Raw genomic sequence first — 72,089 nt, forward strand, 5'->3', positions numbered from 1 at the left:
AAATGACCTTACTTGTAAATAAGAACCTAAATATTATAGTTCATTCATCTATGTGGATGATGATTCTCCAAGAACTTCTAATGAACAAGAAAACCAAGTTGTAGTTGCCCAATAGACAAGGAATGCTGAGGTGCAATAGTAGGTTGGTGAGCAATAGACAATGGGTGTCAATCAACAAATTGAAAATGTTGAGTCACATACATGTAATGCAGAACATCGGAGATACAATGTTAGGCATGCAGAATCTAGACTAGAACTTGAGCAAGGAAGAGAAAATGATCTTGAGATTATTTTTCAAGATGAACTTGTTCAAGAATAGAGAAGGAAACCACTTATAGTAGACAAGTTTTTAAGAAAACATCACAAACCTAAATAAATCATTAGTGATGTTGAATCAAGTGTCATGACAAGAAAAAAACTCAAAGATGATACATGCTTACTTTGTGAATTTGAGCTTAAATTAGTGAAGGATTTCTTAGACAATGAAGATTGGATTCAAGCAATGAATGAAGAAATTGAATAGATTGAGAAGAATAATACTTGGACCTTAGTAGCAAGAATAAAAGACAAAAGTGTTATTGGAACAAAGTGGGTTTTTAGGAATAAGCTGAATGAAAATGGTAAGTAAAAAGGAACATGAAAAGACTGGTATGCAAAGGATATGGTCAAGAAGAAGGAGTTGAATATGGAGAAACTTTTTCTCCTATTGCAAGACTAGAAGGAGTAAAAAATCTTCTTGTATATTTAGCCAACAATAATTTCAAGGTATATTAGATGGATGTCAAATTTGCATTTTTGAATGGTATACTTGAAGAACAAGTATACATTGAACAACCTAAATGATTTGTGGACATAGATAAGAAGAATATATTATGTAAATTAAACAACGCTCCTTATTGATTGACACAAACCTCAAGAGCATGGTATGAATGAATTCATAATTATTTGGTGAAGATTAGTTTTGAAAGGACAATTGATAATAGTAACATATATTTGAAGATTGGTAAGAAAAATGAAGTACTACTATCTGAAATATTTGTTGATGACATTATATTTGGAGGAAAAGAAGCACTATGTGTAGAACAAGATTTTTAGTGTGCAAAGAACATTAACAAATAAAGTAAACATTCACAAACCAAAAAAACTAAATTCACATTTATGCTTAGACAAAGAAAGAAAACAAGAAGTGCAAACCTCACAAGAGAAAACACTCCATGCTTTCTAGATTCTATAGATGTGTCCTTTTGCTGTGGATGTATGCTCAAGATGCTCAAAAGTTGCTTCAATGGAGATGGGTAATGGCAAATTGGTAGCTTTGTGAGCTCTCAATTTGACATTATAAGGGTAAGATTGATAGCTTTGGTTCTCAAAATAGCATGGTAACTTTAGCTCAAAGATTGTTGATGAAATGGCTTGGGATGGGATTCAATTTATAGGCTAAGGGGTAGAGGGATGGAGGGCTTAGATGCAAGGATGGATGAAGGCTTAAGCAGGCCTAGGATGCACTCAAAGGAGAGCACATGGATTGTGCTTGTTTAGCACCAATGGGAAGGTGACACTTGTCACAAGGAGGATGAGTGTGAGAGGGTAGGGTAAAGGGTTGGTTAAAGGCATGATGAGTGGGGTTGAGTATGTAAGAGGGATGTAAGAGGAATGAGTGTGGAAGAGGGAAGAGTGTGGAAGATGGGTGTAAGAGTCATGAGTGGGCTTGTAAGAGTCTTTTATGTTTTGTAAGAGCACTCATGACTTAGTGGTTGGGTTTTTTGAGGGGAGACTTTGGTTTGGATTAGGAAAGTCTTAAACTTGTTTAAGGAATGTGACAACATTAGGGGGTGGATTAGGCTTGGGTTTAGGATTAGATTAGGAGTGTTAGAGATGTGCAAGTGGATGGCATTAATGAGGGTGGGTGAGTTAGTGGCTAAGCTTGGTTAGTATGGGTGGATGGGGTGGATTAGGCTAAATGGAGGATTAGAGATAGGTTAGGGGTTTTTGAATTCGAGGATTTCATTTATCAAATAGATTTATTTAATAAATGGGGATTTTTGGAATTAGATAGAAGAATAGGATTTAATTGATAAATAATAGATTATTTGATTTATCAATTAGGACTATAGATGATTAATTAAATTAATCAACTAGGGATGGAAAAGGATTAGTTAAATAAGAAATAAGAATTTAATTAATGATGCCTTTAAGATGGCTAAATTAGATTACCAAAGCAGTGTAATCAAATTTAGGTGTCTACATTTTGCCCCTCTTTGACATAGTGTTGAGACAACATTATTTCAAAGAAGTTCGAATGAAGATGACACGAAGAAGATGTTTTAGCAACAAGGTTGCCCCAGTCTTGGATAAGAAGAGGAGAGACTAGACTTAGATGATGCCCCCTCAAGAAGGTGGCGGGGAGAGAAATGAGGCTCGACAACTTCTTGAAAAGTACAAGAATTTGAGATGAGCTAAGACACAAATTGGAAAAGAGAAGGGGCTGAATTAGCCCAAACTCTCACTACGGGAGAATGATAAAGGGCTATCAGATGCACAAGAGGAAACAAGCTTAAGACTTTCCAAGATTGGGGGGGGGATGAGGGAGCAGAGTGCTATAAAAGGAATCCAGGATGGAGAGATGGATGAGGGGATTAAAAAGCTAATGCAACAGGATTTCAAAGAGTCAGATTGGCTTGGTGGATTGATTTGGATTAGTGGATTGATTTGGATTGGTGGATCCCTAAGACTAGGATTGTGGATCCCTAAAGCTAAGCGTGAGGAGTGATTCAAAGAGATACTGATGCATAAGCTGGAATAGGTGTTGGATATGGATGGGGGATAATGGAGATGAAGGGAATCCATTGAAGCTTTTTGAGCGGGGGGATACTTCAAAGAGAAGTACCACCATGTAGTTGAGCGCTAGATTTTCTATAGGACTGTTGGTTAATTGCCAAGGTTACCAAGAACATCAAGGCCTTTTCACCAACCATCCAGAGGACTGACAAACTGACTCGAAACAAACACGCAAGGATTTCCCCAGTATCACACATGAATCCCAGAGGAAGTAGTGTGGAAATGACACTAGGTAACCCACAAGCAGAAAAAGAAAACAAGCAAAAGACCTGATCAAGACCTTACACTCTAATTGCCCCATTCGCAGCATACCATGATATGGAAGATCATGGAAACCTTGAGGAGGGAACAAGGAGATTGCTTGGAAAAGATATTTCAAGAATCAAAAGGGAAGATCCAAAATCAAAAGAAAGAGAAAATCCAAAAGAGAACTGTTTGCCAACGAGATGGGTAGGACGAGGTACTAACGGACCAAGATCAGACATGAGGAAAACTATATCCTACAAGGACCTATCGGAGAGCACCTACGCTGATGGATCGGGATGAGTAATGCATCTGGCAAGCTGAACGAAGAAGGATAACACTTTGGTGACATGAGATCTAGCTAAAGGATGCATTGGAATAGCTAACCAAGGTGTGCGATGTGTGCAAGATGTTGATCAAGGACAAATTGACACGAACGCTGGATAGATACAATGGTACTAAGCTAAAGAGGATGTACAGGCTGATAGACCAAGATATGTTACAAATGTACAAGTTTGTTCATGTTTTGGTTTTTTGTGAGATGGAAATGTTTGTGAAGGATGGGATGTCTATAATAGTTGATAGGTGGATAGGTAGATGGTTTGTGAAAAGCTTAAGGAAAATAGGATTCTGTGTGTGCATGTGATAGGATACAGGCTAGGATACAAGATTATTTACAAGCTAGAATATGGTACAAGCTTTGGACAAGATTCGGATATATACAAGGTATGGTACAAGATTTACAAGGTATAATACAAGCTTTGGTACAAGATTTACAAGCTGTACAGGAGGTATTGACAAGCTCCATCAGATTTTGGATATTTGATTGGAACACCAAGGGAACAAGCAGGTGTTTTATGGGATGGTGGGTGGATGGATGAGGGATAGGATAGTGATAGATAATGGATTAGTCTTTGGAGCACAAGGTTCCTGAATTACCAATTTTTCACCAAGGTACCTGTCCAAGGCACTTGAATTGCCAAGTTTTCACCATTGGACGCTTATTTCTCTTTACTATTTTTTTTTTTTTTTTGTATTTTTCAAAAGCTGGGTATACCAAGGATCTTCAAGCATAGAACTTCTTGAGATGAATGATTTTAGTGGGATCATTCAAGAGTTCTCCTTCTGGTGTAGATAATTGATAGGCTCCGGAGCCAAAGGAGGCAGTAACCACATAGGGACCAAGCCATGTAGGTTCAAACTTGCCTTTCTTTTCTCGATCTGCTTAGACCTTCATATTTTCTTTGAGGACCATGTCACCTGGCTGAAAGTGTCATGGGAGAAGCTTCTTGTTGAAATTCCTTTTGAGACGAGTTTGATAGATTGTAAGATGGTCATAGGCTTGTTGTCTCTTCTCGTCTAAGAGATCTAGCTGGGTGAGTCGAGCTACTCTGTATTCTTCATCTGAGATTTGCCCTCGCAAAGATATGTGTAGTGAGGGAAGTTCAACTTCTATAGGTAATACCACTTTGGCACCATAGACTAGGGAGTATGGAGTTGTCCCTGTGGATGTATGAAAGGAAGTTTGATAGGCCCATAGAGCCGGATTTATTTGAAGGTGCCAATCACGGCCGAAATCATTGACAACTTTCTTTAGGATTTTGAGGAGGGTTTTATTAGTTGCCTCTGCCTGGCCGTTACCTTGTGGGAAATATGGGCTAGAAAAGTGATGATGGATGTGGAGGGAAGTGCATAATTCTTCCATGTTGAGATTTTCAAAATTACCTCCGTGGTCAGTGAAGATGGTGGATGGGATCTCGAAGCGGCAAACAATGTGGTACAAGATGAACTTGGAGACTTGAACTCCTGTAGCTGAGACTAGGGGGACTGCTTCCACCCACTTAGTGAAATAGTCTGTAGCTATTATTATCCACTTATGTCCATTAGATGAGAGAGGTGTGATAGTTCCAACTAGATCAAGGCCCCAACAAGCAAAAGGCCAAGGTGGTGCAATAGGCTATAGATCCTGTGCTGGAGCGTACACAAGATTTGCATGCTGCTGACATGGGAGACACTTTCTGATAAAGTCACAAGAGTCTTCTTCAATGGTAGGCCAATAGTAGCCTGCTCTAAGGATTTGTCGTGCTAGGACAATACCACTCGTGTGGGCACCGCAAAGTCCAGAATGTACTTCTTTTAATGCCATCGCGGCCTCATTTTCATCTAAACATCGAGAGAGAGTATCGTGATAACCCCGACGATATAGGGTATTGGCTATGATAACATAGCGAGATGATTTTCGGATGAGGTTCTAGCATTGGGTACGTGTGAGGTGAGGGGATATGATACCATCGTTAAGGTAAGCGTGAATTTCATGGTACCAAGGGGATTGGGGACCAACCAAGATACAAACACGATTTGAATCCTCATTCGCATAGGCAGGTGTGAGGAGCTGCTCAACTAAAAACTCATATTGTGTAGGTTCTTGGGGAATTTCCAAGAGCGAGCCGATAGTGGCCATGGCATCTACTGCCTTGTTCTGCATTCGAGGCACTTGTGTAAATTGAAGCTTTGTAAAATGTTGGGTCAGCTGATCAACTAGCTCTTTGTAGGGTAATAGCTTTTCATCTTTGGTTTGATATTCATTTAAGACTTGTTTGATGATGAGTTGGGAATCACCAAAGATTTCTAACTCAGTGATATTCCATTCAATAGCTATCTTTAACCCTCCTACAAGAGCTTCATATTCTGCTATATTGTTGGTGCTGGGGAATTGTAGCTTGAAGGCTTTTGGAATATAATCTCCTTGAGGTGTAACTAATAATATTCCTACCCCTGATCCATGAGACATGTATGAGCCATCAAAATAAAGCTTCCATGAGGGTTGTTCTTCAATTAGGTAGATATGCTCATCTGGGAATTCTGTGAGCAAAGGATATACATCTACTAGAGGTGCATCAGCTAGGTGATCTGCTATAGCTTGCCCTTTGATTGCCTTTCTGTCCACGTACTGGATGTCAAACTCACTTAGTAGCATAACCCATTTGGCCAAACCGCCTGTAAGTGCTGTTCTGGAGAGCATATACTTGAGAGGGTCAATCTTGGAGACTAGTTGGATGGTATGACTTAGCATGTAGTTGCGAAGCTTTTGAGTTGAGAAAATAACTGCCAAACAAGCTTTTTCCATAGGAGTGTAATTGAGTTCATAACCAACTAGGGTTCTACTGATATAGTAGATGGCTCTCTCTTTGCTATAATCATCATGTTGTGCTAGAAGTGCCCCTAGGGTAGTAGGTGTTGCTGATATATACAAGATCAAGGGACGACCAGGAACTGGTGGAACCAAGATAGGGGGATTGGTGAGATACTGCTTGAGGTGATCGAAGCTGCACTGACATAAAAGATCCCACTTGAAGTTCTCATTTTTCTTTAGCAAGTGTGAAAATGGTTTACACTTATCTGCAAGTTGGGAGATGAACTGTCGGATAGATTGAAGTTTTCCCTGAAGAGAGCGAAGCTGTCGTAGTGTCTGGGGAGGAGGCATGTCTAAGATAGCCTTGACCTTTTTGGGGTCGATCTCTATACGTTGTTTAGAAACTATGAAGCCTAGAAGCTTGCCAGATGTGACCCCAAAGACACACTTCTTGGGATTTAGCATGAGATGATATTGGGCCAACCTATCAAAGACTTTTTCTAGGTCAGCAAGATGATCCATGAAGGTGTGAGATTTGACTAGGATATCGTCCACATAATCTTCCAAAATGCTATGGATAAGATCATGGAAAATGGCTGTCATAGCTCTTTGATAGGTAGCCCCAACATTCTTTAGGCCAAAAGGCATCATGGTGTAGCAAAAGGTTCCCCAAGGGGTAGTGAATGTTGTCTTATGCTGGTCCTCTTCTGCAATCTTGATCTGATTATACCCAAAAAATCCATCCATAAGGGACAGAATTTCATGTCTAGCTGTAAGATCTACAATCATATCTATGTTGGGCAAGGGAAAATCATCCTTTGGACAAGCTTTGTTAAGATCTTTAAAATCAGTGTAGATTTTGATGTCACCGGAAGGCTTAGTGACAGGGACCATGTTGGAGATCCATTCTGAGTAGTCAATAGGTCAGATAACCTTAGCAGATAACATTCTTTCTAGTTCAGCTTTGACTAGTAATGCCACCTTGGGGTGCATTTTTCTAAGCTTTTGTCTGACGGGCTTGATCTTTGGATCGACTGCAAGATGATGAACTACAAGCTTTGGATCAAGTCCTGGCATGTCTTGATATGACCATGTAAATCGGCCAATGTTCTCTCGTAAAAACTCAAAGAGGAGGTCAGCTTGGTCTTGTGATAGGGATGCAGCAATGTGAACAATTCTAGAGATCTCTGAAGAACCAATGTTGACTTCTCTAGTATCCTCTATTAGAATAGAAGACACCTCTAGTCTATTATCTTGAGGAGGCAATACTAAATCCTCATGTTCTGCTTGTGGCTCTGGATTTTCTTGCTGAGGGGTTCTCTTCGCTGCCTTAGCTAGTCCCAGATTTACCTTAGTTCCAGTTTTGGGTGTATCGAAACTAGGTTGGGGATTTTCTCCAAAATACCCCTTGGGATCTAGCTTGTAGATGTAGGCAAAATCTGGCTTTTTCTTCTTATGAGGAGTTTCAGCTCCCATGAATCTTAGAAGTGCTTCCTCTGATGCGAACTCATCAATATGTATGACACTTGGTTGGTCCCAATCTATGAGTTGTGGATGAGCAAGTGGTAGGTCAATGAGATGGATGAATAGTTCTCGGAGAACAGAGTCTCCTAGGAAGATTTGGTCTGGGATATCGTCGTAGGCTCTCTTTTCAACTTCCTCAGGAATGTCTTCGATTTCAACAAGGTCACGGTGGATGTTCAAAAAAGCGTGACTATTCTTGTTGGTGCCCCCAGTTGTGGGTATGCCAAAGCCAAGACCTGACTTTGTTTCCCAATTATGTGCTTCGATGGGACATTGCATGCCCCTTTCTTCTGGTCCTAGTCCACCTCCTTGATAGTTCCACTTTTCAGTGATGAGCTTATGTTGTTGGGGATACTTTTGGCTAAAGTGATCAAGGCGTGCTTGATTTCTTGGAGGTGCATCCTTATGTAACCAATTGTTGATATCTGGAGTGAGCTCCTCATGAAGAGGGGTTTTTGAGGACACAAAGGTGGTTGGGCCAAACTGTTTGTATCAGGGAGGTAGAATCTCCCTAGCTTTGTGATATGTCGGTCGTCCATGGGTATGTGGATCAAGTGGGATTGCTCCGACAGCAAATGCATCTGACAGACTATATTCTCCACAGCCTTTGTTTTTGATCTTTACAGTAGATAGGGTGGAGGCGAGGATGGTTTCTGTGTCATTACAAGTGTGGGATGAGCTGGCGATGGCTGTGCTGATGTCTATTCTAGGGCAATGGTTTGTATATGAAGCTTCAACCGCATTGCAGTAAGCAAAGGGTTCTGGATCGGCGTGGATGGTTACCTCAGTGCCCTGATGCGGAAATTTGATGCACTGATGGTAGGTGGATGGAACGGCCTTCATAGCATGAATCCATGGGCAATCGAGGAGGATGTTAAATGGTAGGTTTAGATCAATAACATGGCAAACTATCTCTTGGATGACCGGCCCAACCTTGATTGGTAGCAAAATAGTCCCTTCTGTGGTCCTTTCCAAGTTGTCATAAGCTTTGATGGTGATAACCTCACTGATCATATCTGCCTCAGTATACCCAGCTTGTTTTATGAATTTTAGGGTGCAAATTTTCAAGGCTGATCCATTATCTATCATTACTCTTTTCACGGCAAAATTGGATACCATTATGGCTATGCGAAGCGGAAGGGTGTGATCTGGCTCAACCGTGGGTATGTCGGTGGGTTTGAAAGATAGGGCACATGAGGATGAAAGGTGTCCAACAAGATTATGAAAATCAGTAGCATTGATATCAAAAGGGACACGAGATTCTATGAGAGCACTATCAAGGATGTCTTTGTACACAGGACTAGTGCGGAGAAGGTCTAAAATGGATATTTGGGCTGGCATGTTCCCAAGGTGTTCCAAGATATTGTACTGGCTTTTTGATGGAGCTGATGATGCTGATGAAACTGGTGGGCCTACGATGTTAAATTGCACTCTTCGAGTGGTGACCGCACACTCATTGTCTGGTCCTCGAATATTGATAACATTGACAGAAGGATCTTTCTCAAATATACAACCTATAAGGCTACCATAGTCTATATAGGATGAAGCGTGGTCATTGTTCTTCCCATGTTGTTGGTTTGGCTGGCAGTTATTGGTGTTGTTTTGGATAGGTGCTTTTCTAGGATTTTGGTTGTTGTGTGGAGGAAAAGCATTTTAATAAATCTGTAAGCCTGCATTGGGAGAGGTTTGGGCACCAACAGTGATTTCCTTCCGATCAATGAGGTCCTGCACATAGTCTTTTAGTTTCATGCATCTGAGGGTGGTGTGACCATTTACCCTATGGAACTTGCAATACTCATTGTCCTTGTACCATGCAGCTTTGGATTGGCTTGGATCAATTTGCTGGGTAGGAGGAAATTTGATGAGGTTTTCCTTAGCCAATTTCTCAAAAATAACATCCAATGGCTCACCAAGGGGTGTATAGTTTCTAGGTGCAGGTTGGAATCTAGGCTTTTGCCCTGCAGCTACATTGATGGCATTAGCTTGATTGTTAGACCCTTGAAAGTTGGGTCTTGTGTTGTGGTTTTGATAGCTTTGGTTATTTTATTGTTGGTAATTGATAGCTTGTTGGTTGTTTGTTTGATATGGTGGGTTAGACTAGTTTTGAGAAGGACCAATGATATTCACATGTCTAGTGTCAGTAACCCCATCTGTTGCAACATGCTTGTTTTTGTTCCAATACCTAGACTTGTCATTGGAATGTGATTGATTTTGGTTGGCCTCTTTGTAAATCTTTACCACACCATCTTTGATGAGTCCTTGCTCAAGAATCATTCCTTTCTCTTTGATATCCTTATAGGTCTGCAAATAGTTCATGGTCATGTGGTGAGCCAAGCTGGGATGTGCATTATCAATAAACATTTTCACCACATGGCGTTCTGGCAAGGTGCAGGGTATGCGGGTGGTAAGGGTTTGCCATCTTTGTAGGTATTCGGCAAGGCTTTCTCCAACTTTTTGCTTGGTGTGGACAAGATCAACTATTGATAGCTCTGTTTCAACAAGATGGGCATATTGGGCTACAAATGCCTCAGATAATTCAGCAAAGTTTTTAATTGTGCCATAGGGGATTCTATAAAACCATTCAAGAGCTGGTCCAGCCAAGCTTTTGGGAAAAAGGCGCAAGAGGAAGACATCATTGTATGCCACATCCTGGCAATGCATGTAAAATTCTTTGATATGTGTGACAGGGTCTCCTTTTCCTCTGAATTTGTCAAATTTAGGTACCTCAAAGTGTTTGGGAAATGGTGTCATGGTAATGGCTCTGTCAAATGGGTAAGGACACACATTCTCAAACTTGAATGTCTTTGGATCATTCCCTTCTTGGATGGCTTTTAGAGCTGTCTTCATTTTCTCCCACTTTGAATTGATAGGTGATGTTTGGGGTGCCCCCAATGTAGGAGTGCTTTGAGGTAGGTATGTGCTGGATGGGGCTACTGAATATGGATGGCTGTGAGGGATTTGCTGATAGGGATTGTACCTTGTTTGGGCAGCTGCATGGTGGATGACTGGTTGTTGAGGGGGAGGTGGCGCATATTGCTGCATGTGCTGCGAGGCTTGCTGTTGATATGGGATTTGAGGTTGGGATTGAGGAACATAAGCTGGCTGTGGGATAAATGGATTGCTTTGTGGAGGTAAGGTATAAGATGGTTGTGAGGCTTGGGGAAAGGATCAGAGGGCTTGTGGGGTTTGACCAATATATGTGGGTTGTGCCCCCATTTTGGATGGTATCTACAAATAATTGGTGGTTGGCTGGGGTGGTGGATTACCTCCTAGAAGTGGCATTGAAAAGTAGTTGGTAATTGGAGGTAATGGATTAGTTCGTGGTGGAGGTGGTGGGAATTGAAAGCTTGGGAATGGAACTGATGGGGTTTGATAGCTTTGTGGCTGGATTTGGAAGCTTGGTTGAGTGGTGGTGGGCGCTGGGGTCACTTGGGAGCTTGGTAGAAGATTGGCAGTAGCTTGTGGGTTTTGATAGCTTTGTGTAGTGAAGGTAGTAGCTTGTGGATTTGTGGCTGGTGGTATTGAGCTCCCAATATTTAATGGAAATTATGGGATTGTACTTTGGGCTGTGGTGAACAAGCTGGGGGCGATGAAAGGTTGATTACTTGGCCCCATGGGTGGCATCCTTGTTGTATATTGCTGAGGTTGGCCAAAGATGCTAGCACTGATTTGGGAGATGGGTGGATTTGGAAGGCTGGGTTGGGGAGCAGCAACAATAGTGAAGGGGGTGAACGGTGAGGTGTTTTGAGTAAAGGGGGTTTGGAGCGGAGAGGTATGAACCAAGGATGGAGTAGTGGTGGCTCGGTTGGCTTGCGGCATGGAGATTTCAACTTGGGTGGATGATGGTATGTTTGGGTCTATTGGGTCATATGGATTGGTTGGAGGCTCTTCTTTTGGAATATATTGAGGATAATTTGGGTCATAAGAGCCTATGGGTGGTGGCAGCTGCCCAAACAACGGGTGAGATGGATTTGATAATGGAGGGGGTCTTCCAAAGTCAAAGGTTCCTACATTGTCCCTTCGAAAATTAGCCATGATTGTCTCTTTGTTTTTGTCTATAATGGCATTTACCAATACTGCATTTCCTGGTTGGTTCATGAAAGCTTCAATGTCAGTAGGTGATGGCATAGCTTGCTTTGGGCTGAAGGATGGCTGAGTGCTCAAGGGGGGTGAGGCTGTTCGATCCAAATGATAGGGCCCCATTGTTTCTTTCTTCTTGGCTAAGCGAGTGACGGGTGGCATGAAAAATGCTCCTAGGGATGAGATGCAATAATGCTGATGGATGTAAAAGGGGGAAGGCTTTTCTATGCAAATGATTTCATAGGTTGAGGCAAAGCTATATGGAAAAACCTAAGGAGGATTGGGTTGGGGATTCTAACTTCAAAGATATGTTGTCAAAGCACAAAAGGCTTGCTTTCCTATGTGCAAGCTTGGTGGTGATTGTGTCAACTTAAGGATAGACTGATGATCCTTTAGGAAGAACACAAGATTGACCACTTGTGGATCCCAACCTTTAGCTCAAGGTGATGAGGGATAACAAGTGACAAAGCTAGATTACCCTAGACAAAGCTTTGTCAAAGGGATAACCTTGGTGAGATTGGTGGATTTGGAAGATTTTAGGAATGGCAAATTTTTAGCAAGGTGACAACAATTTTGAAAGCTTAGATGTGCAAATTTTCGATTATTGGCTAGATGGTATGATTCTAAATGAGATGGATGAGCTAATAATGCTTAAGGGGATAACCTAAGATGGCTGGCTTTTCTACAAAGATGACTCTAAAGTGAAGCTTATCCAAGAAGATGTGGAGAAACAAGGGTGTCTAATCATAGAAATCATGCCTAGTTGGTAAGGCATAAGCAGGATTAACTCCTGGATGTTGGCTAAATTTGATGGTATGCTCTAACCAGGCCTCTTGAAGTGCTTCATCGGTAGCTTTTTCCTCTGCTTTGTGGAGTTTGGCAATTCATGGGCTTGGTGTTATTTCTTTTCTCTTGGCTGAAAGTTCTTGGTATGCTAGAGATGGCTTGAATTTGACCTTGTGAAACTTCTGTTTGGGTTTGGGTTGTTCTGACATAAATTCTTGAATTTTCTTGGCTTTGGGAAAAATCTCAGTTGTTTTGCTTCAACTTGCTCAACTTCCAAAATAGGCAGTGACTACGCTAAGTGTGCCCTAAGCTAGGATTGACCAAGTTTGGCAAACATTCATTCAACAAGTAAAATAAAAACAAGCAATAGATAGGAACACCCAGATAGAAGTTTTTGGTTCTCAGAATGTGGTACTTGCGCCAAGGAGTGTGTATGTTCTACAAATGTTTTGATCAGTCACTCCAAACACATTAACATCCTAGATGGTTTTCTGCAAGGCTGACAAATTGGTTTAGCTAGGGAGTCCTCGATATACGCAAGGTACGTGAGGCCCAAATCCGTAGATGAGACCAAAAGGATGTCACACAGCTGAGAGGAGCAGTAACCCACTTCTCCTCTTTCACTTCTCAAGGGTATAAAGTTCCTTGAGGCTTAGCCCGAATGACAAAATCTTGATCCCAAGAGAGGTGTCTTTCGATTCACCTCCCGATTCTTATACTCCACCAGAATGTTGGAGTTGAGGTCGTCCAAGGGGTGATGAAATCCCCAAGCAGGCCTCCTAAAAAGAAACAAGGTTTTGGATCCTAATCTTATGCACCCAAGATGGCCTCGAAAGATGACAAGGGGAGAGAAGACTTGGATGACCTTGGGCTAAAAAACACGCTTGTTCTTTTACCAACTGACTCTTATGTGTGCTAATCTAGACTTTGCAAGCACTCATGTTTAAGAGACAATGTTCAATTCCAACTTGAAGCACCAACAAAAGTAAATCGATCAAAGAATGCAAACAATAAGAAGAGTTAGGGTCAACAAAAGAAAACTCGCACGCTCGAAGGCCCTCCATGTCAAGTATCGATTAATTTTCTTTAAGGCATTCAAGATTGAGTGTGAGTTTGTTTTAAGCCCAAAACAAAAGTGTGTGAGATTCGATTTCAAGCGCGCGCCCGGAGGCTCTCCACGTCAGTTGTTGTTCAATTTTAGTGCCCAAACTTGAAGTGTGATCGATTTAATCTAGAGTTTTGGCCATTTAAGAATTTTGATAAAGTTAAAGCAAATGTTCAAAGACCAAGTGAGTGAGTTAGATTGTGGAACATTTAACACCTTTTTCAAGTAGACCCATCCCCATAAATGGCACTAAGATTGCAACCAATGGTTAATATTTGATGGGTGATTAGAAAAGAGGTGAGTCCAAGGAACTAATCAAATTGATTTTTTTAAATTTGTATTTTAACTTAACAAAGTTTCTTAAATGTCCAAAAATCAAACTTTACCTAGATTGCATGTGGAAAATAGATTTGTTTTGTTCAATTTTAGAAGCTCCAAATGAAGTGTTTGATATTGCAATGGTTAATTGATCCTTGGCATTCAAGATTGGATTTTTTTTTTTAAGCATGCATTCCAAGGAAAGTTGATTTTAATCCATGACATTCAAGAGTGTGTTTTGAGCAACATTCATTCAATGGAAAATGTGTTTAACCATTCAAGTTCATTTTTTTAGCAACATGCATTCAAAGACAAATGGTTAAACATTCAAGTTCATTTTTTAACAACATGAAAACCTGCAAGAAACATGGTTAGTGGTTCCATACGTGCTCCAACCTACAATGAGAGAAAAAAAAGCAATTTAGTTAGTTAGCCAAAATCTTCAAAAATGAGAGCTTAACTATGGGAAATTTTTTTAAAACTTTTTTTGCTGTTTTTTCTACGCGTAAAAATGCTTAAAATGGTGACAAAAAATGAAGACGACAGAATAGATTTTGCAGCACAAAAAATAGGTGACAAGCAGAGATGCCGATTCACGCAGATGCAGATTTTCGCAGACGACGATTTGGATTGGCGGTGGCGGAGACGTCGATTTGTGCAGACGTAGATTTTTGCAGACGTCAATTTGTGCAGACGCAAATTTTTACAGACGTCAATTTGCGTAGACGCGAATTTTTGCAAACGTCAATTTGCGCAAACACGGATTTTTGCAGACACGGATTTTCACAGACAGAACAGGTTGCAGACCAAAACTGTGCCAAAAAAATTGAAAAACGCGATTTTTTTTTATAGATAGTATTTCTTCTTCCTAAGTGCGTTCTTTAACCTACAAAAACAAGAAAAACACCCTCACAACACACTCAAACAACAACAAACATTAGATGGTTAGAAAAATGACATATAGATGAAAATAGATGATTAAATGACCCATAGTGGGGTCCCACCGGGCGTGCCAAAATGTAGAACAAGATTTTTAGTGTGCAAAGAACATTAACAAATAAAGTAAACATTCACAAACCAAAAAAACTAAATTCACATATATGCTTAGACAAAGAAAGCAAACAAGAAGTGCAAACCTCACAAGAGAAAACACTCCATGCTTTCTAGATTCTATAGATGTGTCCTTTTGCTATGGATGTATGCTCAAGATGCTCAAAAGTTGCTTCAATGGAGATGGGTAATGGAAAATTGGTAGCTTTGTGAGCTCTCAATTTGATATTATAAGGGTAAGATTGATGGCTTTGGTTCTCAAAATAGCATGGTAACTTTAGCTCAAAGATTGTTGATGAAATGGCTTGGGATGGGATTCAATTTATAGGCTAAGGGGTAGAGGGATGGAGGGCTTAGATGCAAGGATGGATGAAGGCTTAAGGAGGGCTAGGATGCACTCAAAGGAGAGCACATGGATTGTGCTTGTTTAGCACCAATGGGAAGGTGACACTTGTCACAAGGAGGATGAGTGTGAGAGGGTAGGGTAAAGGGTTGGTTAAAGGCATGATGAGTGGGGTTGAGTATGTAAGAGGGATGTAAGAGGAATGAGTGTGGAAGAGGGAAGAGTGTTGAAGATGGGTGTAAGAGTCATGAGTGGGCTTGTAAGAGTCTTTTATGTTTTGTAAGAGCACTCATGACTTAGTGGTTGGGTTTTTTGAGGGGAGACTTTGGTTTGGATTAGGAAAGTCTTAAACTTTTTTAAGGAATGTGACAAAATTAGGGGGTGGATTAGGCTTGGGTTTAGGATTAGATTAGGAGTGTTAGAGATGTGCAAGTGGATGGCATTAATGAGGGTGGGTGAGTTAGTGGCTAAGCTTGGTTAGTATGGGTGGATGGGGTGGATTAGGCTAAATGGAGGATTAGAGATAGGTTAGGGGTTTTTGAATTGGAGGATTTCGTTTATCAAATAGATTTATTTAATAAATGGGGATTTTTGGAATTAGATAGAAGAATAGGATTTAATTGATAAATAATAGATTATTTGATTTATCAATTAGGACTATAGATGATTAATTAAATTAATCAACTAGGGATGGAAAAGGATTAGTTAAATAAGAATTTAATTAATGATGCCTTTAAAAATGGCTAAATTAGATTACCAAAGCAGTGTAATCAAATTTAGGTGTCTACACTATGCAACTCAATTGCTTATGAAATGAAGAAGGAATTTTAGATGTCTATGTTTGGTGAAATCAAATTCTTTATTGGATTGCAAGTATATCAAATGAAGTTTATTATTTTTATTACTTAGTCCAAATACATCAAGGAGATACTAAAGACTTTTGGAATGGAAGAATCAAGACTAGTGAGAAAAACTATGTGTATAGGACATAAGTTATCTAAAAATGATGAATCCATTGATGTGAACCAGGCACTATATAGATCAATTATTGGAAAATTGCAATATGTTGTTCATAGTAGACTAGATATTGCATTAGTAGTTTAGATAGTTGCTAGATTTTTAACAAATCCTAAGGAGAATCAAATTATGGAAGTAAAAAGGATATTGAGGTATCTAAAAGGTATAGAAGACTATGGATTATATTACAAGAGAAGTGATAGCTTTGACTTGAAGGTATTCACAGACTTTGATTGGGCAGAAAATATTGATGATAGAAAAAGCACTAGTGGAGGTGCATTCTTTCTAGGAAAGAGATTGGTGTCATGAATAAGCAAGAAACATAATTGTATTTCCCAATCAATAGTTGAAGCTGAGTATGTGGCAGCTCAATAAAATCCTCAATTATTATGTGGATCAAGCAATTTTTGAAAGGAATGAAAGAAGAAATTACAGATCTAGTGGTTATTTATTGTGACAACACAAGTATTATTAAGTATCACTAATTGAGATAACTAGTTCTAGAGAAAGAATTCAAGTTAGAATATGTGCACACCAAAGGATAAGTCGTAGACATATTCACTAAAGCCTTACTTAAAGATGCTCATGAATATCTTAGAGGTATATTAGGGGTGATTCCCCTAAGAAAAGAAACTTAAGGAGATAAGGTGAATTGAATCAAGTGTGCTACTTAGAATATCATACATATTGATGTAGATAGTTATACTTTAGGAGATGCCTAGGGTAGAGAAGATTGAGAATAAGATGACCAACATAACAAATCAATCATAAATAGATGACAAAATTCAACCAAGCATGCAAATATCTACATGATCAAGATGCACATGAAGTAATTAAGTGTCTTTGGAATTTTTTTCAAAGAGGGAGAGAACTATTGAAGAATGAGGGAGAGAATTACTAAAGAGAGAGATAAACCTCAGAGGGAGAGAATCATGAAAGAGAGAAATATACTATAGAGGGAGAGATTTTAATATGAAGAATCACACAAGAGGAGAATTAGAATGAGACTAAGGATATTGTTCACTCACGATAGTGAAAATATTTTGGATTGCATGGTAACAAAGAGAGAGATTTTATTCCTGTATTGTAGGATGTATTGAGGTGTTTCCATCAATACCAAAGAGGGAGATTATTGGAAACTACAATTGAAACAATTGTTGTTTTATCATTCATGTCAAATCTACTAATGAGATATATTGCTATATGATCTAAATATAATATCTACTTTGAGATATGAAGAGGATCGATAAAAGGAAGTTACAATGAATATTTGATTAGTTGGACTTTGAAAACCCAAAGAGATTTTTTATATCATTGATGTAAAGTTTGACCAAGCAATAAAATAAAAGACTAATGAATGCCAAGTGATGTTAGTATCAACCAAGCCATAGTACAAGCTGAGAAAATCTAGTATTGACCAACCATCACCATCAACCAAGCAAGATAGTTGGTGTTGAGCCAAGAAGTTTCTATAGTGATTGAGTGATTAAGTGATGATCAAGTATCATAACTTATTGATTTTCGAGTAACAATATTTTGAATGCATTTGAGGAATCATAATTTCCAGTTGACTCAGTCAATTTCTTGGGATAAGGATAGCATGTTAAGCATGTTAAAGATAAGATTGATGAGTTGGATCATTTAAGTCAAGGAGATGATTAATTATCAAACCTAAGATCAAATTCAATGGATGAGAAATTTGTAGAAAAGAAAGAAGATAGAAAGATACAATGAACTTGATCGTAAATCTTAAGATCTATGGTGATCATGGAAAATGGAAGAGAAAGGATTACCTATTTAAGGAGGTATATAGCTGAATTTTAGAGACCTACACATAAAGAAAGGTGGAATAGAGGCACACAAGGGAGAACCCAAGTGTATGTGTGTGAGAGAGAAGAAAGGGAAGGAAATTCTTGTGTAGATGTTGTTGAAGTTGCTAAGTGAATTTGAACAAAAGGCTTAAGTTTGGTGTGAAGAAGGATGATTTCTTGAAGGGTTTCCAAGAAAATGATACAAGAGCATCTAGTGGTGTAAGGGAAGTCCTATATCACCCAAAAATATACTCAGTGTTAGTTTTTTTTTAATGTGTTTATATTTATGGATACCCATTTGGGCTAAATAGAGATTCCATCTCTCATAGTTCTACTATAAGTTTTATGTGTTAGTGTTTTTGAGCACCTCAGGATATGTGCTAGTGTAGAAAATAGGTTATTTTGTAATTAAGATATTATTATAATGAGTTAGAGGGTTTAAGTTGGAGGGATGATTCTACTTGTAATTTAAAGTATTCCATAAAAATAATTAGGTCAAAAGGCTTTATGGTTTGAAATTTATTGCTACTTTAAGTTTCCTAGAGACCCCTTATGAATGCTTCAAAGTTAGATTTGAGGCACTTAAAAACATCATACAAGCATTAAAAAGTTGGTAACAAGCCTAGCTGGTCCATAGGGCTATAGAGCACTTGGAGATATTTCTAAAAATGTAAATGGTTCTTCAATCAGAGTCCTAGATCAAAAGTTATGCCTCTAGAAAATTGGACTACCATTTTTGAATTCTTCTAATTTTGCACCAACTTCTGATGTGTCTTCTAGAACATTATGATTTGTCAGTGGATGCCAAATGAAATATTCTAAAATAAATTTCAAATCCTAAACCTAAATCAGGTTACTTAAGGTTATTTATTGCATTATAAAGGCAATTTTTCTAGAGTTTGGGAGAAGGTATTATGAGAAGGGTTTTTCTCCAGAATATGATAGAATTGTAAGCCTATAGGACATGTAGTTGAGTCTATTTTCTCTATATTTAAAGTAATATCTTATCATATTTCATAATAAAATTATTCTTTTCCTATTGTGTTCATTACCTCTTGGGTTGTGCCCTCATCAAGTGGTATTAGAGCAAGAGTTCCTAAGTGTGTAGAGAAAGCACTAACTGTGAGGTAGTTTGCACTAGGACTATATGGTTGTGGGTTTTGAGATAGTGTGAAGATGCCTCAACAAAGAGAGCATGGTGGAACATCCAAAAGTGTTCCCCTAAGGTTAGATCCCTCTAAACACAAGTTCAAGCATGGCAAGAGGAGATCTATAGAGGGATGAATCTTGTTGTAAGGGATGAAAGTGAGGAGGAAAATGAAGAAGAATGAAATGTTTTGCAAAAAGAGGAAGAAGAAGGGGAAGTCCTAAACAAGGAGAAGGTTTTACATTACCTTAATGGGTTAAGACCTAGCATTCAAGAGGAGCTAAGTCTAGTTAGAATGAATAGTATTGAAAAGGTGTACTAGTTTTCCTTGTGAGTAGAGGAGAAGCTAAACAAAAATTTTGATGGAAGGAAAAGAGGGAAAAATCAAGGACAAAGGGGAAGTAGTAAGTCATTTGGAGGCCAAAATGAGGACCAGAAGAAAATTGAACATGTGGGTGCCAGTTGAAACTAGAGAAATGAGGGGTTCAACCAATCTAGAGATCAAAAATTTAGAGACCAAAGAGGAAGAGGTAGAGGATGTGGAAAAGGTTTGGGAAACAAAGACTTTTTTGGGATCTATTTCCATTATAAGAAAGAAGGTCATCACACATATGAGTTCCCTCAATGCCAAGGAAGGAAAGTTAGGAGAGTTGATGGTCAAGAAAGGGTTTCTCATTTGGATGATGATGCTAAGTCATCACATGTAAAGGATGCAGAAAGAGGAGAAGTTTTGTCTAGTGAAAGGGTCTTGCTAAGCAGTGAGACTAAACCTAGAAAAAGGAGGAGTTTTTTTCATACTAGGTACAAGTGTGAGGATAAATTTTGTGATGTGATTTTTGATGGTGGGAGCACTGACAACTTAATGTAAAAGGAGATGGTCTAAAAGATAAGGATGACTAGAGAGAAACACCCCCATCCATATCGGATTTCTTAGGATTAGGATGATTATAAGGTCTGTGTTAGTGAACAAATTTTGGTAAAGTTCAAGATTGTGAGCTACCATGATGAGGTTATCTGTGACATCATCCCAATGGATATATGCTAGTTGTTGTTGGGAAGGTTGTGTTAGTTTGATAGGTGTGCTATACATGATGGTCATACAAATACATATTCTATGATGAAAGATGGAGTTCATCAAAAATTGAAGCCCAAGAGGGTGAAAATATATGTAGTAATGCTAAGGTATGTCTTGTTGATGGAAGAAATTTTTTGAATAGCATGAAACATCACCATATGTGTTATGCTTTAATTCCTAGATAGAACAAGGAAGGTAGTAGTGAAGTTTTAGTTGAAGTTTCAAGTCTATTAAGTGAGTATGGAGATGTCATATCTGATAATGTCCCAGAAGGGTTACAATTAGTAAGGAAAATTATTCATCAAATAGATTTATTCCCTAGAGCTAGTTTCCTAAAAAGCCTCCTCATAAGATGACTCCTATTGAGATTGAGGAGCTAAGTAGACAAGTTCATGAGTTGTTGAGAAAAGGTCTAATTTGAGAGAGCATGATTCCATGTGTTGTACATGTAGTACTAGCACCAAAGAAGGGTGGAGAATGAAGGATGTGTATAGACTCTTAGACTAAAAATAAGATAACCCTAAAGTATCAATTTCCTTTGCCATGGATGGATGATCTTATGGACTTCTTGAGTGGAGCTCAATACTTCAAAAAGATAGATCTCAAAAGTGGTTATCACCACATATAGATAAGAGAACGAGATGAGTGGAAGACTGCATTCAAGACCAAGGAGGGTCTATATGAGTGGTTAGTCATGAACGTTGGAGTGACCAATGTGTCGAACACATTCATGCAGCTTATAAATGAGGTATTAAAGAAATTTTTGGGTAAATTTGTTATAGTCTATTTGGATGATATTTTTATTTTAAGTAAGTCTTTCGATGAACATTTGTTGCACATTCATAGTATCCTTGAAAGATTGAGGGCAAATAAATTGTTTATCAATTTGAAGAAGTGTAGCTTTGTCAAAAAGGAGTTAGTCTATTTGGGGTTTGTTGTATTAGTTGAAGGTCTCAAAATGAAACCAGACAAGGTGAAAGTCATCTTGGAATGGCCTACTCCAAGGTCTACCACTAAGGTGAGGTCATTCCATAGTTTGGCTAGTTTTTAGAGGAAGTTCATTAGGAATTTTAGTACTATGTGTACACCCCTAACATAAATATTGAGAGGGGATAGAAAAGAGTTCAAGTGGACTACATGCACTACAAGGAGTTTTGATTTGCTAAAGAAGAAAGTGACAGAGAAACTAGTGTTGGCACTTCCTAATTTTAACAAAGTGTTCTAGGTGGTTTGTGATACTATTGGCAATTTTACTGGGGCTATGTTGAGGCCTATTGCCTCTTCTAATGAAAAATTGAATGATCATAGAAGAAGTATTTTGTTTATGACTAGGAGTTCTATAGAGTTGTTCAGGCTTTAAAGAAACGAAGGCATTATTTGTTGCCAAAAGAATTTGTCTTATATACTGATCGTCAAGAATTACAGTACCTAAATAGCCAAGGTAAACTAAATTAGAGACATTTGAAATGGGTAGAGTTCATGCAAAGCTATTCATTTTTATTGAAACATAGAAGTGGAAGGTCTAATAGGGTTGAAGATGCATTAAGTAGGAGGTAGTTGTTGCTAACATAAATACAACTTGAAGTGGTTGGATTTGATGAGCTCAAAAATTTGTACCCTAAGGATCTTGACTTTGTAGAGGCTTGGAAGGCCTTGTAAAGAACTTGTTACTCTAGATAGGACTAGGTGGCTAGATTGCATGATCCAATATGGTATGATGTTCAAGGGTAGTCAATTGTGTATTTCAAGGAGTTCCGTGAGGGAGAAATTAATCAAGGAGAAATATAGTGGATGGATGGTATGACACTTTGGTTGCAATAAGACCATTTCCATTGTTAGTGAACATTATTTTTGGCCTCAATTGTCACAAGATTTGAGTAACCTTATGCAAAGTTGTCAAGTATGTCAAATAGCCAAAGGAGTTAGAAAAAATACTAGACTCTATCATCCATTGCCTATTCCATCAAAGCCCTAGGAGGACATAAGAATGGATTTTGTTCTTGGATTGACAAGGAAATAGAGGGGTAATGACTTAGTATTTGTGGTGGTTGATAGGTTCTCCAAGATGGCATATTTCATTCCATGCCACAAGACTCATGATGTAGTGCATATTGCAAATTTTTTTCAGAGAGGTGGTGAGGCTACATGGTCTCCCAAAAAGTATTGTTTCTAATAGAGATAATAAATTTGTTGGGTATTTCTAGAGGATGTTGTGGAAGAATTTGAAGACAAAGTTGAAGTTTAGTTCTACACATTATTTGTAGACTAATGGACTAATAGAAGTAGTGAATAAAAGTTTGGACAATTTATAAAGGTGTTTAGTAGGAGATAAGCTCAAGGAATGGGATTTGATTCTACCATAAGAGGAATTTTCTTACATAATTATGTGAATTGGAGTACTAGTAGGTCTCCATTCCAAATTGTGTATGGGAGTAGTCCAAGAACTGCACCAAAGTGGAGGAAGATGGAGCAAGGAGAGAGGACTAGTGCTGAGGCAAAAGACTTTGTTGAACATGTCAAGAACCTACATGAGGAGGTACATGTACATATCACCAAGATGAACCTATAGTATAAGGCTAGACCAGATCAAATTGAGGACATATAAGGAATTCCAAGTTGGGGATTTGGTTATGGTGTACTTGAAGAAGGAACAATTTCTAGTGGGTACCCACAACAACCTGAAGATGAAGAAATTTGGTCCCTATAAGATTTTGGAAAAAAATGATTTACTAAATGCATATGAAGTTGAGTTTCCAGATGAGATCCATATTTCCCCTATTTTAAATATTACAAACTTAATAGAATATCATGATGATGATGCGTAGGATGAGTTGATGCTAGAGCCATATCTCATTCCCACTTTTGAGAAGGAAAAGATTAAAGAAATTTTGGATAGTCGTGTGGACCTGAGTACTAGAAACATGTGGTATGAGGAGTACCTAATAAAGTGGGAGGGATGAGCACTGGATGATTCAACTTGGATATTCATGATAGAGGTTTCCCATTTGGGTTATCCTCTAGCATCTATAAAGTGCCAGGGTCATTTTTCAATTTACCCTAGATGTCTTATGTAGGAGCATCTAGTGGTGTAAGAGAAATCTCATATCACCCTAAAATGTTATTTTTTTTTTAATGTGTTTGTATTTCTACATACCTATTTGGGCCAAATAGGGATTCCATCTGTCATAGTTCCACTATTAGTTTTCTAGGTTAGTGTTTTTGAGTACCTTGAGATATGTGCCAATGAAGAAACTAGGTTATTTTGTAATTAAGACATTATTATGATGAGTTAGAGGGTGTAATTTGGAGGGATTATTTTAATTTTAATTTAAAGTATTCAAAAAAAATAATCAGGTCAAAAGGATTTACGGTTTGAAAGTTATTGCAGTTTCAAGTTTCCTAGAGACCCCCTAAGAATGCTTTAAATTTATATTTGAGGCACTAAACAACCTTTTATGGGCCCAAAAAATGGGGAAAAAGAATAGTTGATTCATATTGATATAGAGTGCTTGGAGAGATTTTTGAAAATGTAAACAGTTCGTCAATTAGAGTCCCAGATCAAAAGTTATGCCTCCCAAAAGTTGGACTACCATTTTTGGATTCTTCTAATTTTGCACTGACTTCTATCATGTGTTCTAGAACCTTCTATTTTTTTTGTGGATGCAAAATTATATAATCTAAAATGAGTTTCTAACTATAAACCTAATTTTGGTCACTTAAGGTCATTTCTTGCATTGCAACTATAGTTTTTGCTAAGTTTGGGAGAAGGTACTATAAGAAGGGTTTTCTCCAGAATCTAATAGCATTGTAAGCCTATAGGGCATGTAGCTAAGTGTACTTTTTTGTACTAAATGTAATAGTTTATCATATTTGACAATAAAATTATTTTTTTCCTATTGCGTTGATTTTTTCTTGGGTTATACCCTCATCAAGTGGTATTAGAGCAAGAGTTCCTAAGTGTGCAGATAGAGCACCAACTATGAGGCAATATTCATCAATACAATGTAGTTGTGTGTTTTGAGATAGTGAGAAGATGCCTCCATCAAGAGAGCATGGTGGAAGGGCTAGAGGGGTTCCCCCTAAGGTTAGAGCCCTCAAGAGACAAGTTCAAGCATTGCAAGAGGAGATCCGTAGAGGGACAAATCTTGCTATAAGGGATGAAAGTGAGGAGGAAAATGAAGAAGGAAATGTTGTGTAGGAAGGGAAAGAAGAAGGAGAAGTCCTAAACTAAGTAGAGGAGAAGATTTTTAGGGCCATTTCCAAGTTGGGAAAAAAACCTAAACTTGAAGTTGGAATTTTTTTGGGAAATCTAAACCCAGATGATTTGATCGATTGGATCAATGAGCTGAAAGAATATTCTAAGTGTGAGGATATAAAGGACACTAATAGAATTAAGTTCATGAAAGTCAAACTAAAAGGCCATGCCAAAATATGGTGGCAAAAGATTTAGTTAGAAAGGAATATAAGAGGGAAGGAGAAAATCACAAGATGGGATTGCATGGTGGACAAACTAAAGAAGTAATTCATTCCCATTGACTACGAGCTTGATTTGTTCAAGAAGATGCAAGAGTTAAAGAACGCAAGAAAATCTATCCAAGAATATACAGAGGAGTTTTAACCAAGTCCTCATTAGGATGGGGCATGTGAAATAAATCAAGGAGAAGGTTTCTCATTATCTTAATGGGTTAAGACCTAGCATTCAAGAGGAGCTAAGTCTGGTTAGAATGACTAGCATTGAAGAGGCATACTAGTTTGCCTTGAAAGTTGAGTAGAAGCTAAAAAAAGGTTTGATGGAAGGAAAATATGGTGTGGTGAAGGAGGAAAAGGTAGTGATAGGTCATTTGGAGGCCTAAATGAGGACTAGAAGAAAAATGAAGATGTGGGTACCAGCTAAAACCAGAGGAATGAGGGTTTCAACCACTCCTTAGATCAAAACTTTGGAGACCAAAGAGGAAGAGGTAGAGGAGGAATCCATGCTAACTATTTCCATTGCATTGAAGAAGGTCACCATGCTTATGAGTGCCCTCAACATGAAGGTGTTGAGATTTGATTGAAAAGATCATTGTTGAAAGAGATTATTAAAAGAAGATTGTTGAAGAAGACTATGTTTTAATCATTGTTTTATCACTAATGTAAAACCTACAATTTGTTGGTAAGACAACTTCTTATAAGATTCAAGTACTATCACTTAGTTGATTGATGAAGAGGATTTGATCAATAAGATGTAACAAAAGCACCTAGAGGAAAAGTTGTGTTATGATTATGTAATGAAGTACAAGGATCAGTTAAGATAGTGATGACATGATGTATTGATAATCTACTTAAGGTTACAAATGTTGGCTATACTAAGAAAGTTTAGAAGAATAAGTTACACAAAGTTTATCTACCAAGCTTGACCAACTAGATAGTAGGTTTTGAGCAAAGACAATGCAAGCCAAGCAGAAAGTCAATTGGAGCCGAATGAAAGAAAATTTTAGTGGATGTCAAGCAAGACAGTTGATGCTGAGTAAAGTTTAGTTGATGTCGAGCATCAATAAACTTTAATTGATGTTGAGTGATCTTATAATAGATGTCAAGTAATGCAGTAGGTGTCGAGCATTAGAAAGTTGACAATGCCAAACAGTTGCATTATTTTAAAGATCAAAGATTCATTGAATCTGAGCTAACAAGTTTTTTTTTTAAAAACTTGTGAACCAGGAGGAAGATAAGGTTAATGAGCTAGTGGCACAAAATTTGATGTAAACCATTTTTAGGAAAACTCAAATGGATTCTACGAGAAATTTCTAAAAGAGATACAAGATATAGGGTAGATATAAGGTAGATACATTCTATACCTAATCCATCTAAACCCTGATTTGGATGATGGAGAATGAGCGACAAAATATCTAAATTTTCTATTTATAGGAATATTTAGTTATGAAGTAAAGTTGTTATGTGCGAGAACCTAAGGAAGAGAAGGAGTTAAGGGTTTTGCTTCATCAAGTAACCTAAGAGGAGAGTCTACAATGGCATGTTAAGCAAGAAGGCTTAAGGAGATGAATTTCTGAATGGTGAATAAGATATTAGAATTGCAAAGTATGAAAGTCAAGCAGAATGGAGGACTGAATAGAGATTTCTAATCTGCAAGAGAAGATTTAAGTTATATTAGATCAAAAATCTACTATTACTGTCTAACAATTGTATCAATCTAGGGTAAATCCTTTGGATTAAGGTTGGCCTAATACGCATTTGTAAATACTTTAACTAGGTGACATTCCCCTAAGTCCTCTAACAAGGCTCACTCCTAACAAGGTGATTGAAATCCTTTAATAGAGTCACATTTAAAAATGTGTGTTGTAACCTTTAATAGGGTTTTCCTTTCACATGGCATCACTTAAAAAGAGTGAAAAGGAGTAGCATGTTACTGGTGGTATTTTCCAAATTGGGTTTTCACATAAATCATTGTATCAAGTGTGTTGATGAATCTGTTATGTTTCATGCTTTACATTTCTCCAAGTTGATTTGATAGTAACCTACAAGTTTTAAGTGATTGCATAATCTTATGGATGCATGCATGAGTATAAATATTTAATTGGTTCACTAAGCTATGAAAAGTTTTATTTATACATCTAGACCTTGGATAATATCAGAGCCATTTGCTTAAGAGGACTAGTTTGAAGGTACTAGAAGCACAAAGATCGAGATGTTTAAAAGAGAAGTACCCAAGCTCAATAGAGATAGCTTTCTTACATGGTAAAGTTTAAAGAAGCTACACCTTGGAGGACTTGGAGATCATGCACAATCTACCATTTTTGTGGAACATGTTGATCTAGTTGGAAACCTAACTATTGAAGATATGAAGAAGAAGAAAGAACACAATCAAACAATGTTGGAGATTGCCTCTGCCCTAAGCTATGCCAAATTTAATGATATCAAAGGACTTGACAATGCAAAGAAATTTGGGATTCCTTAGCCACCATCTATGGAGGAGACAAAAATGTTTAAAGAGCCAAATCTAAGAGTTTCAAAGGTAAGTTTGATGATATGAGAATGGAAGAAGGTGAGAATATTGCTCAATATGTTGCTAGGATAAAAAAAAGTTGTTAGTACAATAAAAAGAGCTACTAGTTAGATAAATGATGATATTGTGCTAAGCAAAGCCTTGAGAATACTACTACCTATTTATGCTATTAGAGTTTTTGCAATTCAAGAATTGAGATGTATTCCAATAAATGATCTAACCCTTGAAGGTTTGGTAGGTACACTCACTACTTTTGAGCTATCTAATTGTGATAGTTACAAACCTAGGAGTCTTGAATCTGCTTTCAAAGTTAAGTTGTTATTGAAAGATTATGATGAAGTGAAGCAGAAGAAGAAGAGAAAGATAAAATATGTATCTAATGATAGTGATACAATTGATGAAGATGTTGAACAATTGGAAGCACCACTTCCAAAAAGATTCCACAGAGGTAGAGGCAAGTTCAAAGGTATTTTACCTATCACTTGTTTCAATTGCAATGAGGTTGGTCATATTGTTATATGATGTATACAAAAGAAGAACTATAGAGGTGGTGATAAGTATTAGATCAAAAGAGAAGATGATAGCAAAGATTACAAAGATAAAGGCAAGAAGTCATGCTATATTGCTGAAGAGGAAATAAGGGATGACTCTGATGAACATGATAATGAAGTGGTGTATGTTGCAATGAAGGATGAATTTGATGAAGATGAGGCAACTACACTTGTTACTTGTGTGAACAAAAATGATAGATGGATCGTTAACAGTGGATGCTCACATCACATGACAGGAGACAAAAGTAAGTTCATTGCCTTAAATTGTTATGATGGAAATAGTGTAAGATTTGGTAATGATGCACCATGTTTGATAAAAGAAAAAGGTTTTATCAAACTCATAGATAAGATTTCATGTAACAATTCTTACTATTTTGAAGGACTAAACTATAATTTTTTGAGTGTGTCACAATTGAACAATTTGGGATGCAGGGTTGAATTTGAAAACAAGATTGCTAATATATATAACACAAATGGGAAACTGATTGAAAAATGTGATCAAACTAGAAGTAATCTATTCTATCTTGATATAGAGGATGCTACTTGTCTTGTTGTAAAATTTGATGATGCATGGCTTTGGCACAAAAAGTTATGTCATATTAATTTTGATAACTTTGCTAGTATCAGTAACATGAAGAAAGTTAGAGGTTTGCCTAAGTTGAAGAAACTTGACAATACAATGTGCAAACAATGTTAGCTAGGCAAAATGAAAAAGGCAAGTCTTAAGAGTAAAAATTATACCTCTAAAAGAATACTAGAGATTCTTCATGCTGACTTGTGTGGACTAATGGAAATGCAAAGCTACAAGGGAGATAAGTACGCAATGTTACTTGTTGATGATTACTCTAGGATAATGATAGTTATATTTTTGAAACAAAAATCTGATGCTTTTCAAATGTTTAAGTGGTACTTGGCAAGAGTTGTAAAGAAACTAGGTAAAAGTATAAAAATTTTTAGATCAAATAGAGGAGGAGAATTTACATCAAATGAATTTGAGATGTTCTGTAATGACAAAGGAATCAAAAGAAAAAAATCTACCTCTAGAACCCCTCCACAAAATGGAATAGTTGAAAGAAGAAATAGGTCTATAATGGATTGCGCTAGAACACTCATGATGGAAAAGAGTGTTGATTTGAAATACTGGAGAGAAGTTGTAAGTAAATATGTCTATACTTTGAATCATGTGCAAGTCAAGAAAGGTACTCATTCAACACCTTTTGAACTATGGTATGGATATCCACCCAATGTAAAATATTTTAAGGTATTTGGAAACAAATGTTACATTCTTAAAGATGTTAGGAATGGAAAGCTTGATGCAAAAAGTGAAGAAGGTATATTCCTAAGATACTCTACAAGAAGTAAATCCTATAAGTGTTTGAATACTAACACTAACAAAATTATGTAAAGTGCAAATGTGAATTTTGATGAATATATAGAAGTACATGAGGCTAAACATATGAAAAATCCAAAAAATAAAAATTATTTATATACTTTTATGAAGGAATGTTTGTTGAAGAAGATGCTACAAATCAAGTTTCAAATCAATAGCAAGTTATGGTGACTATCAAATCATAACCTATGAACACCGAGTTGTATTCAAGAATCGAGCTACATTTAGATGTTGAGTTACAGAATGAAGTAGATGCACATTTTGATTTTGAGATTAGTATACATGAAAGAGATGCTGAGATACCTAATAGAGATGTACATAGTGATTTTGAATCTAAAAGACAAAATGAAGAAACAAGAGCTGAGCCAAGATTGACCAAATATGTCAAAAGACATCATCCTACTAATCAAATCATTGGAAATAAAGGTGCTAGGCCAATAATAAGGAAAATATTGAGAACTGAATCATGTTTGCTGAGTATGAAGGAACCCAAAATAGTGAAAGATGCATTAGAAGATGTGGACTGGTATAAAGTCATGGAAGAAGAGATTAAACAAATAGAGAAGAATAAAACATGGAGTCTAGTTCCTAGACTAGAAGACAAGAATGTGATTGGCACCAAGTGGGTATTCAAAAATAAGTCAGATGCAAATGATGAAGTCACAAGAAACAAAACAAGATTAATTTGCATGGGATATGCACAAGAAGAAGGAATTGACTATGGAGAGACATTTTCTGCTATTGCAAGACTAGAAGGAGTTAGAACTCTACTTGCTTATGTTGCATACAAAGGTTTCAAAGTTTATTAGATGGATGTTAAATCTACATTTCTGAATGGCATATTAGAGGAAGAAGTTTACATAGAACAACCAAAAGGTTTTGTTGATGATAACAATAAGAACAAGGTATGTAGACTGCAAAAAGCTCTATATGGCTTGAAACATGCATTAAGAGCATGGTATGAGAGACTTCATAACTATCTTATGAAGATTGGATTTGAAAGGATTGATGATAACAACAATCTGTACATAAAGACAAAGAAAGGAAATGGTATTTTTTTATCTAAAATATTTGTTGATGATATCACATTTGGAGGTCAAGATGCTTTGTGTAAGGATTTTGCAAATCAGATGAAGCAGGAATTTGAAATGTCTATGTTTGGAGAGATCAAACTTTTTGTGGGTTTGCAAGTCTATCAGATGAAATATGGTATATAAATCACTTAGTAAAATTATGTCAAAGAAATATTGAGGACTTTTGGATTGGAGGATTCCAGACCAGTAAGTAAACCTATGGTGACAAGACACAAGTTGTTAAAGAATGATGATTTAGCTAAGGTGAATCAAACATTATATAGGTCTATGATTGGCAAGTTGCAATATGTAGTGCATAGAAAACTTGACATTGCATTATCTGTAGGGATAGTTGCAAGATTCTTTGTTAATCCTAGGGAGAATCACTTAATGGCAGCAAAGAGAATAATGAGATATCTAAAAGAAATAGAAGAATTTGGTCTATATTGCAAGAAGAATAAAAAGTTTGAATTGAGAGCGTACATTGATGCTGATTTGGCTAGAAACATTGATGACAAAAAGAGCACCAATGGAGGAGCATTTTTCTTAGGCAAGAGACTAGTTATATGGACTAGTAAGAAATAAAGTTGTACTTCACAATCTACTGCTAAAGTTGAATATGTTGTTGTTGTTGTAAATTGCACAAACATTGTATGGATCAAACAACTACTCAAAGGAATGAAGGAAGAAATCATAGAACGAGTGATACTTTATTATGATAATACAAGTGCTATCAATATATCAAATAATCTAGTGATGCACAAATTGCAATCAAGTATCATTACTTGAGGGAGTTAGTTCAAGATAAAGAGGTGAAGATGGAATATGTTAACACAAAGGAGAAAATTGATGATATCTTCACAAAAGCATTACCTAAAGATACTCATGAGTATCTAAGAGGTAAACTAGGGGTGATACTCCTTTCAAAGACAAGCTAAGTAACAAGAGAAGTAACCTGCATCAAACAAGCCTGATATTCATATGTTACACATTGATCCAAAGGATCTTACTTTAGAAGCTACCTAAAGTAATCATAGAATTAAAACTTCAAAATAGTCACAATCAAGGTGACAGAGGGAGAAATTGAAGAAATTGCAAAAGCCTATATCTACATGTTTAATATGAAAAGATAATATATCTTTGGCATTGTTTTCAAAGAGGGAGTTATTCTACTAATCAAGAGTCGAGTGAGAATAGATAGGGAGATATTGATCAGAGAGCTAGAAAAGAGGGAGAGATTTACTAATAAAAAGGGAGATAGATCAAATCCAGAATGTATAATCATAGAGAGAGATATTCTGTTGATCAATTTAGTATAAAAGAAAGAGGGAGAAATCCTAATCTACCTAGAAAGAGGGAGATACAAGAAGGAACTTAGAGGGAGTTATAAGAAAAAGTTTTGTAACCTAATCAAAAGATGAAAGTTGTTGATAGAGGGAGAGATTTCAATACAAGGAATTATTTTCTTTTTGGTATTGTCTTACTATTTTAACCTAATTAGTTTGGTTAAACAAGATGTTCATCATTTGATTGACTTAGTTGATCAGTTTAGTTTTCCATCAATGCCAAAGAGGGAGATTGTTGAGATCTAATTAAACAGATCATTATTGAAAGAGATTATTAAAAGAAGTAGATTGTTGAAGAATACTATGTGTTTCAATCATTGTTTTGTCACTAATGTTAGACCTACTATTTGTTGGTAACACAACTTCTTATAAGATTCAAGTACTATCACTGAGTTGATTGATGAAGAGGATTTGATCAATAAAATGTAACAAAAACACCTAGAGGAAAGGTTGAGTTATGGTTATGTAAAGAAGTACAAAGATCAGTTAAGATAGTGATGACATGATGTATTGATAATTTACTTAAGGTTACAAATGTTGGCTACACTAAGAAAGTTTAGAAAAACAAGTTACACAAAGTTTGTCTACCAAGCTTGACCAAGCGGATAGTAGGTGCTGAGCAAAGATAGTACAAGCTGAGTACAAAGTCAGTTGGAGCCAAATTAAACCAAATTTTAGTGGATGTCAAGCAAGATAGTTGATGCCAAGTAAAGTTTAGTTGATACCAAGTATCAATAAATATTAGTTGATGTCGAGTGATGTTATAATAGATATCGAGAAACATGGTATGTGCCAAGTTGCTACATTATTTTAAAGATCAAAGATTCATTGAATCTAAGCTGACAAATTTATTTTCTTGATACTTGTGAACCAAGAGGAAGATAAGGTTGATGAGCTAGTGGTATAGAATTTGATGTAAACCATTTTTAGGTGAATTCAAATAGATTCTAGGAGAAGTTTCTAGAAAAGATACAAGATATAGGGTAGATACATTTTATCCTACCTAATCCATCTGAACCCTAATTTGGATGATGGAGAATAAGTGGAAAAATATCTAAAGTTCCTATTTATAGGAATGTCTAGTCATGAAGCAAAGTTGTTATGTGCGAGAACTTAAGGAAAAGAATGAGTTAAGGGTTTTGCTTCATCAAGTGACCTAAGGGGAGAGTCTACAATGAAATGTTAAGCAAGAAGGCTTAAGGATATGAATGTGTGAAGGGTGAACAAGCTATTAAAGCTAAAAAAGTATGAAAGCCAAGAAAAATGGAAGACTGAACAGAGATCTATAATCTACAAGAGAAGTTATAAGTTATATTAGATCAAAGCTCTACTATTACTCTCTAAAAATTGTATCAATCTAGTGTAAATCCTTTGGATTAAGGTTGACCTAACAATCATTTGTAAATCCTTTAACGAAAGGGCCTTTTTGAGCAGTGAGATTGAATCGAGAAAAAAAAGGAACCTATTTTGTACTAGGTGCAAGTGTGAGGGTAAAAGGGGTGATGCGATTATTGATGGTGGGAGCACTAACAACTTGGTTTTAGAGGAGATAGTCTCAAAACTAAGGTTGACAAGGGAGAATCACCCTTAGCCATATCAAATTGCCTAGGAGAAGGATGATCATAAGGTCCTAGATAACGAACAATGTTTGGTAAAGTTCAAGATTGGGAGTTACTATGATGAGGTTCTCTCATCCCATTGGATGTATGCCATTTGTTTTTGGGAAAGTCATGGCAGTCTGATAGGCATACTATACATGATGGTCATGAAAATACATATTCTCTTATGAAGGATAGATTTTGTAAAAGGGTACATGGTAGTGCTAGGGTATGTCTTGTTGATTAAACAAACTTTTTGGATAACATGAAACATCAACACATGTGTTATGTTTTAATTCCTAGAAAGAACAAGGAAGGTAGTAGTGAAGTTCCAGTTGAAGTTTTAGGTCTATTAAGTGAGTATGGATATGTCATATATGATAATGTTCTAGAAGGGTTACTGCCATTAAGGAAAAACACTCATCAAATAGATTTAGTCCTATGAATTATTTTTCCTAACAAGGCTACTCATAGGATGACTCCTACCGAGACTAAGGAGCTAAACAGAAAAGTTCAAGAGTTGTTAAGGAAAGACTTTATTTAAGAGAGCCTGATTTAATGTGTAGTACCTAAAGTAATAGCACCAAAGAAGGATTGAGAATGGAGGATGTGTACAGACTCTTGGGATATAAACAAGATAACCATCAAGTATCAATTTCCTTTTCCAGTATGGATGATCTTATGGACTACTTGAGTGGAGCTCAAAAATTCACAAAGATATATATGAAGGGTAGTTATCACCAGATATAGATAGGAGAAGGAGATGAGTGGAAGAATGCATTCAAGACCAAGGAGGGTCTATATAAGTGGTTAGACATGTCCTTTGGATTGACCAATGTGCCTAGCACCTTCATGTGGCTTATGAATGAAGTACTACAAAAAATTTTGGGAAAATTTGTTATTGTCTATTTGGATGATATTTTTATTTTCAATAAGTATTTGGATCAACATTTGTTGAACATTTTTAGTGTCCTTGAAAGATTAAGGAAAGAGAAATTATTGATTAATTTGAAGAAGTTTAGCTTTGTCAAAAAGGAGTTAGTCTATTTGGGGTTTGTTGTATTAGTTGAAGGTCCCAAAATGGACCCAAAGAAGGTGAAGGTCATCCTAGAATGGCCTGCTCCAAGGAATGCCATTGAGTTGAGGTTATTCCATGGCTTGGCTAGTTATTACAAGAAGTTCATTAGGATTTCACTTGTATATGTGCATCCCTAATAAAAATAGTGAGAGGGGATAGAAAAGACTTTAAGTGGACTATAGGAGCTACCAAGAGTTTTGAGTTGCTAAAGAAGAAGGTGACAAAGCAACCTATGTTGGCACTTCTTAATTTTAACAAAGTGCTCTAGGTGGATTCTGATGCTAGTAATAGTGTTATTGAGGCTGGATTGCCTATTTTAGTGAAAAATTGAATGATGCAAAGAAGAATTAATTTTTTTATGATCAAGAGTTCTATACAATAGTTTAGGCCTTAAAGAAATGGAGGCATTATTTGTTGCCAAAATAATTTGTCTTGTATACTAATCATCAGGCATAACAGTCTCTAAATAGCTAAGATAAATTGAATTAGAGACATTTGAAATGGGTAGAGTTCATGCAAAGCTATACATTTTTACATAGGGAGTGAACAGAAACTAGGGCCAAACACATGCCCAACTATTCTAACCGCTTGCACAAAGTCAACATAGCAGAAATAACAAAAAATACAAACAAATTGGGAGACAAAGGAAATAAAATCATTCATTCATATATTCATCCAAAGATCAATTACATTCCCAATTATAACTTCTTTTGGGTTACAACCACATATATCAATTCAATTTCCATTTTTGATGAAAACTTCACATTTCTCTCTCTCTCTTTAAGCACACTCTAAGACTCTAACCAAGGTCTCTTAAATACATGCATGGCCACAAGTCGACCTATTGCCAAAACAACTAAATAAATTATCATATTAAATGCTAGGATAATCCACAAGTCAGCTCATAGTATATATCTAACACTAAATTAAATGCAAATGTTGGCCTCAATAGTAAACCACACACATACAACTTAGCAAATGAAGATACCACAAAATACTGACACTCGATATCCAAAAAAACTTGACAAGCACATACATTTGGCATCTAATGAACTCGGTAACCACACAAACTCGGCATCCTAATGAACTCAGAACAACACAAACTCAGCATACAAAGGGTGACTCGACTACCAAAGAAAACTCAACAGCAACTGTGAATTGGCCAACAACCAAGGAGCTTCGTATCCACTAAATGCTCGACAACCACTAAGAACTAAATAATGAAAGACATTGCAACTCAGAAAAAAACTAGGAAAACTAAAAAAATCCAAGATAGCAGTACAACCTAGGATGCTCTTGCATCACATTTGTATTGAAAGATAGAAGTGGAAGGTCTAATAGGGTTATAGATGCATTAAGTAGGAGACATTTGCTGCTGACAAAAATGTAGGTTGAAGTGGTTGGGTTTGATGAACTCAAGAAATTATACCTCGAGGATCCTAACTTTGCAGAGGATTGGAAGGCTTGTAAAAAACCTATTTCTCTAGAAAAGACTAGGTGGTTGGATTACATGATCCAAAATGGTATGTTGTTCAATGGTATTAATTGTCTATTCCAATGAGCTCCATGAGGGAGAACTTGATCAATGAGAAATACAATGGAGGGATGGTAGGACAGTTTGGTTGTGATAAGACCATTTTAATTATTAGTGAACATTATTTTTAGCCTCAATTATCACATGATGTGAAGAAGATTGTGTATAGTTGTCAAGTATGTCAAACAACCAAAGGAGTCAGTCAAATTACTGGACTCTATCAACATTTCTTGTTCCATCAAAGCCTTGGGAGGAAATAATTATGGATTTTGTTCTTGGATTTTTGAGGACACAGAGGGGTAATGAATTAGTATTTTCAGTGGTTAATAGGTTCTCCAAGATGACACATTTAATTCCATGCCACAAGACTCATGATGCAATGCATATTGCAAATTTTTTTAGAGAGGTGGTGATGCTACATGGTCTCTCAAAAAGGTTTATTTCTAACAAAGATACTAAATTTGTTGGGTATTTTTGGAGGACGTTGTGGAAGAAGTTGAAGATAGAATTGAATATCAATTTTGTGTTTTATTTGTAGACTGATGGAAAAACAAAATTGGTTAATAGAATTCTAGGAAATTTTTTGAGATGTTTAGTAGGAGATAAGCCCAAGGGATGTGATTTGGATCTACCAAAAGTGGAACTTTCTTACAATAATTTTGTGAATTGGAGTACTGGTAGATCACCATTCCAAATTGTGTATGGGAGTAGTCCAAGGACTACATCAGAGTTGAGGAAGATGGAGCAAGGAGAAAGGACTAGTGCTAAGGCAAAAGACTTTGTTGAACATGGCAAGAACCTATATGAAGAGATACGTACACATATTACCAAGATAAACCTGTAGTATAAGGCTAGAGCAAATCAAAAGAGGAGATATAAGACATTACAAGTTCAGGATCTAGTTATTGTTAGAGTAAATAATTAATTAATTATTATTTATTCTATTTATTTAAGCTTACTTAGGTTAATGCATTTATTTAATATTTAGTATTTAATGCATGTAGTGATGAATTGTTGACAACATGAGAGTTTTTTCCCTTCCAACATGTTCCACCTTTTTGTGGAAGTGTGCTTAGTTGTTAACCTTATCTTCTACCACTTTCCAACTTGTTCTACAATCTTCCATGAGGCCTTTATATTCGGGCTCTCTCTTTGTATTTTCATAATGCATTCTTATTGTAAATGCAATTTACTTGCTTTGCAATATCTTTCTCTCTCATGTTCATTTAGGTTTTTTCCAAACTCCACCTCTTCCTTCTTAGTTTTCCTTCAACGGGTTATTTGCATGCAGGTGATCTTGGTGAGTTGTGGAGCTGGATTTTATCAACTCCTACATGGTATTAGAGCCTCCCTGCTACTGCTTTGTTGAAATTTTTTTGAAGCCGCAATTTAGAGACACAAACCCTAGTTTGTTTATGCATTTTTCTTTAATCTAGGGGAAGAGCATTTTTTTGGAGTACTTTGGGCCCAAATGGATGTTGCCATTGGATTTAGAAGGCATTTTTCAACTAGGATCCATATAAAATTTGTTGATTTTGGAGACAGGGCTCCGGGAGGCAAATAAAAATTTAGTCGAAGGGCTTGTTGTATAGTCATACAGACGAATTGAGCAAATTTTTTTTAAAAAAAATCAAATTTGGATGCACCACCAAAACACTACCCAATGATCACCACAAGGCCACTCGCGCACCACTCCTCTGGTAGTGCCTCCTATTCTTACCACTATGGTGACTTCATTCCCAACCACAACCCCTGTGTCGCTCTCCCAGTGGCACCCATGACTGCTCTGCCTCCTTTATTTAGCACTTAGCTCATTCGCTAGTTTTGGCCACTCTGCCTAGGTTCTACCACCTCCAACACTGCTCCAACTACTACAGTGCCACCAACCCACATGGAGTCATTGTTAGTGGACACATTGCACATTTGATTTCTTGCGTGGAGGGTTCCTGCATAGCCAGTGCACAACCTGTGTGTGACACATGGTAGGGCTGCCATGTGGCAATTTTCCATGTGACCCCTACTATGTCAGCCCTCTACCACATGGCTGCCATGTGGACCTATCGTGTGGCATGCTATGTGTCATTTTTTTTGCATCAAAAATTGGCAAGCTATCAATTTTAAGCTAGCTATCTAATGATATCATCATGACATCATCCTACATCATCCTCTTGTAGCTCTCTAGAGTCCTTTTTGACCTACCTTTAGTTTTTTGGCCATAATTTGAGCATACAAAGGTATTTTTTCGATCCGAAAGAAGCACTGAAAAGCTAGTTCTAAGATGGAGACATTGGTGTAGATATTTTAAGGTTTTGATGCAATTTTCTTGCTCATTTTTTTAGTTGGAGTCCAAAGTTATATTTTTGACTCTGGCATGCATATCTTTTGCATCCCATGTCAATTATTTGAAAATGTTATATTTTTGGAAAGCTAGTTTTGTCACATTTTCAAAAATGTGGTATTTTTCCTTAGATTTTGGCCCATGCTCTTTCTATCATATTTTTGGCATTTTTGCAAAATGGTGGATATCTTGGGTGTTTCAAGTCTAAGAATCATTTTCATGGCATGGTTTCTTTTGTTTAGGGCTATACTATCTTTTGTGTTAGCTTTTTTCCTTTTCTGATCATTATAGACATCATTTGTAAGAACTTTTATGTATACACAGTAAGATAAAGTGCCACTTTTGCATTTTGGGCTCATGAATGCTATTTTTGAGATAGTTGTACTTGCACTATTTTTATAACGCACCATGGGGGGATAGTTGTTTGCTGTTTTAGGCTTTCTTCCTTTTATTTTCCCATGCAGCATCAGTGTGGCCATGTCTTTATAGGTGTTTGTACCTCTTCCTCTCTTGTCATTCTTGGTCCTATTTGTTTGGCCCACCTTCTTAGTTGCCTATCATCTCACCCCGTCTACATTAAGGGGGTTTATGTTATTGTTCTAATGCATCTATGGTTCAATGGTTCAATAGTGTGAGCTATGTATTCAATGGTTGATCCTATATATGAGGCAATTGTAGTGGTTGGCTTGTAATACCCTATTCCATCACATAACCAAAAGAGATAACCATAAGACAACAATCCATACATATTTATAAGATTAAAACCCTGAATATATTTTTTTTTTACAAATCTCCAATACATTTTAATCTTTACAAATCTAGTACAATAAAGTACTCATAACAGCAATGTATCACTTCAAAAGATTACATCAGAGTATATAACATATCTATAATCTTTTATTAGAAGTACAAAAACTTAAATACATTCAATTTAACACTTGTTCTAAATGTAAATAGTCATTTCTTCTAGGTCCATAACCAAACCTATCTCGATCCTGAAATACAAAAAAAACACAACCACAACACACCAAATAGGGCTTAGTAATAGTAATTAAATCGATAAGATCTCCAGTAAACTTGCATGTTAGATTTAATGACAAAACTATATTCATTTAATCCAAATAATAGATATACTTAAAATAAAATTCCCTTTTTACAATCACTTATAAAGCAAGTACATAATTTCTCACAGGCATATATGCAAAAATAAACTCACACAGAATATGACAAGATAATGATCTAGTAGTCCATGGGCATCAAAATAAGAATCTACGTTCAGCCACTTGTAGAACTCAATATGTCAGGTGAAACCATAATGTTCTTATCTTATTATATGATTACCAACCGATGAAATTTTAAATATTACCACTTGATTAACTATCATAAACTTTCCCATAAGGATCTAGACTAGTGTTGGAGGGCATCCGGCAACATAATTCTATCACCACAAGATACTCACTTTATGACAACCACCCAATCTAAAGGATCACACTTGCATAATCTAACACACACATTATAATTAGTTATACTAATTGAAAAGAAAAATAAATTAATTTTCCAATTCCAACTAATACACTTATTTCATTTTCTTCAATATAACAATTGCATTAGCAAAATAGAAATAATATATGAAACCAACCTTCAATCTTTTAAAGTAACCTTCTTTAAAAATTCCAATTGAAACCATATTTGTAACCTTTCATACAATCCACATATCACATTTCCAAAATATCCTTGTTCCTTTTACTCTTCACAAATAATCAAGCTTTTCTATTTACAAATTAACTTTATTCTAATAAAAATAAATAAATAAAGCATTGATTTTTCCAAATTTCTCTATTTATATTTCCTTTTGAAATACCCATATTAAAATTATCCACAATAGTATTTCAAAAGGAAATATAAATAGAGAAATTTGGTGGTCCAAAATTTTAATATACGCATATATGCAGAAATAAAATTTATACCATAACCCCAACTGAAAAACCAACAATGGTGGTCCAAACTCAAACAACATGAAAAATAAATGCTCATAACAGCAAGCATAACCCTTAACCCACTTTCTTAGCCTTCTCCAACACATGGCAATAGAAGTACCATATATGACCTGCAAGCATTAAAATTACATTTGCATTGCCACCTCACACCAAAACCCAAAACCCTTTGCCAAGTCCTTGATAATGCCAGGTGTAGTTAGGCATCGATAAGTTAGGCTATGCTCAAGTTAGGTTTTATGACTTAGTTAAATTCCATATGATAGGTTAGTCTAGTCACTAACTCTTACTAACATAGTATTAGGTACTAATATTAATATTAATATTCATATCAATATTAATATTGATATTAATATTAATATTAATCCTAATTAACATTAATATCATTGCTAATCAATAAGTATACATATATGTATACGTATAATTACAACTTGTATTAATATAAATACAAGCACATAAATATACCAAAATTACATATATATATATAATACTAATGCACTCATATTTATGTATATAATATATATAGTTATACAACATTATAAATATACATACATATATATATACATATACATATATATACATATATATATATATATGTATGTATGTATGTATACACACACACACACACACACACACACACACACACACACACACACACATATATACTTAAAAATTGGCAACAACAAATTTAAGGTACTGATAATATTTTTAAGCCACCTTATACATCAAACTGAAAGTATGAATCAGACCAAAAAAAAAAAAAACTGAAATCATACTAACATTGATTTATAAAATTTGATTTATGAATCTAGATTGATTCAGATAATAAGATTTTGAATATAACACAATATTGAAAATATTAAAATATCTGTTCTGAGAATCAGATTTTGAGTAATCTTTGACTTCTCAAAAAGTTTAACATAATAATACCAGAATTAAAGTAACTTAACAAGTATCAAACCATCTAGAAAAGTTAACTGATCTCAGATTCCAAGATGACAGATATAAAACTGTCTGGGCCATGACATGGCTACCTATGCATTTCAGTGAGATGGATCATCTACCATATAGACATGCTCAGTTCATGCCTTCTTCTTCCATGGAGGTTCTTTAGATTAGTAGTTTCTTTCTAATGGTAGATTTTGTGGCTTCTTCATGCTTCAGTGATGCTCTTCATTATCTCTCTTTGTTCCTATTTTAGGGGACATTTCCCTAGTTGGAGGCTTCTTTAGTTCTTTAGTAGATTCTTACCTCTTTTTGGGGGAGGGATTTTCCCATGTGGTTTTCTCTCTTTCCCCATTTTTAGAGGTTGCATCTTTTTGCATTGTACATGGGTACCTAACATGGCCTCATTGCCAGGACCCATTCTGCATTTTCATCTTAATTTTGTGAGCTTAAGGCATTCCCTTAAGTTGCACTTAAGAGGGGGTGTTAGAGTAAATAATTAATTATTAATTATTTATTCTATTTACTTAAGCTTACTTAGGTTAATGCATTTATTTAATATTTAGTATTTAATGCATGTAGTGATGAGTTGTTGACAACATGGGAGTTTGTTCCCTTCTAGCATGTTCCACCTTTTTGTGGAAGTGTGCTTAGTTTTCAACCTTATCTTCTACCACTTTCCAACTTGTTCTACAAGCTTCCATGAGGCCTTTATATTTGGGCTCTCTCTTTGTATTTTCATAATGCATTCTCATTGTAAATAAAATTTCATTTTTTTGCAATATCTTTCTCTCTCATGTTCGTTTAGGGTTTTTCCAAGCTCCACCTCTTCCTTCTTGGTTTCCCTTCAATAGGTTATTTGCATGTAGGTGATCTTGGTGAGTTGTGGAGTTGGATTTCATCAACTCCTACAATTATGGTGTACTTGAGGAAGAAATCATTTCCATTGGGCACCCACAACAATTTAATGATGAAGAAATTTGGTTCGTGTAATATTTTGAAGAAACATGATTCAAGAAATGCATATGAAGTGGAGTTGGTAGATGGGATCCATATTTTCCCTATTTTCAATATTATGGACTTAGAAAAATATCATGATGATGGTGTAGAGAAGGAGTTGATGATAGAGCCATGTTCTATTCCCACTTCTAAGAAGGAAAAGATTGAACAAATTCTAGATAGTCGTGTGGGCCGGAGTACTAGAAACATGCACTATGAGGAGTACCTAATGAAGTATAAGGGATGACTAGTGGAATATTTGACCTAGATATCCACAACATAGGTTTCCCATTTGGGTTTACCTCTACCATCTATAGAGTGACAGGGTCACTTTTCAATTTACTTTGGGTGTCTGATGTAGGAGCATTTAGTGGTGTAAGGGTAATCTAGTATCACCCAAAAATATTATTATTTTTAGTTATATTTTAATGTATTTATATTTCTTGATACCCATTTTGGCCAACTAGAGATTCCACATCTCATAGTTCCACTATTAGTTTTCCAAGTTAGTGTTTTTGAGCACCTTGAGATATGTGCCTATGTAGAGAATAAGTTATTTTGCAATTGAGAAATTATTATGATGGGTTAGAGGGTGTAAGTCAGAGGGATGATTTCACTTGTAATTTAAAGCATTCTAGAAAAGGAATTAGGTCAAAAGACTTTATGATTTAAAATTTATTGCAGTTTTCAGTTGCCTAGAGACCCCGTAAGAATGCTTCAAATTTAGATTTGAGGTACTAAATGACCTTGTACAGGCCCAAAAATGGGGGACAAGACTAGGTTATCCATAGGGCTATATATCACTTTGAGAGCTTTCAAAAAATACTAATGGTTCGTTAGTTAAAGTCTCGGATCAAAAGTTATACCTCTCAGAAGTTGGACTACCATTTCTAAATTCTTTCAATTTTGCATCAACTTTAGACTTGTTTTCTAGAACTTTATTCTTTGGTAGTGAATGCTGAATGGAAAATTCTAAAATTTATTCCTAACCCTAAACTTAATTTGGGTTACTTAATCTCATTGCTTGCATTGTAAAGGTAGTTTTTGCAGAGTTTGGGAGAAGGTACTATGAGAAGGGTTTTTCTCCAAAATCTGATAGCATTATAAGCCTATAGGGCATGTAGTTGAGTCCTTTTTCACTATACTGAATGTAATATCTTATCATATTTGATAATAAAATTATTCTTTCCTGTTGTCTTCATATTTTCTTAGGTTGTGTCCTCATCAACAAGTTAAAACAACAAGTTGACAAGAGGGACTTATGAATGAATCAACACATGAACCAAATAATGATATAAACCTACAAAAGTGAGTTGTAAACATATAGATCAAAAACCTTCTATTTTATTTCTAATAGTTTAAATAATTTGTATTGAAATCATTTTAATCAAAGGTTGTCAACCTAATAATCATTTGAAGGACTTAACCATCTATTTAAATCATTTAGCTAGGCAACATTCTAAATAGAATGATCAAAGTCCTCTCACAAGGCCACTTCTAATATAGTAATTAAATCATCTAACCAAAGTCACATTTAACAATGTGTATTGTAACCTTTAACATGGTTGGCTCCTCACAAAGCTCACTTCAAAAGAATGAAAAAGTGGTCACATGTTACTGGTGGTATTTCTCAAATTGGGTTTCCACATAAAATCCTAGTTTCAAACTTGTGTTGAATGTTTTATAATATTTTACATTCAACAAAGTTTGTTATATTAGGACAATAAACTATAAGTAATTTTGTTTATCATTATACAATAGATACTAAGATACAACGGGATAAGTAGAACAATGAATGGTTAACATTTGATTGTTCAAATGGTACTTATGGACCTTGAGTAACTGATTTACCTCCCCCACTCTCATTTATTCTCAACATTTCTAATAACATGGTCATGCATTATCATCTAAAGAGGCAGAATACATAGAAACTATGCTAGCTAGTTAGGAGGTTTTATGGATTCACAGTTTATGATAGAGTTTTGTTTCCCCACTAATAGTTTGAACTTTCTTTGGTGTGGCAATCAAAGTGTTACACACATTTCTTGCAACACAATTGAGAATTAGTGAACCAAGAACATTGAGCTTCATATGCACTTCATTAGGCATTTGATTCAAGATGACTCTCTTATCTTTGAGTATATTCTCATCACTGAGCACGTTGTTGACATCTTCAATAAACCTTTTGCATCCCCATGATATCTTCAACTACACTCTATACTTGGGGTGAAGAAAGTTGTCCTTGTGGGGTCTAAATGATGAGTCCTTTTTGTTTTAGCATTCTTCCATCTCTTTTTGGAGTAGGGTTTTTCCCACATGGTTTTTCCTATTTCTTCATTTTTCAATGATTTAGTTGTGTTGGGGATCTCATCAAATGATGTTGTGGAGACCCATTTATGCTTTTAGCATTGCAGTTTCCTTTATTTTTCATGCATATTTAATAGTCACATTGTTGCTTATCTTAAGGTGGTGTTAGAGTAAAGGGTTAATTTAATTACATTTATTAAATTACATGTACTCCATACTTAAGATTTCACTTTATACACAAGCATTTCCATTTAATAATTAAATATTAATTATTAGATGTCTTTTTTTTTTTTTAGGGTTTCCCTTTTAGGTTTTATGATCTCCTTGTTGAAAGGAGATTGTTGAAATGAAGAATATTTATGCATGGAACAATCATTATTTTGTCATTGATGTCAAATCTGCTACTTGTTGGTGAGACAATTGCTTACTTTGGTCTAAATGCTATCATTTGACATTTGATTGATTGATGAAGAGGATTTGAAAAGAAAGAATAACAAGAGAACCTATAGAAAGTTTCAGTTATATGGTGTATAAAAGGAGCACTAAGACCAAGCAAGACATTGATGATATAGTGTAGTGTTTATCTACTTAAGGCTACGATGAAAGGATACTTGAGAAAAGACTAGAAGGAGGCTAAGTAAAGAAATGTGTCTGTCAAGCCTAATCAAGAAAATAGTGGAAGCCAAGAAAGTTAGTGTAGGCTGAGTAGAAAGTTAGTTGAAGTCAAGAAGTAGGTTTAGTATGTGCCGAGAAAAGATAAATCTAGTGTTGGCCAAGCATCAAAAGATAGTGTTTGCCAAGAAAATAACTTGTTTATTGTCAAGTGCCAATAAAATGAGTTTAATCAAAGATTTGATGAATCTAAGCTAACAAGGTTGATTTCTTGAATTGTGTGAAGTGTGTGGAAGATAACTATGATGAGTTTGTGGCACAAAATTCAAGATAAACCATTTTGAGATGAATTCAAAGAGGATTGTAAAGGCAATTTCTAGAAGAGAATAAAATGGGAAGATGGGAAGATTCAATGAATCTAACCTAACCCTAAAATGGACAATAGTGGTTAACCAACAAAAGATCTAAATTCTATATATAAAGAGATAGCATGTCAAAAGTAATTAGTGAAGAGTTTGAACCTAAGATAGACAAGGAGTCTAGGTTTTTTTTTGATATGCTAGCCAAATGAAAGAGTCTACAATTGGCATACTAAGCAAGAAGGCTTGACAAGATGAAGGTTAAAGGGTGAACAAGCTATTGGAGATGAAGAGGATGAATGCCAAGTAGAATGGAGGACTGAATGTGAGATCTATAATTTGCAAGTGAGTTATTTTATAATCAAATCAAGTCCTATTGTTACTTTCTAACTACTATATTAGTTTGAATAAATCTTTTAGACTAAGGTTGACCTAATAGTCATGAGTAAATCCTTTAACAAGGTGACATTTGTTACCCAAGTTTCAGTTAATATATTTTTTCTTTAAAGTTTTGACTCAAGTCAAGTATCAATATCTTAAGTCTGAGTCTAGATTGCCCATAGGACAACCTTTCTTCTCATCATTCCTTTGAGTTAACCTAATGCAAGGGTTCATATGACCAATGCACTAGTCCAAGGCTAGGTGATTAGGATTTGGGAGGTTTTAATGAGTCACCTCGATGGGAAGAAGGTCTAGATCTTCTATTAATTTTTTCCTAACCATGATAAAGAAAAAGATTCAACATTACATTAAAGTTTCCATGAAAGACATTGCAGATAAGCAAGATTAGTGAATAGAAGAAGCAATTCATGTAGAAGAAAACATTTGAAACCCTCCTAGAGTCAAAATATGAAGATAAGAAGATATGTGTCACCAATTCAGTACATGAATGGTTTAGATGCAATTATAATAAGCTATATGGTGGAGAAAAGAAAAATGAATGAAAGAATGCACACCATTGGCTAGTTGACAAGTCAAATGGCTCAAAGACTAAGTCTAGGTCTTCAAATAAAGACTAGGTTGAGGGATAGTAGTTTAAGGTGGAATTTTAATTGACCTTAGAGATGTATTTTCCTAACAATCAGATAAAAAAAGATCCATGATTATCATTATGTTGCTATAAAAAGTTTCTCAATCATTATTCATAGCGACATAACAATAGAACTACACATATCGGTTGATCTCAAATTGGTTTTGACAATTGAGTGTCAACACAGTTAAGAAATTTTCTAAGTTGATGTTGAGTAAGCAATATGTGCTGGCCCAAAAATTCAACAATCTAAGTCATTTAGATGTTGAGTAAATAGATAGTATTGAGTGAATAATAAATGTCGAGCAAGTTCAAGTGCCGAGCCAGATAGAATTTTAGTATATGTTGAGCATCAATAATCAGTAAGTGTCAAGCAATATAGAATTAGCATAAGAGTTTGTGCCTTCACAAACTAAGATGTAAAATTTTTTTGAGTTGACATATGGATAGATCTTGAAGCTTAGAGATAAGATTGAATCTATTTGGATTCTCTATGCAACCAACATGAAACCAATGAGAAAAATAGAAGGATTTGAGTGAGAAAGTTGGATGAATATCAATTGTAGATTCATACCTAAACCTAAGTCAAAAAAAATGTAAAGGAAGTGAAGTCCCATAATTCACAGATAGAAAGAGAGTGCAAAAGAGAATGCATGTGAGGATATAATGTTAGCAAAGATTTGAAGAAAGTGAAAAGGGTGAATTGATCAAGTTGAAGGTGACTTAGAAGGAGAGAATTGAAGAATTAGTTAGTAGAAAAAAGGATAAAGGTTACAACATTTTTCATATCAAATCAGTGATGATCAGATTGGATAGAACAAGGATATGAAATTAGCAATATCAGATTGTAAGTGCATCAGATCAAACATTCTATTGTACTCTCTAACAATTGTTATAGTAGAATGAAATCCTATGGATTTAGGTTAGTTTAATAGCCATTGTATAAAGCCTTTAAAAGTGTGACATTCCAAGTGAGTGTTCTAAAGTCCTTTAGCTAGGCAGACTTCTAAAAAGGTGTTAAAATCCATTAATAGGGTAGGATCTAACAATCCTTGTAAGTCTTTAATAGGGTAGGCCTTTCATAGGGTAGATCATGAGAATGGTCAAAATGTGTAACCTTAACAAAAAAATTTTATTGCTGCAGTAGTGTTGAGTTGTGGGTGTCATCCCCTTCCTAGTTTTACCTTCTCATTGGAGGGTTTGTAGGTAATCATATCTAGTGTCAAATGTCTATGTGGATGCATTTTCTTTACATGTTATTTCTATATTTTTATGCATAAAATATTTTAAAGTTGAAGGTTTTATTGGTTAAAGTCTAGTAGTTCTAATTCAACCCCCCCTCCCTCAGAAGTATACTTCCCACTTGTAAATCCCAACAATTAATATCAGATCCAAGTTCTCATTAGGATAAGCCTTATAGCTTGGAGAAAAGATCTTGAGATGGAAGTATACACTTTGGGAAAGACCATTGAGAATCAGGAGATTGAGATACACCTCTTACTACAACAATTGGATGAAGCCAGAGATTCCTTGAGAAGTCTTCGAAAGAGAAGAAAAGAGATTTCCATAGTTGAGAATGACACCCAATACAAGGATATTGACACCACAAAGTTGTTTGCAAATGGTAACTCTTGTGAGCTTGATGCAGCAATTGTAGATCTCATGGATAAGAATAGAGCACAAGCTGAAGAGATCATAAATCTCAAGTTGGAGCAAGAATCACAAGCAATACTACAATGTGAAGTGACTGAATAAAAGAAGAAAGCCATAAAGGATAAGGCCATGATTGAGGAAGATAAAAGAATCTTGTCAAACAAATTGGAAGAAAAATTAGCAGAGTTGTCTAGGATCTCAAACATGCAGTTGGATACCCTAAGTCAAATGATGAATGCCCATCATAAGTTGAATGTTAAGGACATTGAGATAAGTACATTGAAGTTACAAAATAAGAAACTACAAAATGACCTAAAAAGAAAGAAGGAGTTTGTTGAAAGCTTCAATAAGCTAAATGAAGCCATCGAGTACTTTGAGCAACTATTGAAATCCCCTAGATTCAACAAAGGCACAATAGGATTGGGCTATATAAGCATTGAAGAAGGAGAGTCATCCAAGACTGCTAAACAAAAGAATGACAAAGGTAAGAACTCTAAACGTACTTGTCATCACTGTGGAAAGAAAAGACATACAACTAATGTTTGTAGGAGCAAGAATGCTAGTCAAAATTTCAAGCCAAGGAACATGATCCATTATTACAAATGAAATAAAAAGGTCATCAACCACATGAATGTAGAATAAGGACCATACATGCACCAAGATTTGAAGGATGCTACTACAATTGTCAAAAATTTGTACACAAAGCCTTTCAATGCAGATCCAAGACCACATGGTCATCAAACAAGGGAAGAAGCCATGAAAATTCCTATAATTGGGACTACAATACAAGACATAGTTTTCACTACTATCAAGAGTATGGACACATCCCTAAGAATTGCATAAGAACACATTTCAATGGAAGCTATAGCATATGGTTAAGCCAAACTACATGCTTTAGTCATTTGAAGACTGGTCATATTAACAAGCACTGCCCAACAAGATCAAAGGCACCTAACTCAGAGTCAAACTGATGCAGGAGCATCCAGAGGTATAAGGGCAATCCTGTGTCACCCAAAAAAATATACTTAGACTTAGTTTCTATTTCATGTGTTTTCATTTTTGGATACCCATTTGGGTCAAATAAAGGTTCCAACTCTCACAGTTCCACTATCAATGTTCGTCTAAATCCTAAAAAAATAGGAGTATGTAATTGAGCCATCATTTTGGTGAACTAGGAGGTGTAAATTGGCTAGATGAATGTAATTGTAATTTAGAGCATTCCAAAAAAAGAATCAGGTCAAAAGGCCCCACGATTTGAAAGTTATTACAGTTTTTCGGGTTGTGGAGACCTCCTAAGAATGCTTCAAAGTCAGGTTAGGGGAATTAAATGACCTCAAAAAGGGCCAAAAAATGGGGGACAAGTGATTCTTGTCCATAGGGCTATAGAGTGCTTCGAGAGCTTTTCGAAAATGTAAACAGTTCGTCAATCAGAGCTACGATTCAAAAGTTATGCCTCTCAGAAGTTCGGTTACCATTTTTGGATTCTTCTAGATTTGCGTCAACTTCTAACGCAGCTTCTAGAACCTTCTATTTGGTCGGTGGATGCCTACTAGCACTTTCTAGAATGTACTCCTAGTCCTTAACCCTTAGGGCTCTATTTAAGGAGATTTTAGGCATTGTAAAGGCAGTTCGGAGTGGAGTTTGAGAGGAGGTACTGAAAGGAGAAATTATCTCTACATTTATGCTATTGTAAGCCCTTAGGGCATGTTTTGAAGTTTATTTTCCTGTACTATTTGTACTAGCTTATTTTCTCAATTAATATAATTTACCCTTTTTCTATTGTGTCCATTCTGTGTGGGTTGTGTCCCCATCACAAGAAAAGGAAAACGAAAAGTAGATGTTGAAAACATTAGAGGAGAGATGAATAAGACATGGAAGTAGAAAGATGGATGTAGCACATCAGATGAAGGGATAACTTCACCTAAAGGGGCAAGTGGTCATGCTTCATAAAACTAAGGAAAATAAGGTATGAGGGACTGATATTTAAATGCTTTATTATACATTAGTTCCTAGAATAAGTTAGTACTGAAAAAGATAGATCAGCATGAATAAAGATGCAAGGTTAAATCTTCAAGTTTTCACATTGTTGTTAATTAAAGTTGCCTTTAGATGTCGAGTAAAATCCTAAGTATATGTCAAGTTGTCTACCAAAGTATGTTGAAGATGAGTGTGTAGTTGTTGCTAAGTAAAAGGAAATTCTTATTGAAGCTAAGTAAGGTAAACTCTAGTTGATGTCAAGTGTTGGAAAATTAGTGGAAGCTGAGTGAAACATAAATTGCATAAGGAGCCAAGTGGACAACTATATATGCACTAAGCATAAAATGCTATGTAATAAAGGGTATAAGGTGAATTTTTCAATCATTTCTCATCATTATGAACATAGAGAAAGAGCGAGAAGAGCATAGAAGTGATTTACAAGAAGAGATTGAAGCATTTGCATAGTTTCCAACAAAAATCAAGCATCATTTCTGTTGGTGTTTATAAAAAACTGCTGAGCAATAGAGTGCTTCAAAACCAAAATGATAGCACTTAGCCAACCTAAGGAATAGCCACTTCTCATTAAAAATTACATAAGAAAACTATTTGGATCCAACATTAACAAAATCAAGAACGATTTCCTTCTCTTTAGACTCTGCAAAACCAAGGTGGGCATACCTAGGGGATGACTCAATTTAACTACTATTGCATGAGAACTATCTTAGTTTCATTCTAATTCTCATTCTCAATTCTTAAACACATAGCTAATTGTGACATTTTAAATAAAAAATCCCATATAACAGATTTGGTCATAAATTCTTCTGTAGATCTGCAAGTATTCTCTGGAATAGTGTCTAACTAAGGCTAGAATATTTCCTGTAAATAAGTATTGACCAGCTTTGAAGATCTTCAGGAAATAAAATTGAAATTGATTATAAATTGAAATTTGATATTCATCTACAATCTATTTCTCTTCTAGCTGAATTAATTTGACTAGTGCCTAATTCATTGGGGTTCAGAGTCTACTGCAATTCCATGAACTTGATTTGTTGCCTTACGAAAAATATTATCAGCAATTCCTACTAGAATCCATCATTCAAAACATCCTTCCAATTAATTTAACAACCCTATCAAATACATCAGAACTCTTACTTTATTCATTGAACTAATAGTAGTGATGAAAAGATATACAACCTAAATGGATTGCATTCAAATGCACAAGCTCTTACTCACACAACCTCAAGATAACCAAGTAATCAAAAGGAGATAGAATTTAGAAAGAACTAATATGGGGACAACTCATAATTTGTATTCATTTTCCTTGAAAATTGTCTACATATGCAGTTAACTTAGAATGACCTTAGAAAGAAGCACAGAGATCATTCTATATTCATGTATTCTCAGAAAACTTGTAGAGAAAATACATTATAAGACTTGCTCAAATTACTGGACCAAAAACAAACTAAGTATATGACTAAAAGGTATTAGAAATCAGCCCCCTACTGTAGCCCTAGAATCTCACTTATATAACATGAGATGCAAAAAAATTTAGGCTAAGAGAATTGATAGGTGTCTTTGACAAGAGGTATTTACATACACCTATCAAAAAAAGACAAAGAAATGAGTAACAAAAAGATTTCTAGATCAAACATTCCTTTTGCTGAGTCCCATTTTATTACATCCTCTGATGTCATTGATTTAGCTACTATTCTGATTCTTCTGTGTATGCAACTGCTAAGCTAGCCAATGATGAAGCTTGTTTTGATGATTGAAGGTTAACCTCCACCCATGGGTTTTCACCATCTTTATCTTGTACTATGGGAGTAAATTCTGCCTTTCCCTCTTCCTTGGTTGTGTCAGCATCCTATGGGTTTGGGCCTACAACTGATATTGACTGATCATTCTTGTCTTCTTCTTCTTATGGGCCTTGTGTAGTAGTAGTATCAATGATCTGGATCTCATCCTCAAACTATTCATCGGGAGCTAATTTTGTCATCCACTTGTTGAATGGTGTGTCATCTAGCAAATAAAACTGCAGAATATCTTGTTGCTTTTGGATAACAAACTCCACTTTACTGTCAATATTAATGAATTATTGTTTCAAAGAATCAAAGAATAGTTGAACCTTTACCATTTCTTTAGTAGTTGTAGCCCACCATACATGCCCTTTTTCATTGATTACTTTATTCATTCTGAGACAAAATAAATCATCTAATTGCTTGGTCCATTCATCTTTACTTTTCAATTTATTTTTTCTATCTAGGGCATGAGGGAATAAGCTAAAAGCCTTTAACTCTTATATTTATCTAAATAGCCAATAATTATTTTCTGTAAGTGAATTCTCTTTTCATCAAACTCTGGGAGATCAACTACAATGTCATAGGTTCTCTCAATCATATCATGTGATGACCTTATAATAGAGTAACACAAAAAGGTCACCTCTCTCTTCCTCTGTTTCTTTCCCCATTTGTTCACAATAGGCTTTAAAGCCTCATCATTTTCTTTTAATTCATTCTAGATATTTACCACCCTAGCCAATTGGTCATAAACCAATGGCCATTCAATTTTATTAGCCAAGTACGTAAGAGCTTTTCTTAATTTATCTTCATATTTTGACTCCAAATCCACATGTAATGTTCACAGCTTACTTTTTTCTTCCTCAAAATATTTTGTTGTGTAGTATTCCGACCTTTGGCATGTATCTGGTACTTCTATGAGGGGGGTGGATTTGAAAGGTTCAACTCGGGGGTGAGGGTATGTTATTCTTGGCCTTGTGGGCCTCCCCAATAACTTGTTTTCAAGTTCTATTCTCCTCTTTACCTCTTTATTATAGGCATCCACAACTACCTCATACTTGCTCTGCAACTCAATCATTTTTTTTCCTCCCTTTCTATAGTAGCCAAGGAAAATTGAGAATAATCCACATTCATATGGGTTGCTTGTACATGTGAGGTGTCAGTAAATCTCCTTACAATGATATTATCTATCAGTCCTGAATCATCAGGCTATAATGGAAGAGCCCTATATCCTCTTCTTAGTGACCACATGACAAGAGTAGCTTGGTCATTACTAAATGTAGTTACCAAGAGCTCCTTTTTATTTGGATTTTGCAATCCCAAATTATTTGACATAGAATTGAAAATTAATGCATCAGTAATGTCCCAGATGGGAAATAATAAAATATTTGTAGCTTTTACCATCAGTATCCCCTCTTCAAGGGTTATACTTTGGAACTCTTGAATCATCTATTCCTTTATTTGATTTTGAATGCAGGCTTCATCCATTTTTGGATGCTCTATTTGCAAATTCTTACATCTTTCATCAAAATTGTTCATGTTCACCCTCCAAGAAAATTGATGGAAAGCCCTAGACTTTACAAAACTATCATCAGATAAAAATTGTTGACTGGCTTGTTCCAAAATAGGGCCCAATTCCCTTCCTTTTTAATTTTCAATAGTGAATTCAAAACTTGGCACATGAGTTTCCTGCAGGTTCCCTTCATCAATCTCTACTTGAGTAACACAAACTCCCCCTTGTGATTCAATTTTCTTAACCTGCTCATTAGTTAGTTGCTCCTCCTCAACTCTCATGGGGGTTTGGGAAGGTGAGTACTCCTCAACATGATGTTCCTCTTCCCTTATTATCTTTCTCCTTATAGGAGAAGGTTCAGGAGGGCTTTCTTCAAGAACAACACTGGTAGATTCAACTATCTATTGTCCTTTATCTATAATGGGCCTATGATATTGAATGACAATATATCCCGGCCTACTTTGAACAATTAATGGACCTACCCCTATATTGAGAGTGAAACTCAATCTCCTCATTATTTCCTTAGCCTTATCTGGAACAGAATTAATGAAATATTTCTTCTCATTCCTTACCTCCATTCTTTCAGGAATCTATTCATAAGCTTGTTAATTTAATCTGCAGAAGTTACATCATTACTTAGAGGGTTGTAATCTTTATGAAAATAATTAATAAAACTCAAAACTTTTGAGTAGACTCTCCATTTTTCTTTCTTTGTCTCTTGCTCCTACAGAAGGTACTCATTCTTTATTATATTTTCAGGATAATAAAATTCATGTTCAACTAGACCAAGCTTCATCCTATGCCTAAGAGCCAAATGATAGAAACCCTCTATATCATAGAAATGAGGGTGAGAGACAACCATCTTATACTGATCCAAAAATTTGTAAAGGAAAACCCACCCCTCCTTGGTTATTACAAACTAGTGGGCTATTGTGCAAGTGGAAAAAATTGATTCTATACCCCTCTTGTGCAAAAAAGTTTCTTCTACTCCTCTCAACTACCACAAGAATTCAGCTACTCCTACCTTTAAAGGCACCTGGTAAGGTAGTACATGTGGTGTTCGTTTGAACCCATAAATTCTTATAATAGTTGAAACTAAATATGGGATGATGTCTCCCCAATTATGTGAAACTTTTAAATTATGGGGTTTATCCATAGGCCTAATGAGGTGCATTAGTGTCTTAGGGATCCTGGGATTATCACTCAATATAAGGCATCTTAGCTTGGAGGCAAACTACCTGTCAAATCTAACAAAACTAGCATTTTTTGTGTCACCAATCATGTCTGCACTCCATAATTGAATTGGTAGTGCTTCCCCTTATTATTCTCTGTTCAAAACCATTTCTTTACCAAAGTATGTCACTCCTTTAAACAAAAACATATGCATCAACAGAGTATAGTGGCCACAAATCTTCTCCACCTTGCCCTTAGCAATCTCAACGAATCCACTGTGAATCTCAATAGCTAAGTAAGAAGAAAAATAAAAAATTATTCCCACACTAAAAGCAGAGATTTGAGTAATCATATACATGAAACTCACAAGCATAAAATCTTCTTCATCCTCTCCGAAAACTCTACACATGGTCCTGTATATCTCGATTGCCCTGGCATTGAAGTATGCTTTCTTAAAAGGTTCTTTAGAGAATGATGTTATTGCTGGTAGGGTTCCAATCTTGCCAATATGGGCCTTCAGTGCACCTTGTCTAACTACATCCTTCTTAGACATATATCCCTTTTTTAAATTGTTCAAATTAATGGGCACATGATACCTAGTGATAGCTCCCAAATGAAAAAATTCTCTAATCTCCTCTAGGCTGATGGTGACTAGAATTTCACCATATGTTCTCCTTACTACCCTAGTGGCTTAATCATAGCTTTTTTCCATGACCTCAAGGAGATCATAATCCATAAAAGTATTGGGGACCACTAGCTTTCCTAAATCAAAATTCCATATATTGGCACGTGGGGAAAATAGTTTCCTTTCTGCAAACCATTTCTTGAACAAACTTAAACCATTTTTCAAGGTATGAGCATCCTGGACCCAATTTATTTTATCAAACAATCCATCTTCTATCCTCAACCTAGGGTTTAATGAGGTCAATTTATTAACCTATGTTGTCTCAATAGTAGACTCAGGAAGCAACTCAAGTAAATCATCATGTACATTTTTATTCAAATAAATTTTTTTGACCTAAAAATTCCTTCTTTGGAGGCATCTTTGCTTATGCTTTGCAGAACTAAAACACATACAAAGATTATAGTGTAATTACTTACTTGAATTGTATTCTTTTTCCTCTTTGTACTTCTACAATTTCTTTGTGAACAAGCTGCTTCACAATCTCACCAAATTCAACATGATCCTTTTAGTAATTGCTCCTGCTCAGAAAAGGCTCAAAATCTTTGTTTGCATAAGGTGAAACTGAGGAAATATTTTGTGTTATACTCTATTTTTCTCACACGTGAAGCTTTCATGTCTAATTAATACACAAAGTGGCACCACCTTCTTCATTTAAATCTACACCATCGATCTTTTTAAAAATCCTATGATCAAGGGATGCAGAACAAAGTGACTGGCATTCCACTTGACAAGTTGGGTAGTCAATCCAATGAGAACTAGCCATGTATACAACTCTTTCTTTGATGGCATTTCTATTTAGACCCACTGGTGACTGAGAACACATGTTGACAGGTCACGACCTTGCTATACATAAAGAACAAGCACCTTGCCATAGTGAAGTAGCGATAGCCATTGATTTGAGCTTGATCTTGTGGATGACATGTTACTGCATTGCTTAGAAGAATAGTGGTGGGCCCCATATTTGCTATCTCATTGTACATATCATCTAAGCAACTCTTCATAGCAAGATAGTGACGATCATTGATCTGAGGTCAATCTAAGGGTACAGGAACTATATGAACTTCTTAAGATGAGGTGCGTCCCATATTCACTATCTCGCATAGAGTAAATTAGGCAGATCTTTTTATGGAGAGATAGTGAGAATCATTGATCTTAACTTGATCTAACAATCAGAATCCCTCCTATGTTTTATGAATGGGGCATGGGTCCAGAAGACTGATGACATGATAAATCTTGCCTAATTGGCAAAAATAAAAACCATACTTTAACCCCAGTCACCTTTCCATGTTGTTTAGGTCCCACTATATGTTCATTTCCAAGAAACTCTCTATGTCGCTAATGGTGAGATGTTTAGTTTTTTTTATTAGTGAAGTAGCAAACCATTAAAAAAATTCAATATTCTAGTGATATCCTCTACCCACCTTTTACTGGGTTTCTTTTTCTATTTTGACAATTCTGAAAAAATGCACGTGACTGAAATTTTGGCCGCAACATATTTTTTGGCTACCACATCTCCATTTTATGGCACCATTCTTTAGTTTTGTGGCACTTGCTACCTCGCTATACATAAGAAGTGCACAACTCACCATAGAAAAGTAGCAATAGCCATAGATTTTTTAAAAATCAAATAGTGAGAGACACAAGAGAACAAGACTGCTTGGGGACATGAAAAAGTTTAAAATGAAAATAGAATATTTTCCAAGTTTAAAAAGATTTCATGCCCAAGACTTTAAAAGGAACGAGACACAGGGTTTAATAGGATTTTTCAAAAGAAAACAGAATCTTGAAGACTGAACAAGAAACCCTATTTATCAATGATCGATTCAATCTATTTTTTTTCAGTACCAATGTTACAAAATTTTCATCATGCAAAAAATCAGACCAACAATGGCTCTATCTAGGGACATTGAATTATGTAGATTCAAATGAGGGCTCAAAATTTTTGGGAGAAGCAGACCAACTAGACTCCCTATAAACTAACCACCATAGGAGAACAAAAAAACACAAGAAGACTATATACAAGAAACTAAACAAAGGCAAAGAATTTAAAAAACAAATAGGAAACCCTAAACTACTACTCATGGAAGAACACAAGAATTTTAGTAGAAATACCTCTTCAAGAACCGTTCATGAATTGGCAATTCTAGAATGTTGTCAGATAAATCATTGAGAACATATGAATCTTCTCCCCATGTATTTTCAATCAAATAGGGGCCTAGCCAAATAGGGTCAAACTTACCATGTTTTCCTTTATCTTTGATTCTGGCATTCCACATAAGGACTGAATCTCCATCTTGGAACTTTTTACTCATTGTCCTTTTATCATATAATGTCTTAACTTGTAGTTGCAACTTTTGATTCCTGAGAGATGCTTCTTTTCTTGTTTCTGCTAACCCTACAAGCTCATCCAGCCTTTCTTGCATATCATCTCCAATACCTTCATCATACAACTGGATATAATTATAGAGTCCTACTAGGTTATTATGAGGCATCCTTGCCTAAATTTCATATACTAGATCAAATGGGGCTACTCCAATGGCCTTCTTTACAATTACTTTGTCAGCCATATTGCCAGTTGCAACTTAGAGTCCCATGCCTTCTTATTATCATCCAAAGTCCTCGTAATAATGTTTAACAAGCTTTTTTTTGTTGACTTAGCCTATCCATTTCCTTGTGGATGATATGGGGAAGATGTTGACCTAGTTATTCCATACTTGTTATAGAACTTTATAAATTCCTCAAACCTAAAGTACATGGCATTATTTGTCACAATATTTTGAGGGCAACCAAATTTGGAAATAACATTACTTAGAAGAAATTATTGACAACTTTACTTGTTGCATTTCTTGTAGGGATAGCTTCTACCCATTTTGTGAAGTAGTCAGTAGTAACTAAAACCCATGAGTAGCTGGTACTAGATTTGGGAGAAATCTCACCTATGAAATCCATGCCCCACTGCTAAAATGGTGCTTGCACCTCAACTAGCTTTAAAGGAGTATTACCTAAAATTTTTAGTTTTCCAACAAACCTTTGACAAGAGTCACATTTCCTAGACCAAATTTGAGAATCTTTAAAAAGGGATGGCCACTAGAATCCAGCTCTCATTACCTTGTGTGCAGTAGTCTTAGCCATATAATATCCTCCACACACTCTAGTATGCATCTCATTCAAAATTTATGGGGCTCTTTCTTGATCAACACATTTTAGTAATATTCTTTCAAAAATTCTCCACCACAAACTACCTTTTACGATTATGTACCTAATGGCTTGCAATTTTGTACTCCTCTTCTCATTTTTAGTTAAGTGAGATGGAACCTCTATGTGTTGCAGATAGTGAATAATATTGGTATACCACTCACAATGGTTCATATCAAATGAATCAAATCTAAGGTCATCTATCACCATATTGGTCTGGTTAGCATCCAAATTAGATTGAGCCATGAGTTTAGCTAAACCTTGACCTTTACCAACTTTGTTATATGTATCTCAATGTTAAATTCTTGGAATCTGTTGATCCACCTACATCTTCTTCCTGAAACTTCTTGTTGAGAAAATATATCTTTCATAGCAGCACTAGGAACAAATGCAATGATAGTAGCCCCTACCAAGTAGCATCTAAAAGCGTTTACAACCTTTACCAAAGCATATGCTTTCTTTTCATTAATCTCATATTTTAACTCAAATGGCTGCAATGACTTACTGAAGAATGCAATTGGTTGCTTATATCCTTCATCATTCTTTTGTAGATAGACTACAACTACAATATGAAAAGAAGCAAAAGAAAAAATGTGCATGGGCTTTGTGTAATCAGGAGTTCTCAGTACTAGAACATTTTTTATTGTAGTTTTAATATCCTAGAATGCTTATGAAGGCTCACCATTCTAATCTATAGTAGCTCCTTTCTTAAGCATCTTTGAAATAGGTCTAGTAATTTCAAAAAAGTTAGTAACAAACCTTCTTAGAAAATTAACTTGCCCAAATAAGCATTGAATTCTTTTTACATTCTTTGGCCTAGGGACCTTATCGATAGCTACTAATCTCTCAGGATCTATCTTTACTCTATCCTTTGATACTATATGCCCTAATAACTTACCTTTAATTACCCCAAATGCACATTTCCTAGAATTTTATGACACTCCATATTCCAATGCTTAGATAAAAATATTTTCCAAATGCCCACAATGGTCTTTATCCTTCTTGGAATAAGCTGTGAGGTCATCTTGATGTACCACCATAAACTTATTTATATATTCATGAAAAGCCACATCCATGGCTCTTTGGAATGTAGCACTAGCATTAATCAATCCAAAAGGCATCCTTACATATAGATAAGTCCCCCAAGGAGTTGTAAATGTTGTCTTGAATTCTTCTTCTTCTTTTACCAGGACCTAGTTATATCTGGAGAATCCATCCATCATAGACATGAGTTCAAATCTAGTTACTTGTTGTAGCATGGCTTTTACGTTTGACAATCCATAATTATCTTTTAAGGAAGCAATATTCAAATCTCTAAAATCAACACAGAGTCTGATATCTCCATTCTTTTTTCTAATAGGAACTAAGTTTGAAACCCAAGTGGAATGCCTAATAGGTTTAATTATTCCCCCATCCCTTAAGTTCATTAGTTCCTCTTGCATTTTGGGGGCTAGGGTTGGGTTGGCTGGCCTCTACTTTTGCCTAAAAGGTTTTACATTGTCTTTCAATGGTATAACATGTTGAAAGAGATCTTCTCTATAGGCTTTCAAGTCATCATATGACTAGGCAAAAACATGTCTATACTCTCTTAATAGGTTAATCAAAGGCTTCTTAATTTTAGTTGATAAATTCTGACCAATATAGACCTTCTTTGGGGCCTCACTAGTACCCAGCTTTCTCTCTTCTAGCTCTTGAGGTTTATAGTCCTTAGTTCCATGTCTTATCCTATACTGGTTATCAAACATATTCTCCAAGATGACTAGACCTTTAGGTACTTTGTTAGTCTTTAGCTATATAACTTCTTGGCCAAAAATTGTTTCTCTCCCCTCTATGGTCTCAACCAAAACACTGCAATCCATCTCCAAACCATGATACTTATCTTCATTTAACAAGAAATTGACAATATCCTTATCATCTTCAAATACTTGCCAATGTTCAATACTATTAGGTACTAAAGATCTACTCTAAACTTTAATTTGTGATATCCCTACAAATGATATCTCCTACAGCTTAATTACTACATTTTCTAACAAGTCAGCCATCTTATTCTGAGTCCTATCTCTCCATGATATACCAAATGCATCAAAGAATTCTATTTGATCCCAAACAACATTTCTATATTGTTTTAATCTTTTATTTTTGGATGCATAGGCTTCCTTTATCTAAGAGATAATTAATTCAAAATCACCTATGACATGCAATTTCTTAATTCCATGGTGAGTAGCAACATTCAACCCTAACAACAAGGCTTCATACTTAGCTATATTACTAGTACATGAAAAATTCAAGATAAAAGAATATCTGAAGGTGTTTTTCTGTAGAGAAACAAAAACTACCCCTACCCTTGCACCTTCTTTAGAACTAGCCCCATCAAAGAACATCGTCCATAATATTGGTGAGTCCATACAACACTCAACTTCATGTTTAATAATAGCAAGCATATTTTCAACTTCTTGGATAATCAATTCAGCTATGAATGCATTTACACCAATGTGAAAAGTTGCATAAGTTAAGATGCTACTTGTTTTTTAGACATTGCTACTTTCTAAGTAAAAAGCTCTCTATCTACCTTAACAACCTTATCACCTACGTGAAAAGTTTCATAAGTTAAGTCATATTGCCGGTTACCTCCCATAATAGCACTCCCTTTTCTAGAAAGAAATATTCCATAGTGTGGGTGTATGTCAACCACAAGGACTGACATGGTCAATTCTACCTTAGGATATGCAACTAGCTTGAATGGCAAAGCATTTATAGTACCTATAACTAGGACTTCCCTAGCATCCATACCTCTGCATCTGCCTTGTGTAGTGTCTACTTTCAACCCTAAGGCTTCCATTACTTTGAAGGGAATTATGGTGTTAGAGGCTCCTAAGTCTATCATGCAATTATTGAGGGTCTTTCCTTTGATAATTAGGCTAAGAAAAAATGGGTCAATGTCTTCTATATATGCTACTGATGAGTCATCTAAGAACATTTGGGGAATTTGGGACATGATACCACTATCTTCTATTACTAAGGGGATCTATTGGGTAACAATTTGTTCTATATTGTTATTACATTTTCCTATCCCTCCCAACCATGACAAGGCTTTACTCTTATGCTCTTCAATTCTAAAAAGCTCAAACAAAGGTACCTTAACAATGATTTTGGACAACATGGATATCATATCAATCGGTTCATACATAGTGGTTTTAAAAATCATACCTAGAGTAGGAGCCTTCTGAGCAAAAGGGATTATTATTTGCTTGGAATTATCATACCCTAATCCCTTCTTCTCCATAATTGCTTTTGCTATCTCATTAGCTTGGCATTACACTTTCTTCTTAGGTTCCCACTTCTTAGTTTTAACATCTTTAACCTTGACTATCTCTATACTAGCCTTCTTGTCTTCATCTTTCATCTTATGAGTGATATCTTTTATGAATATACTAGAAGGTTTCCCAATTTCATTGTTAACTATTTTTTTTCTCAAATTATTATTGCTATGTACTTGGGAGATCATTTCTGTAGTGATACTATCAATTTCTTCTTTGGAAGGCATTCTTAAACTTACATGACCCACTTTAGAAGATGTAACACATACTTGATCTTCATCATAGACTTCATTATCTAGAAAAACTTGTTGTTGATGTAACTGATAAGAAATTTTCTTATTATCTAGATCACCTTCTATTTCTTCTAAATCAAAATCAACACAATCATTACACATGCTTACCATATTACAACTTACATCATCATGACTCTTTTCTTCTTCCTCCTCCTCAGTTTGTAAACTGTGATTAGAAGCAAATGACTAAGCAACTACACAATATTCTGCAGAGTGAGGTGGTTGGAAGAAAATACACCATGGCACATTATCATTCATATTTACTAAACTCCTTTTCAGAGGATTTGGTGTACCCTTATCTTTTACATTTTGAGTCTGGTTGGAGATTGGCTTGCCATCCTTCCATTAGATAATATAAGGGTAATTTTGCATTCTAGGCTGTCTATTGAAGTTGCTATTGTTCACAAGGGCTTTCTCAGCAACATTTGGCTTATTGAAACTAGTGGGGTTCATCTTTTTAAGTAATTCCAACACCTGGCCTATTGTAGGTTCTTCTGGCTTTTTTCCTACAAGAGTTTTATCACCCTCCCTTTTATTGTTATTCTTGGGATTCAAAAGCTTTGGATCATCTCTCCTACCCAATTTTTCAAATGCTTTTCTATTATTCTCAATATTTATTGCAACCTTGTAAGCATCCCTTAAAGTTTTAGGATCCTTATCCCTCAATTGGTAAGCCATTTTTCTATCAAAAGCATTAAGATATGTTGTGAGACAAACATCCTCATTCAACCTCATAACATGAAACAATTTGTACATACCTTTCTAGAATTGTACATTGAAATCAAATTCAATCTCACTAGGATTCTTCTTGATATTGTTGAATTCATTTAACATGAATCTAGCATTAGTGTTGTCTCCATATTGTTCTTTGAATAACTTCTCCAAATCACTCCATGAATTAATATTGTCATCAAGTAGCCTCCTAAACCAATCCCTTGCATCCTTAGTTAGTGAATGCACAAACAACTTCATGACCACATCTTCATGTTCAACTTTAATTTAACATGTCTATGAAAATTTTCAAATGTTCTTCACCAATGACAACATTATTTCCAAAAAACTTAACCACTTTGTCTCTTAAATCAAAAGATATGGGATGTGGAGCACTAGGAATACCTGCAAATGATATTTGTCTATACTTTTCAATGTATATAGGTTTCTTCTAAAAACTAGGAACATTTGAGGTGCTTGCTATATCTTCTTGGTTTATAGGAACACTTTGGGATTATTGAGGTTGGACAATAGGTGCTTGAGTATAAGTGGTGGATGATGAAGTAGGAGCAAACTGAGATATTCCTTGAACTGAAACTGCTGGTCCATAAGGAGGTACAAAAACTAAAGCTAGGATGGATAAATTTGGCCATGAGGCTAATGTAGAATTAGACTTAATGAACTAAATTTTTCTCCTAGTTTCTGTAGCTTGATTTTTCAAGATCTTCCTTCTCCTTTCTAGCCTTCTCCAGATCTAAATATAATTTTTACATCACAATTTTTAAGGATTTTCTTGGTGGAACTTGGGGCTCATTTATTTGGATCCTGCAACTTTGCATTTTTCCTTATCTATAGGCTTTACAGTGGGTTCCAAAGGATCTATTTGGATAGGCTTGTAAGCTTGGACTTGAGTAGTGACTAGCTCTTGCTTTTGGTTCAGGCATTTTTCTTGTTCTTGAACTTTAGCTCTTAGACTATCTACATCTCCAAAAACATCAGTATGGAGGGTTGTAGTTTTCTCTTCTAACTTTTTTTTCTGCTCTTGCAAGGAAGTCATCCTTCTAAGCAAAGTATCCCTTTCTATTATAGCATCCAAGGTGGCTTGCTCCTTTTTCTTTTTCAAGACGAATGTGCTTAGCTTCTTCCTCAACAACCCATTTCTTCATAAATCCTATCTCTAATTGTACTTCTACAAGATCTATAGAAGTGGCTTCCAAATAAATAGGGTCATCCAAATCTATGAGATTTGGTTTAGTATATGGGACTATTTTAGGATTAGAAGGATCTCCAAAAGAACTCTTGAGTCCTAACCTACAATGAATTTTAGCTATGACATCTAGTCTAGGGGATATATTCCCTACTGGTGACATATCCTTATCTTGATATGTTCTTTCATATGGTACTGGGGTAGTAAATATCCATCCTAAGAGTCTTGTGGTTTCTGATTTAGAGCTAAGTGAAGAAGAATCTCTCCCTATCATTGGTTAATACTGGGAATTGATGGATACACTACCTTTGGGTTTCCAGGTGGGATTTGGATCTATCCTTTTCTTATTTAGGTTCTTCCTACCACCTTTAGGGAAATTAGTATACATTGGTTCATCAGGATGGGCTCTCATGTAAGCTCTTGTGTTTTTTCTTTTGTTAGCCATTTCACTATATATTAAATAAGCACCAGCTTCAAAACCTTGACTGAGTCACCATCCTTCTCTTGGGAAAATACACAATTATTCTTGACTTCAAAAAAAAAGACAAACGGAAATGGGAATATTTGACACAGATGGGAACAATTACTGAGATTATAAGGTTACAAATCTTTCTTGTAGATAAGACACCTAGAGAGGCTAGATACGTCAGTGTATCTTTGTGGTATTTTGGTTTTTTCTTTCCTTCTTTTTTAAAATTTCAAGGTTTTTCCCTAAAACATCCCTTTATAACCATGGGAAAAACTAAACAATCTGACACCCACGTACACAACAGGACCAAAGAAACTGCAGTACTTTTCATAGATGTGTTGGACAACTCCCCAGTAGAGTCACCATTTTGTTGGTGTTTTTAAAAAAACTACTAAGAAATAGAGTGCTTAAATACCAAAATGATAGCACTTAGGAAACCTAAGGAATAGCCACTTCTCATTAAAAATTACATAAGCAAATCATTTGGATCCAACATTAAAAAAACCAAGAATGGTTTCCTTCTCTTTAGGCTTTGCAAAACCAAGGTGGGTATACCTAGGGGATGACTCAATTTAACTGCTATTGCATGAGAACTATCTTAGTTTCATTCTGATTCTCATCCTCAATCCTTAAACACATAGTTAAATATGACATTTTAAACATAAAACATCCCATATGATAGATTGGTCATAAATTCTTCTATAGATCTACAAGTATTCTCTACAATAGTAGCTAACTAAGGCTAGAATATTTCATGCAAACAATTATTGACCAATTTTGAAGATCTTTAGGAAATAAAAGTGACATTGATTATAACTTTGTATTTGATATTCATCTACGTTCTATTTCTCTTCTAGCTGAATTAATTTGACCAATGCCTAATTCATTAGGGTTCAGAGTCTTCTACAATTCCATGGATCTAATTTATTGCCTTAAACCAAATATTATCAGCAATTCCTATTGGAATCCATCATTCAAAACATCCTTCCAATTACTTTAACAACCCTATCAAATTCATCAGAGCTCTTACTTAATTCATTGAACTAATAGTAGTGATGAAAAGATACATAGCCTAAATGGATTGCATTCAATTGCACAAGCTCTTACTCACACAACCTCGAGATAACTAAGTAATCAAAAGGAGACATAATTCAGAAAGAACTAATATGGGGATAGCTCATAATTTGTATTCATTTTCATTGAAATTTTTCTACAAATGTAGTTAAATTAGAATGAACTTAGAAAGAAGCACAAAGTTCATTCTATATTCATGTATTCTCAGAAAACTTGTAGAGAAAATACATCATAAGACTTTCTCAAATTACTGGACCAAAAACAAACTAAGTATATGACTAAAAGGTATTAGAAATCAGCCCCATTCTCTAGCCCTACAATCTCACTTATATAATGTGAGATGCAACAAGGTTTAGGCTAAGAGAATTGACAAGTGCCTTTGACAAAAGGTATTTACATACACCTATCACAAAAAGACAAAGTGAGTAACAAAAAGATTTCTAAATCAAACATTCCTTTTGGAGGGTCCCTTTCTATTACATCCTCTGATGTCACTGATTTGGCTGCTATTCTAATTCTTCTACATATGCAACTGCTAAGCTAGCCAATGATGAAGCTTGTTCTAATGATTGTAGGTTAACCTCCACTCATGAGATTTCACCATCGTTATCTTGTACTATGGGAGTAACTTTGGCATTTCTATCTTCTTTGGTTGTGTCAACATCCTCTAGGTTTGGGCCCATCAATTGATATTGACTAATCATTCTTGTCTTCTTCTTCTTGTGGGCCTTGTGTAGTGGTAGTGTCAATGATCTGGATCTCATCACCCTACACCTCATCACTATTAGTTTCAAGTTCCTCAAACTATTCATTGGGAGCTAGCTCTACCATCCACTTGTCAAACAATGTGTCATCTGGCCAATCAAATTACAGAATATGTTGTTGCTTTTGGATAAAAAACTCTGCCTTACTATCAATATTCATAAACTTTTATTTCAAAGAATCAAAGAATAGTTGAACCTTTACCATTTTTTTAGTAGTTTTAGCCTACCATGCATGTCCTTTTTCATTGATAACTTTATTCATTCTGAGACAAAATAAATCATCTAACTGCTTGATCCATTCATCCTTACTTTTCAATTGATTTGTTCTATCTAGGGCATGAGGGAATAAGCTAAACCTCTGGCTCTTATATTTATCTAAATAGCCAATAATTATTTTTTGTAAATGAATTCTCTTTTCATAAAACTCCAAGAGATCAACTACCATGTCATAGATTCTCTCAATCATATCATATCATGTTATGACCTTATAACAAAGTAATAGAAAAAAGTCACCTTTCTCTTCCTCCTTTTCTTTCCCCATTTGTTCACAATATGCTTTAAAGACTCATCATTTTCTTTTAATTCATTCAAAATATTTACCACCCTAGCCAATTGGTCATAAACCAATGGCCATTCAATCTTATTAGCCAAGTATGTAAGAGCTTTTCTCAATTTATCTTTATATTTTGACTCCAACTTCACATGTAATGCCCACAACTTACTTTTTTTTTCCTCAAAATATTTTTCTCTATAGTACTCTGGCCTTACTTCTATGATGGGGGTGGATTTGAAAGGTTCAACTCAAGGGTGAGGGTATGTTATTCTTGGCCTTGTGGACCTCCCCAATAACTTGTTTTCAAGTTCAATTCTCCTCTTTACCTATTTATTGTAGGCATCCACAACTGCCTCATACTTTCTCTTCAACTCAATCATTTCTTTTTCCTTCCTTTTTGTAGTAGCCAAAGAAAATTGAGAATAATCCACATTCATATGGGCTGCTTGTACATGTGAGGTGTCAGTAACTCTCCTTACAATGATATTACCTATTAGTCCTAAATCATCAGGTCATGATGGAATAGCCCTAGATCCTATTCACAGTGACCACATGAGAAGAGTATCTTGTTCATTACTAAATGTAGTTCTCAAGAACTCCTTTTTATTTGGATCTTGCAATCCAAAATTATTTGACATATAATTGAAAATTAATGCATCAGCAATGTCCTAGTTGGGCAATAATAAAATATTTGGAACTTCTACCATCTATCTCCCCTCTTCAAGGGTTATCCTTTGGAACTCTTGAATCATCTATTCCTTTATTTGATTTTGAATGGAGGCTTCATCCATTTTTGGATGTTCTATTTTCAAATTCTTACATCTTTCATCAAAATTGTTCCTGTTTGACCTCCAAGAAAACTGATGGAAAGCCCTAGACTTTACAAAACTATCATCAGACAAAAATTGTTGACTGGCTTATTCCAAAACAAGGTCCAATTCCCTTCCTCTGTAATCTACAATAGTTAATTCAAAACTAGGCAGAGGAGGTTCCTGGATATTCCCTTCATCAATCTCTGCTTGGGTAACACAAACTCTCCCTTGTGATTCAATTTTCATAACCCACTCATCAGTGAGCTGCTCCTCCTCAACTCTCATGGAGGTTTGGGAAGGTGAGTACTCCTCAACATGATGTTCCTCTTCCCTTATTATCTTTCTCCTTTTAGGAGAAAGTTAGGAGGCCTTTCTTCAAGAACAACACTAGTGGATTCAACTACCTATTTTCCTTTATCTATAATGGGCCTTTGATTCTGAATGATAGTATATCCTAGCCTACTTTGAACAATTAGTGGACCTGCCCCTATATTGGGAGTGAAACCCAATCTCCTCATTATTTCCCTAGCCTTATCTCGAGAAAAATTAATGAAATATTGCTTCTTCTGATTCATTGCCTCCATTATTTCATGGAATGTATTCATAAGCTTGTTAATTTTATCTGTAGTAGTGACAACATTACTTAGAGGGTTGTAATCTTTATCAAAACAATAAATAAAACTCAAAACTTTTGAGTAGACTCTCCATTTTTCTTTCTTTATCTCTTGCTCCTGCAAAGAGTACTCATTCCTTATTATATATTTAGTAAAATAAAATTTATGTTCAACTGGACCAAGCTTCATCCTATGCCTAAGAGCCAAATGATAGAAACCCTCTGTATCATAGAAATGAGGGTGAGAGATAGCCATCTTATAGTGATCCAAAAATTTGTAAAGGAACACCAACCCCTCCTTGGTTATTACAAACTAGTGGGCTATTGTGCAAATGAGAAAAATTGATCCTGTCCCCCTCTTGTGGATAAAGGTTTGTTCTACTCCTCCCAACTACCACAAGAATTCAGCTACTCCTACCTGTAAAGGTGCCTAGTAAGGTAGTACATGGGGTGTTCCTTTGAACCCATAAATTTTGATAATAGTTGAAACTAAATATGGGATGATGTCTCCCCAATTATGTGAAACTTTCAAATTATGGGGTTTATCCATAGGCCTAACGAGGTGCATTAGTGCCCTAGGGATCCTAGGATTATCACTCAATATAAGGCATCTTAGCTTGGAGGCAATGTACCTATCAAATCTAAAAAAATTGGCATTTTCTACTTCACCAGTCATGGTTGCACTCCACAATTGAACTGGTAGTTCTTCCCCTTCTTGTTCTCTATTCAAAACCATTTCTTTACCAAAGTATGTCACCCCTTTAAATAGAAACATATGCATCAACAAAGAGTAGTGGCCCCAAATCTTCTCCACCTATCTCTTAGCAACCAATCCACTCTGAATCTCAATAGCTAAGTAAGAAGAAAAATCAAAAATTATTTCCACACTAAAAGTGGAGATTTGAGTAATCATATACATGAAACTCACAAGCATAAAATCTTCTTCATCCTCTCTAAAAACTCTACATAGGGTCCTGTATATCTTGACTGCCCTGCCAATGAAGTATGCTCTCTTAAAAGGTTCTTTAGAGGATGATGTTATTTCTGGTAGGGTTCCAATCTTGCCAATATGGACCTTCACTACACCTTGTCTAACTACATCCTTCTTAGACATATATTCCTTTTTTAAATCATTCAAATTAATAGGCACATGATACCTAGTAATAGCTCCCAAATGAAAAACTTCTCTAATCTCCTCTAGGCTTATGGTGACTAGAATTTCACCATCTATTCTCTTTACTACCCTAGTGGCTTGATCATAAGTTTTTTCCACTATATCAAGGAGATCATAATCCATAAAAACACTAGGGACCCCTAGCTTTCCTAGATCAAAATTCCATATATTGGCATGTGGGGCAAACAGTTTCCTTTCTGCAAACCATTTCTTGAATAAACTTAAATGAGTATGCGAGATATGAGTATCCCAGACCTAGTTTCCTTTATCAAAAAATCCATCTACTATCCTCAACCTAGGGTTTAATGAGGTCAATTTCTTAACCGATGTTGTCTCAATAGTAGACTCAAGAAGCAACTCAAGAAAATCATCATGTACATTTCTATTCAAATAATTTTCCTGACCTAAAAATTACTTCTTTGGAGGCATCTTCACTTATTCTTTGCAGAACTAAAACACTTACAAATATTATAGTGTAATTACTTACTTGAATTCTATTTTTGTTCCTCTCTGTACTTCTACAATTTCTCTACGAACAAGCTACTTCACAATCTTGCTAAATTTAGCACAATTTTTTCAGTAATTGCTTTTGCTTAGAAAAGGCTCGAAATCTTTGTTTGCATAAGGTGATACTGAGGAAATCTTTTGTGTTATACTCTATTTTTCTCACACGTGAAGCTTTCATGTCTAATTAATACATAGAGTGGCACCACCTTCTTCATTTAAATGTACACTATCAATCCTTTTAAAAATCCTATTATCAAGGGATGCAGAACAAGGTGACTAGCTTTCCACTTAACAAGTTGGCCAATCAATCCAATGAGAACTAGCCATGTATACAACTCTTTTGATGGCATTTCTATCTGGACCCACTAGTGACTGAGAACACATGTCAATAGGTCACTACCTCTCTATACATAAAGAATGAGAACCTTGCCATAGCGAAGTAGCAATAGCCACTGATTTGATCTTTGATCTTATGGATGACATGTCAGTGCATTGCTTAGAAGAACAGTGGTGGCCCCATATTCGCTATCTCATTGTACATATCCTTCGAGAAACTCTTCATAGCAAGATAGCAATGACCACTGATCTGAGATCAATCCAAGGGTACAGGAATTGCACAAACTTCTCAAGATGAGGTGGGTCCCATATTCGCTATTTCACATAGAGTAAACCAAGAACATCTTTTTATGGCAAGATAGCGAGAATTGTTGATCTTAACTTGATTTGATGATCAAAATCCCTCTTGTGTTTTATCAATGGGGCGTGGGTCTAGAAGAATGATGACATGATAAATCCTACCCAGTTGGTGAAAATAAAAACCATACTTTAATCCCAATCACCTTTCCACATTGCTTAGGTCCCACCGTATGCTCATTTCCAGCCAACTCGCTATGTTGCTAAGAACGAGATGTTATTTTTTTCAATTAGCAAAGTAGTGAATCATCAAAAAAAATCAATATTCTACTGATATCCTCTACCTTCATTTTACAAGGTTTCTTTTCCTATTTTGATAGTTTTGAAAAAATGCACATGACTGAAATTTTGATTGCAACATATTTTTTGGCTATCCCATCTCCATTTTATGGCGTCATTCTTTAGTTTTGTGGCACTCGCTAGCTGACTATACATATGAAGTGCACAACTCACAACAACAAAGTAGCAATAGCCATAGATTTTTTCATAATCGAATGGTGAGAGACATAAGAGAACAAGATTTGTTGTAGGCATGGAAAAGTTTAAAATTAAAATAGAATATTCACCAAGTTTAAAAAGATTTTGTGCCCAAGACTTTAAAAGGAATGAGACATAGGGTTTAACAGGATTTTTCAAAAGCAAATAGAATCTTGAAGACTGAACAAGAAACCCTATTTACCAACGATGGATTCAATATGATTTTTTTTAGTACCTATGTTAGAGAATTTTCATCATGCAAAAAATTAGACCAACAATTTTGTCAATTAAAGGTATTTCTCAAGTGCCGAGCTACATAGTTACACAATTTTTATATTTAGAAACCCTAGTTTTTAGAAATGGCATCTAGCTCTAGGAATCCTAAGGACAAGGAACCATTTGAGGTTTAGTTAATTAGTAATGAAGTTAAATAAATGGATTTTAGGCCAAGTCCTAAAGTCACATACAAGAATGACCTTGTTGGTGCACTATCCATAATTCCACATAAAGTCATAATGATGCAAGATGTTAGAAAGTGTTACAACTTTAAAGTTGGAGCAATTGGTGATATGGAGATTCAGTAAGCCTATGAAAAACTATGTGAGAATGGGGTATTAAAGGAAGAATTTCATAATGTTGAAAGGAAGGGCTTAACTCGTGCCCTAGATTTCCCTGCAATTTTCAAGATGGAGTGGATAAGAATAGTTTTGAGCAGGATTCACAATGGATGCCTATGGTTGGAAGATGGACCTGCCAAGTTGTCAAAGAGAATCATACATAGGGTAATAGGATACCCAACCCTAGAACAA

Source organism: Cupressus sempervirens, chromosome 4 (assembly GCF_028749045.1).
Source record: "Cupressus sempervirens isolate cs-2001-9-10 chromosome 4, ASM2874904v1, whole genome shotgun sequence".
Taxonomy (NCBI): domain Eukaryota; kingdom Viridiplantae; phylum Streptophyta; class Pinopsida; order Cupressales; family Cupressaceae; genus Cupressus; species Cupressus sempervirens.